This window comes from Catharus ustulatus, chromosome 3, assembly GCF_009819885.2.
Source record: "Catharus ustulatus isolate bCatUst1 chromosome 3, bCatUst1.pri.v2, whole genome shotgun sequence".
Classification (NCBI taxonomy): Eukaryota; Metazoa; Chordata; class Aves; order Passeriformes; family Turdidae; genus Catharus; species Catharus ustulatus.
This window is the reverse complement of record NC_046223.1, coordinates 97126112-97198200: the sequence shown is the minus strand read 5'-3', so window position 1 is coordinate 97198200 and position 72089 is coordinate 97126112.

Genomic DNA, 72089 nt, shown 5'->3' with positions numbered 1-72089 from the left:
TTGTAAATTTCCATGGAGAAGATTGATTAAACTCCTTATTTACATTGGGATATTATTTACTTATTACTAAGGGATGTTAGGGGTACTGTTAGGGATGTTAACAGCACGGCCACCGCCTCCAGCAATCATTACACAGTACTGCTTCCTGCCAACCTCTGAAGTCAGAGAACAGGGGAGAGAAAATATACTAAGGGGTTCATGACTTGAGATAAGGACAGACAGAGATCAATCACCAAATACTGTCATGGGCAAAACAGACTGATACATATTAATGTAATTTATTATGAAGAAAATCAGAGCAGAACAATAAGAAGAAAAATAAGACCTTAAATAAGACCTTCCCTCCTTCCAAGCTCCCCTCCTCCTCCTCCTCCCCCCAGCAATGAAAAGAGATGGCAATGGGAGTTATGGTCAGTTCATCACAGGTTGTTTCTCCTGCTGCTCAGGGAGACAATTTCCCCTGTTCCAGTGTGGGGTCCCTCCTACACGAGACAGTTGTCCATTTTTTCCAACAAGAGTCCATCCCGCAGGTAACAGCTCTACACCACAGACTGCAGTCCCTCAGGCACAGCCTGCTTCAGCCTGGGTCCCCCCCAGGGTCACAAGTCCCACCAGCAAACCTGCTCCAGTGTGGACTCCTCTCTCCACAGGTCTGCAGGTCCCTGCCAGGACCCTGCTCCAGCACGGGTCTCCCAAGGGTCACAGCCTCCTTCAGGCATCCACCTGCTCCAGTGTGGATCCTCCATGGGCTGCAGGTGGATCTGTGCATCCCTGTGGTTCTCCATGGGCTGCAGGTGGATCTGTGCATCCCTGTGGATCCCCATGGGCTGCAGGTGGATTTGTGCATCCCTGTGGTTCTCCATGGGCTGCAGGGGCACAGCTGCCTCACCATGGGCTGCACCAGGGGCTGCAGGGGAATCCCAGCTCTGGTGCCTGGAGCAGCTCCTGCCTCTCCTTCTGCACTGACCTTGCTGTCTGCAGAGCTGTTCCTCTCACATGTTCTCATCCAGCTCTTCTCGGGCTGCAATTACAATTGTGCAATCGTTTATTAGTTTTCCCCTTTTTCTTAACTGTGTTATCACAGAGGCATTACCACCGCTAACTGGCCCAGCCTTGGCCATCAGCACATCCTTCTTGAAGCCAGCTGGCACTGGCTCTGCAAGACATGGAGGAAGGTTTGGGCAGTTTCTCACAGAAAGTGCACCTGTAGCTTCCCCTCCACCTCACCAAAAAAAACCCCATGCAAACCCAGTACATTACCCCACTCCTCCTGTGCTGAGCTCCTCACATGCCACTCGTGTACCTCACTCCCAGAAGCTGTTTTTTGGGTCACCATTTCCCCACTGTGGCTGAAGGTTACAGACCCCCACCCATTCCAGTCACTGGCACTGGTATCCCACTTACTCCGTACCTGGCTTCAATAACTGGCACCCCAGCTAGTTCTCCCAGTAACTGCCACTCTGCTCTTGCAACAGCACACACATGGGAGGGAGCCTGAGATGATACAAAGATAGCAAGGAAGAATTCAATAAAATCAAAGGACAGACTGTGATGATCAAGCACAGGGCTCAGTTAGGCTAGCATACTGACCTCCATTTCAAACATAATAAATCCCTTTTATATCTTACTGTGGTCTCATCTTTGTTTCCTGCCCTGCAGTTTGGTTTTTTCCCTGCAGTGTCACCAACCCTATCTCCAACATGCTGCACTTAAATCACTTGTTGGCAATAAGTCTTGCATGATTTTACCATATAAAACTAGAAAAAAAATCAAATAGCTTACTAGCATATTACTACACAGTGTTGAAATTTGAAAAGCACTGCATTTCACAACATGCTCATTGCTTCAAACTTGATGTGGTTTCCTATTTCTGCAGTGTCTGTTCCTCCATGGCAAAAAGGAACAGACATTTAAACAACATTTTTGGGCGCATGGTTTAGATATAATTATCCTTTGCTTGGGTTTACTTATCATTCAGCCTTAGTTAAAAAGTTGATGTAAGCAACACAAAATGTGACCTGCAAAAAGGTGATGATTTCTGTAACTCATTGGAGGAATGTTTTTACCAGGAATTGCGTACCATAAGCATTTATGCATAAGGAAATCTCTTCAACGACAATGCACTCATTTTGCCACAGTGGGAATAGAAAACCCCCTGTAATTTCACGATTATAAGCCGCACCATTTTGACTGAAATTTGGTCCGAACCCGAAGTGCAGTTTATAATAAAGTGTGGCTTATATACAAACAAAGAATGAAAAGTTGCTGTTTTAGTTTGGAGGACAGGTGTCTGCTGAGAAAGGCAGGAGTTTCTCTTTGAAATGGAGAATGTAATCACCCTCCCTCCAAATTATTATAATTTTGAAATCAAGGGGATTTCAGGCAAAAATATGGGAATTAGGAATAGCAGTTCTTTACTAGGGAAATTAAAATAGAAATACAGTACTACAAAGAAACAAACTCCAAACCCTGACAAAGTCAGAGTACAACCTGACACCCCGTCAGGCAGGGTGTTGGTAGCAGTCCCATTAAATGGTGGCTGCATCCTCCTGCAGTGACAGATGTGGTTTAGTTGGAGCAGTGCTCCTGTACAAGGTGCATTTTCCCTCTGGAGGTCCAGTGGTGATGTGGAGAAATCCGGTTTTCCTCTGGAGTCCAGTAGAGAAAGGGCTCCCTTAGTGTCCCAAAACCTCTGTTTTATCTTGGTAAGAAATGTTGGGCTCTTCCCCCTGGCTGGAGCAACTTCCAATGGGATGCAGTAATTTTATCAGTCCCACAGTGGGACTCAATGGGCATTAGCAGAAAATGACTCGCTGGAGGAAGGATGGGTTGTGAAAAGGTAAAGAACAATGCCCTGCCTGGTTTCAATGGATGGCCCATTAGCAGAACATCTCTCACAGAGATAAGGATCACTGTCCTCACCCTCAATAGATGGTGATAGAACAGATACCTTTTATCACACTCCGCATTGTAACTTGTGGCTTATAATCAGGTGCGGCTTATGTATGGACAAAGAATGAAAAGTTGCTGAAACCCAGAAGTGCGGCTTATAATCGGTGCGGTTTATAATTGTGAAATTACTGTATATATTGACAAGAAAAAAAGTGTCATTTGGGGAAATGTGTAGATATAGAGCACAGTAATGTATACATAGATTTTTATGTCTGCAAATTTTAATGATTAAGGCAAAAATTGATACTCTTCTTATGGAAAGATGAATATACAACATTTCATAGACAATTGCATAAGAAGCTTTTAAAGAAAATAGCAAGTCCAAGAAACACTTTCTTCCCTTATTAACAGTAATGTGCTTGTCTTTCTATCTTTAACCCTTTATTAGTTTTAAAATAATACTTTGTAATTATTACATATGAAGGCTGATTAAAGCTCTTAATGATAAGAGACAATGACCTGTAATATATTTCAATTTCCTCAGCTGTAATCCCTGAGTTTCTATTAGCAATATTTGGATATCTTCTAAGTATGTGGACACTTGTAATTAGAGGGTTTGATAATGAAATAATGTTTTCAAAGGCAATATACAAAATGTCAGCCAAAGACACCAACATATTCTTTCTTTCCTTTTCAGGCACTTCTACTTTAATTTGCATTGGGCTAGCAGGTTTTTACTTCACAAAAAATCTCTAGGGAATTTGGCTTGCAAAATTCCTGAAACAGTTCATGGTTTGAGGATACTTTCTAGATACAAGAGAGTATCTTAGAAGAAGGAACTAAGGTAATTACTCAGTGGCGATTACATGTTTTGTAAGAGAAAAATGCCGCTGGAAAATAATACTAGTATTGAAATGGGAAAACCTTGTGGGAGATAACCAAAAAAGGCAAACAAATAAAACAAGTAAGCAAACAAAACCAAATAAGGAAATCCCCACATAATATTTTATTGCTAAATATTTTAAGAGAAAACTGTTTCAGCAAAGCCTGGATTTCAAAATTGTGAGGCAACTTAGTTGACACAAACCTATTTAGAACTAGCAAAAATCTGAAGGAGTATAAGAATTTCAGGGAAGCTGATCGAGCTGTTTTTTCTCTTACTAATGCTTGAACATGAGTGCAGAATACTATATTTGTGCAAACATCACTAATGTACATGAAGTGGGCATTCTGGAGAAACAAGTTCTTACCACATTAATGAGCTACATTTATCCCTGTCTTATAGTTATCAGTTCCATGAAAACACATTATTTAAATAATGAAAACCTTGATCTGACTTTGAGCCCAATTAGCTTCTTACATTGCTTCACTGAACTTGGTATAAACAATATGAGAGTCAGTGTCTTTGCCTCTAGAGGTGCACTCACAATTTGTGCTATTCTTTGCTTTTATCCTATGCTTGAAGTTTTCATTTGGCATTCTGTGAAATTTTAGATCTCACAGTTTGGGCACCCCACTGAGTTCCAACCTCCCCTCGTCTCTCCTTGGGTGAGTGATATGGGAGAGTGATATGACAGTAATGAAGCAACTTGTGTTGTCTTTTAGGCAGTTTCCGCTCTAATGAAACTCCCTTTTAATTAGTTTCTTTTATGTGCACTAACAGGTGTTATAGATGACTCGTTTGTCAATCTTATCCAGAAAACCATACTTTCTAAAAGATAAAGTCTGTAAATAATCAACAAGGAATATTATTTTATGTTGTAAAGTTAGAATAAAATATATAGACAAAAATGCATATTTAATTTGTAATAGTTAGCCCACACTTTTAAATTTGTAAATATTCTCATTAGTAATTACTATTAAGAGCATAATATTTGGAAAAAACCCTAATATTTTGTGTATTTTTGTACATTTGGGACAATTAGTTACTGAAAACTATTAAAATTATTATTTTTTTAAATGCATATTTAGAGGCTGGAGTGGTGTTGAAAGAGTGAGAAGACAATTCACTTTATACAGGGAGAGGCAATTATCCCTTGTGGATTAGACAGGAAATCACTGAGCTACAAGCAGCTGGTGATGCATAACCATCATTATAATTCCAGACTGTTGTATCATTTCTCCTAGTTTTATTTAGCAGTTTTAAAGGCAAGATAAGATATTTTTATGGCAATAAATGTAGTGAACATGTGGAAATAAAAAAAAAATAGAAGAAAGTGTACTATAATTTTAAACTGCATGACAGTTATGCATCACCAGCTGTTTATAGTTCAGTGATTGAGAATATAATTGACAAGGAATAATTACTACCTTCCTAAACAGGGTAAGGAGTGCTTTTCCTATGATAAGGTTGGAGAATGGCCATAAGAGGAGGGACCCAAATGTTTGGCAGAAATAATTTTGACTTTTTCGTCTGTTTAATAGCTTTAACATTTGAGAATAAATTCTGTTCTGGATCGTATCCATATATCTCTGCTGGTGTCAGTGGGTTTGTCTCTGTGTAATGGAATTTGAAAAAATGAAGGGACTTTGCATACATAATTCAAGTAGTCAAAATGTATTTGCATGATGGTCCACTATAGCAATCAAATGCCTTATGCTGTTGTTATGGATCAAGTGAGAGCTTTAGAGAAGCCCTTGCCTTAGGCTCAGATTTTGGCAGCAGCTCTGCTTAGGTGATGTGCACCTAAATCGCTCTGGCTCACGAGTGCTGAAGAATGACTGATCAGGTCGGTTATATAATTAGTTATTTATTGAATAGGCCTTAAACACAGTTGCTATGCAGTAGAAAACAAAAGAAATGCTAGTAGATTACATATAACAGTGTGCAACATAAAAGTACCTATTTATGGCTAGCATAGAAATAGTATAGATTAGGACTCAATGTAACTTGCCACTGAATTGATGATGGTGTACACAAACTCCTTTCTCTCAACCTCTGGAAGAGTAACCATGAAAATCACCATGAAAGAATTTACACTTTCCAGGAAATGCGCAAAAAATTCCTGCTTTGTAAAAGTATGGTGTAGCTTTTAAGGTTTGTAAAATGAAGGGCATGTCAGTCGGAAATTCCATCTTATCTTCCCACATCTGCTTCCACAGCAAGATGCTTACTGTCAGCTGAAAGCCTCAATCCCACGGTACTGAAAAATCCCACTAGAAGGCAAACTGTCCTTCACCAAGGCTTATGTGGGGCTTATGTTAAAGCAAGATGCCCAGAGTTATTGCACCAGCTAACAAACAATAGACAAGCTTTCCTGTAGCTGGGCAGAAGTTCTGCTACAGCTGTAACTATGTTCAAACCAGAGAGATTCTGCATAAGTCAATATAAAGACAGAAGGATATATGACATTACGTGACAAACTATTTTCTCTTTCTTTAACTGAGGAGTTTCTGGTTGATACTTGGCAAGAAATTTTTCAAAAAAGTCAGAAACTGTCATGGAAGGAAAATACCACTGAATCATCTGACAGCACAATTTGAATAGTCATTGAACTAAGGTCCTAAGAACATTTAAATATTTGGCTAGATATGTCATTTGGGCATGACATGAAAACCAAAGTGAAAACATTCCCTTGACAGTAAGGAAAAATACCTTAAAAGTAATTTGGGATACTTGTATAAAAATGGCCTATGGCATAAGGACCATGACCCAGTACTGTAAAAGCTACATAAGAACATTTCATACTTTTCTTGTGTTCATCTGTCTTCCCTTTGAAAAAATCATACAGTGAGTGAAAGGTAGAAAAATATTAAATCCTTACAAGTTTCATGCAGGTATATGGTCAGTTGAGGAGAAAAATCTCTAGAGAGATGCTTTTATAGTTTTCAGAGATTTCACTTGATAGGCATCACTGTATGATAGATAACCTGATTTCAATTTGATTTATTTTCAAATTATTCTCTCATTTGATCCTATTGTAGAGTAATAATCCCCCTGTTTCCTGGTGTGTGTAGGTGAGAATGTACATTATGTATTTTATGCTGCTGATCTTTCATTGATAATTTCACCAGTGTTTATTAAGTCAGCCCTTAGTCCTTTTTTTGTACACCTTTTCCTTCATTACTGGATCACTGAAGTTGCCCTTCTGTAGGCAAGTTTTCTTGTCCCACAGGCTTTTTCTCCCAATTCCTTTTGCAACATTCAGAACTGTACTGTGTACAGCAACATTTGGTCTTTAATATTCAGTGTGTAGCCTCTTACTCCTCCACATAGTACTGGAATCTCAGACCATTTTGCCATCAGTTAACTACATATCTTTTCAGCATTACTGCATTCCAGTTATTTATTTCCCATTTACAAAGTGTCCTAGATTGTTTCTTCTCTCTCCTTGCTTTATTACGCTTCTCAAACAACTAGATTTTTGTCAAATTCAAAACATGTTCTTCCATTTAAAACTAGAATACAGAATAGCTAAATAATCTGAAACTCTGAAAAACATCTAGAACGAGCAACTCATGTAACAGTGATTTGTCACAGTAAAGGTAAAAGTCTCCCTCTGCCTTTGCTAGGAAAGGTGCTTCCTTGGGGATTGAAAGAGAAATGAGAAAAATTATTTCTTCAGGACACCACAGGGATTTCAGCTCCAAGTGTAGCACTCATAGCTCTGAGCTTTCATTAATATTTAAAGTATCATATATGTATATGCACTATATGTAACAATCCTAAACTATATGTATAACAATATACATAAAAAATTAAATCCCTATTAGAATAAAACCTGGCACAAAGGCCTCTTTCTGAGGAAAATATGAAAGAGTAACACAAGCAAGATGATAATCATGCCGTTTTACTCACTAGTACAACCATTTATAAATGTATAAAAATTCTTCATGGTTGTCATAATGTTTCTTGCAATTATCATGACTAACTCACTTTTTTGAAGCTTCAGGCCACAAGAAAAATTCTAAATAAGAGAGATCAATGACCTAATGGTCATTTGCTTGAATTCTCTTATGAAGCAGCAATCACTTATTTCATCACAGTTTTATCACTAAAGGATTATTAAGAAAAGTACTGTGATAAAAAGTAATAAAGTCATTGACTCTTAATTATGTAAACAGTTATATCACCAGTGATAAGCATATTATGATAAAATAAAAAGATGTTATATTATATATCAAAACAAATATTTTCAGCTAGATCCCTAGCTGAATACAAGAGCTTCTTGATATAGCTGAGGAGACATGATGAATACAGCTCTGGGATAAAACTGAAAGTTCTATTCCACAGAATACTTGGCTTTTAAGCTGTAAAAAATAGTGCAGACTGAGCTGTTGTGGTCAACACAATAAGCAGAAGATCTGCATAAAGCATGATATTTAATCAAGAAAGAGAGAAAAATATGGTTCAAGTCCATCTTCAAGCTGTAACAATTGAAATACAATTCTCTTGCACTCCAGGAATGTGTTCTACTGACTTAATTGTCAGCTACAGGGAAAACAGTGGTCCTTCCAATATGGCTTAAAATATTAAGCTCTTCTCTGTAGGGAATTTCAGAATTTTCTATGCTGTTTGTCTCAGGCAATTGGAAGCATCAGACCCTTTGTTCTCATCCAGGAAACCTGAGCTCAGAGACAGCTGAGAACTTAAATTCATTTTCTGTGTGCTTAGTGTTTTCATTCACCTACTCCTGCTTACTAGATGAGACCTTGGACAGATACCACAGACTGAGATAGCAATTTGGTCATCTTTCAAAGATGTTTTTCAAAATCATGGCAAAAATCTATTATTGTTGAGTTCTAAAAATGCAGTTGTAATATTTTACAGTTAAGTTCTTAATTCATTATATATTTTTTGGCAAGCTGTGGTTGCAATTAGGATACTGTGCTGTTGCATACAAATAAAATGTCTAAAAATGCTATTTGTAAAAGAAGCAAATTGCATTGAAAAAAATTTACTTTTATCCTTGTAAGTGATTTCTATTATTAGAGAAAATGTGATTTGATCAATATTTGCATTTTTGGGTTACTCAGTAGCATTTGTGAATTTAAAATGTTGACTTTTTTTCCTTCCAGAATACATTTACAGAGAGCAAGTAACTCTTCTGGCTTCCTTTTACTTTCTAGCTGACAAGACTGCAAGGTCATACACTGATACATCATGTTAGCTGTCACATTCTTACTTTGTTACCTTAAAGAAGAAACTGGAGGTTCTGTCCTATTTGCAAGATGTTGATGCTTCTTTAAGACATTTTCTACATTATTCTTTTGGGAAATCATTCCTTTTATGTTTGGACAGTCTATGGTTCACTGCAAAATGTAGCATGAAATCAAAGAACCTATCAAAATGAAGACAACCTACTGAGATTTATTAATTACACTTTTTCCACAAGACATCTTTTTGAGGTTTTGTCATCCTTTCCCATTTGCATTATAAAAAACCATCAAGGACTCACCATTATAAGTAAAATCTTTAAAAAGTAATCAGATGGGTATTTCAAAAGTCACCATTTTAGTTTCTATTCAGAAAACATAATAAAAGTGCATTGAGAAGGAACATTGAAGCTGAAGCAAATAAAAATGGGAAGAAAACCCAGGAAATATTAGAATTTTGTTGTCTACTAAGAATAAGTGTCACAAAAAGATGTACTGTGATTTATGCTTCTTTGAACTCAAAACCAGAACCCTCTGAATCGTGCTGGGGTAAGACAGAAAAGTATCAAATTGGCTAACTTACTTTGCCAGTCATAAGGAAATATAAGACAGGAGAGGTGCAAAACAAGCTGACACTGCTGATTCTCTACATTTCCTACCTTTTCTCAGATTTTTGAGGTTTCCATTTACCCGTTTCCTCAACCTTTTGAGGTCACTCTGGTCTAGCTGGCAGCAAACCCATCTGGTGTATCAACTGTTCCCAGTTTAGTCTTGTCTGCAGACTTGCTGAGGATGCATTCCTGTACCCCATTGTAAATGTCATTAATGTAGATGTACAAAAAGAAGTGGGTTGCAGATGGACTCCTGGGGTACAGCCACTAATGACTGGCCTCCAGATGGATGTCATGGTTCTGCTGATCAGCACCCTCTGAATCAGGCAGCTCAGCCATTTCTCAATCCCCTTATTCTCTTACAGTTTTAGCACTGTGATGACCTGATACACTTTGACAGTGTCTCTTCTGTTACCAGTGTTAGCTTTTCTCTTTTCATGGTGCTGAGCTAAAGTCTAATCTTGCGACTGCCAACAACCCTCAAGAGGGAAATGCTGTGTTGCAGGCAATCAGCAAAGCTGATATATTCAACAGCATGCATCAGTGGTTCTGTGCATGCTGCAGAGACCAGGAAAGAAGCAATGAGGTCTAGAGAATAAATTTATGGTAAAAATTCATGGCGGGTATATCAGATACCATCTCCATTTTAACCTGAAATGAGGAATCAGGAAAAACAAAAGGGGTGACAGCTCAAGATTTGAGGCAAGAACATAACCAGATATCAGTAAAATTTCAGAAAATGATAAATTCCATAATATTCAGCTCACAGAACTGACTACAGTAGAATAAGAATCTGTGCATCAGAAACAGTTTGAAAGACAAGACCAGAAAGATCAGGAGTCAGACAGGCAAACAGAAGAAAAAAAAGTAAACTTGAGAGCCGGTCTAGTGAGAACTGACTGAATTTTTAGCTGTCTAGAATTCAGCTATTTTAATGTGAATGGATATCTCAATTTTATAACTATCTAAAAAATCTGCTGGTAATTTTTAAATGAAAACATGGCAAAAGCTTTTATCCAGTCATTTATCATTTGCTAGTGAGTGAGATTTGCTAGCCTTTTGTTAAGAAAGAGGATCGATTGAATTTCTGGGCATATGTCAGAGCTTGGGCAGTAAGGAGTTCATGCATTGCTACACTTCACAGACTGCTCACCATTCAAATAGGCAAGTTAGATCAGGATCTGTTGGGAAAGGAGGGCTGCACAAAGGTATAGCAACACTTTTCTGAAAACAATTTTCCACTTCAGTTCCATGGTGACCACAGGCAGCACAAGGGTAGAAGTGGGGTCAAGGAGTGGTCAAGGCCAATAGAAGGGGATTGAGACCCCCTCAAAGCATCCTAACCCATTTCCAGGAAGGTCCAGAAGACTGGATGACACATGTTCCCTTATTTACATGAAGAGTGAAAATCCTAATCCCAGAGCAAGGAAAATTTACCTAAAGGAAGGTTCCCCGCAGAAAGCCTGAGTGGCACCACCAGGACCTTGGACACTTGTTGGCTAAACCCAGAATGTGTGATCCCCTTTCCTCTCCCTTTCGTCTTCTCTTTCTTCCCTCTTTCTTTTTATTCTTTTTTATTCTTATTTATTATTATTGGGGCAAAAATATACTAATTTCCATGCCTAATGTGCAGTCTGCTAAAAATTTTTGAGGTCTTTTTTGGACTCTTTTGGCTTTTGTCGTTCTTTATCAACCAGGCACATCTACAAATCTTGAGTGTTCCCTTCCATGTAAAAGTAAATGCATCTTTAATACAATAATAGTAACAAAGAGGGACCAGTTACTTAAATGAAGGTGCTTACCCCTTTATCAGCAGTGTACTGTCCTATTATATATACTCTGTATGTACCTTTTAAATAATTGCTGCATTTTATAATGTCAGTACACTTCCACCTTATCATAAATAGCCTCTAAAGTTCCAAAGCAAATCAGTTACCATCTAAGTGTGTCTTATTTTGTTTGTTCAAAGTAACAAATTATTTGCAATGTATGCAGGAGAAGCTTCTAGACAAGCTAATGATACTGAATTCAAATGTCAAACTAAAGAAGTGAAAACTTGCATCTGCCACCAGTCAAACTTCCAGCACAAATCTCCCTTTGGATGATGCACAAACTGTTACAGTAGACTTTATGACATGTCAAAGCATGCTAAAAATCACTGTGACACTTCAAATACTCCTGCTCTCAATATTCTGAATCAAACAACTTTTGTCCTTGATCTCTTAGATTTTTCCTTGCACAATTGACTAATGATGCTTGCATCACTTTTCCACTACTGTCAGTTTTATCTACTTAAAACAATATTTTCACATACTTTGAGAATCTTTCATGTTTTGTTGATGGATATACAGTATCTAAAATGTACTCTAAAATGTCAGAAATTCATCTGATTACTCCAGTTTAGGATGGCAGAGATACGTGAAGTGAATGAAAACTGACAAACTATATTCTTTAGACCAGTACTGTAAATGACAGAAGTGTGTCTGACACTTAGAAATAAAAGAAAAAAAACCCCCAAAAACCAAAAAAACACCAAAAACAAACAGAAAAATGCAGAAAGAGAGACAATTTTTGTGACTACAGCCTGAGAACATGATAAAAAGATCAAGAAATAACAATATAAATGTTAGATTTGAAAATTAAAGTACCTGGTAGAGCATACTTGATCATCTCTTGCCCAGACTCAGAACTCGTATTTACAAAAATCAATCCATTTTGTACTCTGGCCTGTGTCCCATTATTAGCATGGATTACATATATTTAGAAATGTAAAATTTCATTTCCAAATAAATGGAAGAAGGAATACCTACTAGATATCAAAAAATACTCACAGAAAAAAAATTAAAAAGACCTTATAAGTTTACGTACTTTCCTGAAGGACTTCAAAGAAACAGGAAAAAAGCAAAAATCAAACAAACAAACAAACAAAAAAAAAGACTTTATTTTTCCAAGGAAAATTGCTACATAGTAAAATGGAATAATTAGCTGGAGTTGCCTGTTTGAGGTCTGAATGTAAATCAGTACTGCTGTGCACACACAATGTAATAACTAAAGTTTTATGACATCCACTAACTTTGTATTTTCTCATAAATTATATCCTGAATTCATTATGTCTCTTGAAAACTGTCATAAAAGGTGTGCGCCATTCATGTTTTGCAGCTTTCTTACAAAACCATTAAGGTTACAATTTAAAAAAAAAATGCTCATTATGTCCAAGATGCAATATGTTGGCAAATGCTTTACATTTAAATGTTAATTAAAGCTGGTTATTTTTTTATGGAAGACATTTTATTAAGTTTGAAACATAGAATAATGAAAAAAATGTAGAAAATAATTTTCAAACAAGGAAATTTTAAGCATTCAAGAGTTAATTTAAATTAAGAAGGTTTATTCTTCCTCTATATACCTACAGTTTTGAAACTGAAGTCAATGGGCATCAAGGAAGGCTATAAAACTTTTGTGAAACTTTGGTACAGAACTTGAATTAAAGTTATTTGATTTTATAATATTGCAAAAGTATATAAACATGAAAAAGGACTTAGCCATGCACTGTTAGTATAACAAAGTAACTCAGATAATATTTCCATTTTTTGATGTCTTCTGGATTTCATAGAAAAAGAAAAAAAATCCTAAGCTTTTTCTGTAGTTTTCTGCATTCAGAAGTGATATACAGTCACGTTTTCTCATAATTTAATCAGTTTTAATATAATATAGTTGGGCTCAGTATCATTATATATACTTTGCATTTTATTAAGCAATAAGATGAAAACATTCCCTATAGCTATTATGCAATCTTATTTTAAATATTTACATGTTCATGTGGAAAGACAGAAAGTTTTAAATTTTTTTTCCCTAGATTTTTATGCCTTAGATCTTCTTCCATTAATCCATAGTGATTTTATAAACACAGTTCAAGTCTTGGGTTTGTCTTTTTTTTAATACATTGTCATCTGTGTAACCAAGGTGTCCCATGCATTCTATGTACCAAGAATGACCTTTCTGAAAGTAAGAATGTATTAGATGTAGATACACTAGATCTACTTCTTTACTATAAAAACTTAAATTCAAACCTGTTCTGTGGCTTGAATTGTTAGAAAGGCAAAGCAAACAGCAATACATTTATCACAAAAAAAACAAAAAATCCAAATCAAAAAAACAACCAAAAAACTCAAACAAAAAATCACCCCAAAACAACAAACCGACCAACCAATCAACAAAACCACCAACCAGAAGGCAATTTCAGTTTCTTTACTTGAAATTGCATATTAGGAATTTGTCATAACATTTGGAAAATTAGGACTATTTTTGAATGATTCATGCAATTCCCATGATGGAGTCACAACCATAGAGTCACAAACAACCATGATTTTTTTCTTGTTAATCTAATTATGAAGTGATTAGACATGAAGACATGGAAGGATAACATATATTGCCAGTTTTTCATAACAATGGGGAATTTAAAAAGTAAGAATTAGATTAAGAATTCAACCTAGTGTTCAGAACATCTCACTTCGTTTTAGAAATCATAAATCTAAATAGAAATAAATTCTAAGTAGAAGTATACACCATTCCAAAATACATGCATGTATTAAAAAATATGCTTAGCGCCATCACTTGGAATTAAGAGATTGCCTTGGAAATCTACAAAGTGACAATCAGATCTATTAGGCTAGCTTTTAAATAATATTATCTATTACCTATTCTTATATATTATATATTACTCTTAACCTATTCCTCTTACTATGTGTGAACAAACACATCTGTAAGTAAAATGAAATTATAATAATTTGTATCTTATTGCATCATCCCGCATATGGATTTCTTACCTGACTATTCATTTCATTAACTGGATACTAAAGTCCAAGCAAAAGTAAGAGAGAAGCACACCTTTATTTTCTCCCCAGTTCTGTAAAACTTGAATCTATTTTTACTGTTTAAGGAAATATGTTTCAAATACTTTAACTTAGTAGTTTTTTGTTTGATTTCCTAAGTATTCTTTTAAATTTCATATCTTAACTAAACCCCCAAATGATACAGCCAATACCTCTCTGGTTTGGTCTGCTTTTCATGCAATTTAAATATATGGTTAAAATCAAATCACTCAATTTGTCCAGGAAAAACATTGAGAAAACCCGTGACCTTCACTGGAATATGAAATTGGAAAAGAGGGCATTCAAAACACCATGAACAAAAATAAAACTCTGAACTATTTCTACCCACAGCATTCTAAAATACTTCCTAATGTCAAAAATGAGTACTTGGATACATCCAATGCTTTGCTCGGTTACTGACTTAAAAACACTTATGTATGCTCAAGTTTTTGCAGACTTCACTATAACTGAGATCGACATGATAGAAAGAAAAACAAAGAAAAAGATCTATGACTTATCTTTATACAATGGGGTTTCTGGCCAGATATATAATTTTTTTCCAAATCCACATTTTTCTTTGTCTATGTCTTTTTATTTCTTCTGGCACTGTTAAAATAATCGATCTGCAGCAAAGATAGCAGGCTAAAAATTGCAGTGTCTGCCACTAGCCTGAAATCTTGCAGTATCCTCACAGTTCATGCAATTAGGATTTTATTTTTTTTTTTTCAGAGCATGTTCAGAGAGTCTGACCCATGATACACAATTGCAATTTACAATAAATGCCTGGAAAACTTGGAATGCTCTCGTGATTTGAACATAAAAAATTACTCTGCCACATCTGTTAGATTTCTGACCCTCTTTCTAGTGTGTCATATTTACATATACCAGAACAAAATTTAAGTCAGACTTATTTTCTCATGGGTCTCATTGTAAGGCCATGCAAAATATGTGCTTAGATGTTTTATGTCATTTATATTCTCTGTATATGATGGTTTATATATTTGTCACAGAATACCATCTTAATTTTCAATATTTGTTCAAGCAATAGAAAAACAGTCTTTGAAGTGAATTGAAATCCATCATAGTTTTTCCTGAGCTGCTAGTTTATATTCTTTAGAAAAATGCTTGCTCAAGCCATCTAGGGAATGCTACAGAAACAAGTTTTAAGACAAGTGGTTTCTTTACATAGTAAATACCATTATACCACTAAATACCTATAATTTCCAAACAGAAACAAAAATAAAATACATAATTAGTTTGTATTGGTAAAAATTAATTCTTAATTAAGTTTTTTCCTTCTGGCTTGTAATATTAAATAATCAGTTTTCTTAATGTGAAAAAAAAAAAGCTCACTTTTATCCCCCTTTGAACTTTGTTTGAAAGTGGCATATTTCCACAAAACACCTCCAATCATTCAACGTTTTTAGACAGGAAAATCATCTCTCAAAGGGTCTCTGGCAAACTGTAGAATACAGTGATTTATTGTCTATCTAGACCAGACAAGCTTTTTAAAGGAGGGATTAAAACTTTACTCAGATGTGATGAGCATTCAAGGAGCTAGCTCTTGAGGAAAGACGTGTTGTTTTTTGGCTTTTTTCTGCTTAGTCATCTAAATTCTCTGTGGCAATCTTAAAGTTTAAGGGTTTTTATTTCCCTCCATGATACCTTGACATATATTTCTTCCCTGATATATACAAGAATGTACTGCAAATGAGGTCAGGAAATTGCAGGAAAATAATGCTGAGAATAGGAATTGTTTAGTTCACTGAGGCACCCATTCCCCAAAGACAGTTATTTTAAAATGAGTTTTAATTATTCATTCTAAAGCAGCCATCCAGTTCCTGAGTGTAGCCATAAAATATTCAAAACTTAGTATGAGGAATGACAAATGAAAGTCTTGTACTGTACTTTAAAAGTGCATATCTAACTTCAGAGTTGTTGCTGAAAGTATTACTCACTATTCATTCTAAGGTATAAGAAATTACATACATCAGCCCTATCGGAATTATAAGAGAAGCATTAAGTCTTAACTATATAAATATGAAGCTACTTCTTTCTTCCTGAAAGAAGTAGAGGCACAGAAGGGAGTAAGTATGTGCCATTCTGAGCATATGCAATACTTTCATTACTAGATCAGATCTCTACAACTTCTAAGACTTCTGATCTTATTTTCCCCTATCTCTGGGACTTTCATAAGTTTATTACACTCTGCTAGTGCCATAGCTCTTGTCTGATGACATAGGGATTGCAATCATGCAGGGTTTTAGTCCAACAATAATTTTGCACTTCTCAGCATGAAAGGAGCTGAGTTCTAAAATCCAAGTAAGTACCTTATTTTAAACACAGGACTTGCCATATGGTTTCAGAGATATCTTGTTCCTGCTTTCTGTCCCATCGAAATTTTAATTTTAATTATTTCTGATTTACGCACAGTAACTAAACAAATCTTAAATTTTGTGAAAATATGTAATAGGAAAAAAAAATACATCCAGACAGTCTTTGCCACCATTATTGAGAAAAAATTGATTAAAAGCCACAGGATATTTTCTCCTAGAGCAAATATTTTACCTATGAGTTAACATGAAATTGGATATCTTCAATCTAGGTTGATGCTGATAAAAGCAGAAGAATAAACACTAGTGTTACAAGTTCAACCATTCTTCTTCTTTGCTTTCAAATGTGAAGACCACTAACCTAGAGTGATCACTGTAATTCATATGTGCCAAGAAAATTCCAAAAAACCACTAATATAAGCAGTATGTTATTTAAAATATTTCATATATTGTATATATATACATTAATAGAGTGCTGGTAACAAGGATTTACTAAGAATAAATCAACTGCCTCTGCACATCTGGATTAGTGTCTGGAATGAGAATCAAAGATATTTCTTAATTTCAGCATTTTGATTAAAAAATTAATAATAGCAGCCAGAATACCCATTGACAAGAGTCACTCTTGCTGCAGGTAGTAGAGAACAGAAAAGGATATTCTCATTAATATTTATCATTGAATAGAAAAGAAGCAACAAACATATAACTTTGCATTCCTGTAGTGACTTTCAAACATATTTTTATATAAATTAATATATGCAAAAAGGTATGACCAAAAACATAAAAGGGACTTTCGCTGTGTCTCAAATCTATTAATCAAGTAAACTAATTGAAAAAGTAGTCAGGGAAATCTGTGTAACACACTTCCATCTAATACTGATAATGTGAGAGGATCTCTTATGTAGAAATTTATCAGCATGTTGATTTCCAGAAATTATTGCATAGAGCAGAAGACTTAATATATTGTTGTCAAATATTTATAATATAATTAAATATTTTTTCACTTGGTGTGGAGAATAATTTTTTCAGAAAACAATCAAAAAGAACACAAGTACACATAGTCAGCTCTAATCTAAAAACATTTATTTGAAATGAAATAAACACAACTTTGAAATCTTCTGGAACCATTTTTTGGGCACAACTTCATAATTTTTAAATCACACTAATCCGTAATAGTTTTACAATTACTACATTTTCACTACTTGGAAGTAAGTTACCTTGCCCAGAGAGAGAAAATGTCCTCTTTGTGAGCAGTTCATCAGCCTTACACTGATATTGACAAGTGTTTCCCTATTAGTTTCAAAATAACTGCTTAGTTTTTTCATTTCTCCTTTGCTTTAAGGGCAAATATGCAATTCTGATGAATATTCCGTTTTTATATTTCTTCACCAATGTTTCTGATAAAATTTTTGGATACCGATGAACCAATCATTCTAGTTTGTCCTACAAAAATGATATTGGTAGTCAATAATTATTTCAGCGTGCTTATGCACTAAACTTTTAATTAAAAGTTTTGCTTTTTCCCACCTCTATTTCAATGTTTGACTCTTTTGTTACATAGGAATAAAAAATATTCAGTAAATTGGGCTACTGTTTTCTTAATTTTTAATTCTAATCCTGTTTCTGTGGCCCAGAATTCTTAAATGTAACAGTTTTGACCACACAAGTTTATTTTATTCACTTATAAAGTTCTTCCTTCAAACCCAAGCTAAATCTTGAGAGGGGATGTATTAAGAACTCTTTGTGAATCAAAAGACTCATCATTGCAGCATGAATATCCTTGATAGACTTTTGTTGATTCTTGTAAAAAAATTACGTATTTGCTGATTGCTTAGGGAGACAGTCTAATGAACTACAGCTTTGCAGTTGCACATGGTGTCATCTATGTCTTCAGACCAGTTATTTTGCTTGTGGGATTATCAATTTCATGTTTCAGATGGCTGTAAAATTTTTAGGTCTTCTGAAAGTAAATTATTCTATTTTTTTTAGCTGTGTTTCAGAGAAAAGTTGCTATATTTATTTATGAATTATAAAACCGTCATAAGCAGTTTGATTAATATGATATTCAGAAAATAATCTTTGTGTCATGGTTTAGGAATGGTATTCCTCAATTTAGTACTTCCACTGAGACTCTCCAAATCATGTGCTCCTCACTCCCTCCTCTGCCTTCCCTGTGGTGGGAGGGAGAGTACAATTGGAAGCATAAGAGGCAAACATCACAGGGTAGAGATGGGAACAATTTAGTGGAAAACGGGAAGAAAAGAAAATGAACAGTAATTCACATGCAAAATGCGCAACACAGAGCAGCCCTGTTACCCTGACTGGAAGAGACTCCTTTCCCTCTGACCCTGTCAATGATGAGAGGTATTACAGACTAACATCCAGGTCCTAGACGTCATGTTCTGGTTACTGCAAAAATTAGCCCTGTCCTGGCTGGAACCAGGACACCTGGATGTAAAAACTCCTTTTAGTTATAGCAATGAACCAGATTAACTTGATTATAAGTCTTCATAGCTCCACTTATATCCAGGACCTTCTCATCTTTCAAATCTTCAGCTCTGAAAAAAACAAACATTCTGTAACCTTTTTACTCAAGCAAGCCCTTTTCTTCTCATACAGTGTTTGTTGGGTATGAAGGGTAGATTTCCTCATGTACCTATATGAATATGCCTATGTTGTAATAATTATGCCAAGATGGACTGGACTGGCATCACTAGTCTTTTATTGAAAGCTTTCCATGCCTTCTTTCCACAGACTTCTCTCAGGCAGGTCTGACTCCTTCCCTCATAGGCAGCTCCACACAGCTCTGATTCCTTCGCTCCTCTCTGCAAGTTCCCTTCTTTCTTCTGCATGACTGACAAACTCCAAACTCCCTTACCTGGCTACTTAACCCTGTCTCTCCCTCATACAGCATCTTCTTAACTAACTGCATGTCCCTTACCTCCTCAAAGCCAGCAAACTCCCAGACTCATGCTCCAACTAGAACTTATGGCCACCTAGCCCACTCTTTTATAACACCCACTCTCACTGGGCAGGCACAGATGTTTCCACTCCTCAGTAACCAGTATAGCTGTAATTCATTGGGAAAGATTGCCTTCTACACTAACCTTACAAACTATTCTCCTACACTTACAAACTCTTCTACTGCACTGTGTCTGTTCTGGGCTGCTCAAAGTCGTGCAATGGCCAGTTAATCCACGTGTCAGCCATTCATTCTGTAAGAGATTACATCTCCTCTTGAGATGCCTCTCACTCTAAAAAAAGTGTGAAAAAAAATTTGCACAGAAAATTTGCATAATTGTCATAGACTAAGAATAGCTAGATGTGGTAAGATGGATCCAATATTTGAAGAAAGCTAGCTGTTACATTAAAACTCAATGGAAAGACTGTCATCAATGCAGCTTCAGCTACTCACAGCCATTCAGCCTCAGTCTAAATCTATTTCTTGTGTAATGTCTGTACTTTGGTTATCAGACCAAACCTATATCCATTTAAATCCTCTGGGTTTTAAGAGATTCTAGACTGTCTGTAACCCTGGACCCTTACAGAATATTGATACTTGAAAATTACAGTCTGAAATTCTTCATTCAGTGTCAACCTTCCTGAGGATTAAACTCTTCCCTCTGCAGAACTTTTGGGCCAATATCAATTCAGTAAGACATTTCTGTACTTTTTACAGAATTGTAGAAAAATCTAGGCTGGAAGGGACCACTGGAGGTCAGCTAGTCAAAACTCTACTCCAAACAAGACACTTAAATCAATCAGCTCATAAATAAGTATCCACAGCCTCCATTTTTTATTGCTCTGACTCACACTGTAATATTTCCAAGAGAACTCAAAGCTAAACAAAGCCTTTGGAATTTATGCAGTTTACATTTTTTACAAAGTAGTTAAGTTGCTATACATAATAATCAATGCCTTCTGCAAGCCTGAATTTCAGCAAGTTTCACTTCTTTTAAGACAAAGCCTTCTGACCTTCTGCCAGCTAAACTGTGTGTTTCTTGTGGTCTTCCTTGTTGAAAAGGACTGCCATGGAAGGCAGTGTGTCACGCTGCCCCACATATCTGCTATTCATTCTTGCACGAAATTATTAATTGTCTGGTATGTCCAGTCCTGGAGATGGTCAGCAGCTGCTCGTCGCAGAGGCATTAAGAGTCTGTGCTTTCTGTGACACTAACCACATTTTGTCAACAGAAAAGGAATATTCCGTTAAAAGACCCCTGGATGACTCTATTTACTTTACCAGACATTACCTATTCTTTGTACAAAGTGCAGATCCTGATCTGTACTGAAGGTTCTATCATAAAGGATACTTAACAAAATTAAAAATATACAGACCTCCAAATACCCTAGACCATCATGATTTTATTTTCCTTTTGGAAACCCAAACCAAATACTGGAAATTTTTAGAAAATTACATAAATCAGTACTTTTGAACACAACCTATGGACTAACAACAGTATTTCAAAACAGGGGGAAATGATTTTAAAATTTTGCTTTAAAGATTAATTTTGCTTAGTAATTTGCGACATAGCACCTTTTAGAACATAGAAGTGCACTACTCTGACACCTGATTTCTGCAGAAAGTTTCTGGATTAAATTATTTTTATAAATGCAACATTTTAATATTTTAGTGATAAGAAAATTTAAGGTAGATCTCTTCAGCAACAGCACACTATGAGAAAAAGTGCTAAGACCACAAAATAGAAAAATAGAAATCTGCATAGTTACCAATTGTTGTGGAAGTGCAATAGTTTCTAACAGATCAGAATCTCATGTCTTTTGTCTAAAAACAGGAGTCTAAGAAAGGAAGAGCAGATGCATTTCAGAAAGCAAGGATCAGAGAACAATTTTTAAATGTCTGGTATGTTGAGTTTAAAATATCGTGTTCTGCATTTATTATATGGAAAATATTTGAAGAATCGCAGAGGTATATAAAAATATGGAAAGTTATGTTTTCTACTTAATTACTGAGTCAGTCTTTGTGTAGATACCCACAGCACTATTTTAACAGTAGTAATTTGATATGGACTTCAAATTGCCCATCTTCATCTGGTCAAGACCAAGACTTTATAGGCAAATACACCTAGAAAAAAGCATGAATTAGGAAAGGGATATATTTTTAAAGTTATTCCTGATCAAGAATCTACTACAACAGAAGTGAGACAGAGGCCACTGCTTTGATTCAAACTACTTTATAAGAGCTATTAAATTTACTGCTGAAACTATAACAAACCTGATAAGGTTTAACTGAAAAATTTTTCCCAGTAGGGTGTTCATCTGTCCTTTAGTCACCCCTTATGTGAATATGTGTAAGTCACTCGTGGACCTGCAGTGACTAAGTTTTTGATCAAGTGAGTTATTGATTTCACCATCTCATTTTAACTCTACACAACTCAGAACTACTGATATTACTTCAGCTTTTCTTCTGTCATTCAGTTATCCCACTAGAATTCTGATCAGATTGTCAGGTATTTTATGTACGAAAAGGATTATAAAATATCAGTCATCTTGTATATTTTTCTTTTTATTTTTTATTTTAATCTATTTCCAGAGAAGCATGTTTTTTGAAGAAAAGGATTATGGTAGGGAAATTTAAAAGTGAAAAGAATATCTTAGTAAGTTTAAATTCTTCTGACATGTGGAATTATAATGTACATATTTCAATATACATAATGAGATGCACTTGAAAAAATGCTAACATGCTAATATATTTGTATATATTTTAAAGGACTTACTGTAAATCTTCCTTGAAATTTGTATTTTCCACTAAGTTTTATTTGTTGGGATGTCAAAATTTCTTTACTGTTCCCGTCTGGTCTCTTGTGATGGGGATTTTTTCCACTTACAATTCTATTTTACACCAGAACATTTTTCACAAAAGCAAAGTTCTGTGTCATCTTTTGAGACTTCACATTTGACTTCATTGGCAATACAGTGAATTGTCCAAACTGTCATACTGTGGCAATGACAAGAGGAATAAAATCTCTTCCTTTCTGACTCCCTGAGATGAAACTATTGCCTAAACTCTCTTTGTGCTATGCAGCACTCAAAACATTCATGTTTTATCATTCTTATCTGTTCCTTTTCATAGAGAAATCATTGTCCTTGTTAGACATTTTCTTCTTTTGGAACATCATTCTCGTGCAGGTATGATTAAAATAAAATAAAAAAGTCTATTTTGTTCCTGTCAGTTTGGGGGAGTGTCTAATAAACTTCATCCTAATTCTGACTATGCAAAGTTGCACAAAAGAGGTAGTGAAAACAAGTTTTACCTGTGTTAGAGATGCTCTGTTTTGCTAACTTACTTGCTCCACTCCTTCTTGCTATTGTTGATGCTGAAGCATAAGCATCAATAGTATCAGTAGTATTTTCTGTTGATTAAAAAATTATAAATTTAAAATGTACTTATAAACACATGACCCTATTTCTGTATCTAAATTAGATTCCCTTATTCCATCATTAAGGTGCAGATTTCATGCCATATTGAAGTACAGATTTATCGGCATCTGAACTAATTCCACTGCTTGTCCTCATAAACTGCCAGGTGTAGGTGTTTTTAATGAAGTGCAAATGTTCATCCTGGTTCCAAGATAAAAGATCCTTGGCAAAATCACAGAATTTTTGGTTATTTGCTTCAGGCAGTATCAGCGACCATCTTTAAGCTCAGTTAAAGCTTTGCAGAGTGGAAAGAGAATTTCTAGGCAATCTGATTTCCTTCTCTATGCCACAGGCAATAAGAAGTGTAAATGGGGCACTCACAAAATCATCTAGTGAGCATTTAAACTAATTAAAATGTGATGAAGACTGTTTAGAAGTTCTCAATTTATAATTTATATAGCAGTAAAACTGAAAAATATTAAAACTGTTTTTCTAAGAGTAGCTTCACAGATTTCACAGTGGTAAATTTCCTCTTTGTCTAAGTACAGTTTTTTAAAATGTTGTCTAGGCAGAAATGGAAATGCTGTGTTAGAGCTGTGTCATCACAGAATACAGACTGAAAGTCTGCTTGGAAAAGGTGGCTATTTGGAAACCTTGGAATATTTCCTCCAATAAGGATAAAAAAGGCAGAGCTGCCATTTTTGGAGCTGCTTACTTATGTTCCTGAAAACCCTCAAATTTGGATGAATTACTGTTTTGTAATATGAGGACTCTAGGGCACAGCATTGGATAGAACATATTCTACATGGAAACACATTCAAAGAATGAATGCTTTTAGACATTTGCTTGTCCTTATGCTGTCATTCTTCAATTTTTAACATTTATAAACCTTTATTTCTCTTTTTTAAGAGAAACCATAATGCTTTCTGGGAAAAAAAAAGAGAGAAAGAAGGAAGAAGAAGAAAGAAGGAGAAAGAAAAGAAGAAAGAAGAAAGAAGAAAGAAGAAAAAAGAAAGAAGAAAGAAAGAAGAAAGAAGAAAGAAGAAAAGAAAGTAAGAAGAAAGAAAAAATAAAGACGAGATTAATGATACATTCACTTTATTCAGTCTTGAAAGCATCCCCTGATCTGGAAACACTAGGGAAGGGAAGGGAAGGGAAGGGAAGGGAAGGGAAGGGAAGGGAAGGGAAGGGAAGGGAAGGGAAGGGAAGGGAAGGGAAGGGAAGGGAAGGGAAGGGAAGGGAAGGGAAGGGAAGGGAAGGGAAGGGAAGGGAAGGGAAGGGAAGGGAAGGGAAGGGAAGGGAAGGGAAGGGAAGGGAAGGGAAGGGAAGGGAAGGGAAGGGAAGGGAAGGGAAGGGAAGGGAAGGGAAGGGAAGGGAAGGGAAGGGAAGGGAAGGGAAGGGAAGGGAAGGGAAGGGAAGGGAAGGGAAGGGAAGGGAAGGGAAGGGAAGTCTGTACATCTTGAGTATCTTATGTTTGACTTAACTGTAAAAGAAGCTTATTCTTCAGTGTAAGCTCAGAAGCTTAAGCTTCAGTGAGCCAGTGTTGAGAATCAGAACGGAGATGCCCAGAAAAAGATGTAAAATATTTTTCACCATTTTTGGATAGATGCTTTGGTTACTTTTTTCCTGTTGTCATATGTTCACCTGTCCATATTTGATCAAAGAAATATGGATCATGTTTAAAAGAGAATTAGGGTTTTTCCCCATGAAGTCAACAATCCAAAACCAATAAGCCTGCTGATATCCTTTCATTTCTGTCACTTTTCTGACTTCTTATTCCCTTGTTTACCTTTAAACTGTCTTACTTTAATGAAATTACCTCCCTCCAAAGCAATTTGCTCTCATTCACACGTTAAATTATATAAATCCTTTCACATCCAGCTTGATATCATCCTATTCCAGAAGCCACCTTTCTCAGATTATCCAAGGCCTCTAATTCGCCTATTTTCTGAATGTTGTGACATCAGACTCAAATGGCAGTGAATGTGTTGTAAGTATGGTTGCTTCTTAGCTGTCATGGCATTTATTTCTGTAGAGAAGCAGACTAGACAAGCATGCAATTTTAAATAATTTTGAGAGTATTATAAAATGCATGATTTATTTAAAGAACTGAAGAAATTATGATTTTCTACTAGTTGCAAACACCTGTCTCCGATGAATTTAAATAACTTTAATAGCACTTTTTCTGTAAGTGAAAAATTATTTTTAAAAAATCTCTTTGTAATTTTTGGGCTAACATCAATTTTCTGTGCTACAGTAATTTTTACTATTACCTTAAAACCTAAAACATTACCTTTGTCCTTTGTTTCCTATAAATTTATTGTCCTTTCGTTTTTTTCCTGCAAAATAATTCTTCACAATTTATGAACCGAATCCTTGCAACAATTTTTTTTTTGCAAAATCTTAACAAAAACCCTCAAAAAACTAAAACCAAGTCAATGCATTGCTCAGAAGACTGTACTCAAGACTCCAAATTTTGGAAAGACACTTGGGCTTTTGTATCTGATGGATTCTATTACTTATTAAGAAGAACAGTGAACACATTGATTTTCATCACCCCCACTGTGCTAGTATTACCATAGACTCTAAACTGTGGCTTCTCAGAGAGTTTTTTTATCCTTCAGTGAAGGTATAACTTGGTTTTTTGAACACAATAAACCATTTTATGTGTGTAGGATGTGGCGGGCACAAGGACATTCTGTTGCTTCATCTCATTCTATAACTCCTCACTTCTCCTTCTGCATTTCTTTTTCAACTTTCTTTCTTTCTTTCTTTCTTTCTTTCTTTCTTTCTTTCTTTCTTTCTTTCTTTCTTTCTTTCTTTCTTTCTTTCTTTCTTTCTTTTTCTTTCTTTCTTTCTTTCTTCCTTCCTTCCTTCCTTCCTTCCTTCCTTTCCTTTCTTTCCTTTCTTTCTTTTCTTTTCTTTCCTTTCTTTCTTTCCCTGTCCTTCTATCACTGATAATATAAACATTCAGTTTTTCCTCGTAATAATTCCTTGTGCCTTGTAAAGCACAATTCAGTGCCTTAAGATAAAGTCATTTAGGTTGAGAGTATAACACTTGGAAGAAACAAGCAGTGGGCTAACAATCTAGTTTTCTCTCTTACCTGATGAAAGTGACAACTGAGCTTTGACCATCTAATTTACAGAGGAACATCTTAGGTCTGGCTAAAGAACAGAGGGTATTTGTTAGAAATTCCTGCTTATAGCAGTAGCTGTTAGTTATCTAAACACTTAAAGATCATAATCGTTATTGTACGATTATCAGATGTTATATTCAGTTCTAAGCTACTTCAGAATTGAAAAAAAAATATCTTCTGAAAAATTTGCAGTTCTCTGTCTGAATTATTGTCTCATAAGCCATAGAAATTCAGGTTGAAAAGGCACTCCAGGGATCCACTTGTCCTATCCCATACCCTGCTCAGAGCAAGGGACAACTTTGAAATTACACCAAATTTCAAAATTGGATAATATTGTTCAGGATCATATAAATCCAATTGTTAATATCTCCATGGATAAAGATTATATAAATTCACTGAGCAATTCATTAAAATATTTGATCATCCTTATGCTAGATTTTTTTTTTTAATATCTATTTGGAATTTGCCTTGTTCCAGCTCATTGTCATAGCCTCATGAACTTTCATTGTGAACTTCTGAGAAATAATCTGGATCCATCTTCTCTATATTACACTCTAAGTCAGTCACAGGGTACTTTGTCAGAATTCTAAATCCTCCTGTGGTATGCTCAGGGTTTTCCTTGGTGTCAAAAATTGTTAGTGTCACATAGAAAATAAACAGAATCAGTTTAAAAAAGAGATAAATATTGGTAATGTCTCTGCAAGAATTTGGCACCTGAATTGCTGGCACATAATAAACCTCCTAAGACAGATAATATGGTTGACAGATGGATGTCTCGGTCCAGCGTCTTCCATTTTTTTTTGTGCATGAAGACAGATGGATCAGGCTGAAGCATCTCTGATATTCCCTAAGGGAATTTGTTCCTTTTCAGCTGTTCCCAGCAGCCTAGACCCATTTTGTTAATGCACACCTGGAAGTGAAGAAGGACCCCTCCTCCTCATGCCAATTTTGGTGTCATTCAATCCAAATAAATATTTGAGTGCAGCCTCTAACTATTCTTTCCTGCATGAAATATGGTTTTCAGAGGTTTTTTTTCCCTCTCCAAGGCCCACTGCAAAGAATATTTTCATTTTCTGTTTTCTCTTTCTTATACTACAGTGTCTGCTTTCTTATCATCATTCTTCCATCACGCAGTAGCTCAAGGCCTGGACAGAGGCATATCCCTTGTGGAGCTACTTCTGGGACTCCATCTGGCGCTTGGGAGTGAGCACTGTGAAATGCTTTCCCATGGATATAAGGCAGATCAGAGTTCCCATGATGCCAGAGACCCTATTGACTCTTAGACAGAGCTCATGTCTCCTGTTAACCTTACTACCAAATCACCCTACCATCCTCATGGCTGCTGCTGCTGCTCAATGAGAAGTGTTGTGGCACCTCCCACCATAGGGAGCCCGTCTACGTCCAGTTCAAAACCAGTTGAAACGAGTCAAAGGTATACTCACTTCTTCATGAGAAAACAACACAGGCATGTCTTTCTTTTCTGTCTTCAACAAATACAAGTTACTATTTCTCAGCTTCTGTTATAGAAACATGCTAGTCAGCTCAATCTTTTGAATTTTCAATCCCTTAAAATTAATAATCTCATCTTTGCTCTGATGCCAGCAGACTTCATGACTCTGTAAAACAAAAGTGTATATGCCAACCAGACAATGTGCCTGAATTCTCATCTCAACTGTTTAAATTCCTCCAGAGTTAACTGCACATTAGGTATTCACAGTTCTCACTCAATTCTTTTATTTATCCATTAACAATAATAACAAAACAGATTCTTGGCCTATTTCTTGCAGTTGCACAATCCCCTCTGCATATATCTTTTATATTTCCCTTGCAGATCAGCAATCACTTTCTCCCTTATTCCCCTCAGAGCATCATGGGTGTAGTAGTAGTTTCCATAAGAATTGGATTTCCCACATATATCTCTACAGCATTATCTTTTTATCTATATTAATACTGTATTTTAAAATAACTTAATTATAGTGTCCTAATTGGGGTGAGAGTTTCTCCTGTGCTGGGATTCACAAAGCAGTAAGAAAGAAGTAGAATGCAATAGAGCAGTTCTTACCTCTTTGAACTTTTTCCCTGGTTCAACACACTCTTCCTTGGCATCTCTCATGTCTTGGACAGTCACACAGCAAGTAGCTGCTAGTGATTCCTTTGCTCCGGTTCACTCAGAGCACACAGCGACAAAGATGCTTCACCAGGTATTAAGTTCTCTGGACTATGTGAGCAGCAGATTCAAGAAACACATTTCATCCTTTCATTTGAAATCGTTAATTATAGCAGTCACCACTTCAGAATGTGGAAATATTAGCAGGAATCCTCACACATCTCTGCACTGGGGTGCTTAATTTAAGAATTCTAAAGGATATCCTAAATTTGAACTAAAATAAATAAGCAGAAATGGGTTCATTATCAAATACACACACATACATATACATGTCTTTACATGCATACATACACACACTGACATAAGGCCAGACACAAAGTATGCACTCAGGTATATATCATGTTGATAAATTTAAGCATGTTTTGCAAGTGCTTGTGAAACTTATATTTCAATTCACTCTGCCATAAAATCATTTATACACAGAAAGTCAGATTGCTGCATGTTGTCATGTTGTTTTATATCTCTTGTATGAAGACGTTTTAATTATATTTTACATATTTTTAATAAAATCATTATTATGTATACATCATTGTCAGAAGGTATATCAGAAATGCTACAGCATATGATATATGGGGTTTTCTTTGCATTTTAACAGTAGTTGTGGGGTTGTCTGAAACATTTTTTATTTATGTCAGAATACAAGACTGATATATGTGATTCAAGTTGACAAATGTTATTTGCATCTCAGAAATCAGTATTAAATGTGTTTCAATAGTTTTTTTGATGAACATGGAAGCAGTCCATTGTCCAAAACAGTAGCACATTGCCATGATTAAGCACCAAAACAAATCCTATCCTCAGCACAAAGTTACATTTTAAAAATCGACATCACTAATGGAGGAAACTCTTGTTACTAATGGAAAATATGAGTTTTCATGGACCATTCCTAAATTTTCCATTATTTCCAAAGCACCTGAAGATTGCTTGCAATGTAAAATAATAACAACAATCACAGTCACAATAGAAAGCAGAAAGGTGCAATTATAAGATGCTTTTTCAAGTTTCAGAGTTCTCTGTCTTACAATCAAGCATACAAATTAGTGCAAATCAGTTCTGCTCAAGACTTCACAGAGTATTTTGATCTGTTTTTTCCCGTATATTTTGTTTGTCCAATTCTGATAGACATGAGTGATGTTTGGTATTCTTTCCTAAATACAGCAGAGATCAGTTTCTATCATTTATTTTTACAGCCTACTGTATTAATATAATAAAGAATTTTATTATACTCAGTACCTGGAAAAGTGTTTCCTGTCTGAATTTTTTTTTCTACTCAAGGTTGATCAAGGGATAAAGAAAGGTCTCTTTCATCTGGAGTTAGGCCCAATAATTTAAACTCATGGATTTAACTGTCTACTTTGTATTCAGGGAGCAAAGATAAATATCTCTGAATACTTTGCTGTATAGGATTTTTTAATTGCACTGTGAATGTGTTATGTATTGTTCACTTCTTTTTTATTTTCATAGTAAGTTGCATTAATACCTTAGCCACAGTTCCTACAAGATGGTGGTTGTCCTTCCCAGCATGAGGCAGCATGATTCAGCACCCTGGCAGTCCTCAGAACACCAATTATCTTGAACTTCTAAGCAATTCACATGACACCAATTGTTATACAGTGAACATACCTTCATCTTCTTTTATAAAATGAGAAATTAAAATTGCAACTCTGTTCCTACTAGCTTTTTCTAGTTTCAGTCTTCCATTTGTTCATTTAATTCCTAAGTGACATTACTATATTGTGTCAAGCAAGTCACATCACAGTTTGTTACATCACATTACCAAAGTTAATGCATTTTGGCAGGTGTAACCCTTTGGGCCCATCAGTCACTGAATTATATTGTTTATAAACTTCTTTATCATTCTGTGCATGGTATGCCTATTCTTGTAACAAATACAAAATTATGTGTGGCCGAGAAGTAAGCACACTGAAGAGAGGACAAACAATAAGTGACTGAAAAACTTTTTGAATAATTGGAAAGGTTTTTCTGAAGGAGAATGCATTTCCACAGTAAAATTGTTAAAATTTTGATAGCTCATATGATTACTGTTTTATATTGTATTTCAAATACTCATTTGAACAGCCAAATTATATTTGGAACAATTTAGATTGAACATATTGGTATTGAATATTTCAAGTGGAATTTTTAAATGGGAGCATGGTTTCAGACATAGAGGGAATCAGTCAGAGCCATTGTACTCTTCCACTTATTGTTAAAGGTGATGCATAAAAATAAACAATCTTTCTTCACAAATGTACTGAGAACACACAGTTAAAAATGGTAACCATCAAGGCAGATTTGAACCGTCACCTGCCACCCAAAACAGATAATTAAATATTTCCTCAGAATTGTAATGCTCATATAAAAGATTTTTGCTATATTTCAGAATTTCTGAGGAACAATAAGAAAGTTAAAATTGTGTTAGCACTTTAAAGATGGGTGATAGCAACCAGAACCACATTAATAGAATAACTGGTAGCAGTGGGTTGGCCACATCCAGCACTCACCAACTACTTGCTCACTCTTTCCCAGCAGGATGGTGGAGAAGATCGTAAGAGCAAAAGGAAGAAATCCTTCTGTATCAAGATAAAATTTAACAAGTGAAGGGTAAAAAAAGCTGAAAAATTGCTACAAAGGTCACCCCTCATCACTTTCCTCTAGCAGACTGGTCTCCAGCTGATCCCCAAATGCAGCCTACTTTGGGAAAATTGCAACCCTGCCTAGTTCTATAGCTGAGAATGATATCATATTGCATGGAATATGTCATTTCAGATCAGCTTTCTTCCTGTCTGTAGACTCTCCAAACCTTTTGTCTGCTCCTAGCCTATTCATGTGCAGAAAAAGATGGAGAAACAGCAAAGGTCTTGATGCTGTGCAAGCACTGTTTAGCAATAGTGGTGTTAAAAGCATAGATCTAATAACCATCACCAAATTGGCTTCTATGAAGAAAATAGTCTCTGTTCCAACCAGTCCCAATGCATTGATACAACATTTAATCAGTATAAAAAAGAAGTAAGCAAATATTGTATATGATGTGGATTCCACAGTCCAGGAAGCAGATTCATTTGAAAAGATTTAAAGAAGACATATTTGATACTTATTTAAAGAACAGAAATATTAATCCTTTTTTACCTGGTTGTAGAGAAGGTATAGGAAAGTTCTAATTGTGGATCAGAACTGCCTGCAACATTCCATGTAAATGTGCGGGCATAAGAGCTGAGTAACTGAACTTGCACCAAAGGTCAAAATTGAAGTTTTGTGTTATCAGCATCTTGAAATCTTAAGTAAATCTCAGTTTTAAAATAATCTACATGGAAATGCAAATAGACATAATTCTTACCAATCCAGAACTGGTTTTGGATTAAAATGCTTACTAAAGAACCTTAAACCAGGATTTTCAAGACTGTAAACAAACATTCAAACATTTGTATTCATAATGACATACTAACACAAGGCAGAATAACATGGAGACTATGCCAAAATCCTGGTTGGATGCAGTGTTGAACCATGTACTACAGTACAATATCATATAAATTTTGCATGTGTTTGAGGAGTAAATATTTGGCTAGCCCTATGCGCTGAAGTAGAAAATGGGTATTAATTTTCATACCACATTGTTTTTGCAGATACTGCAACTAACCTTTCCTATTTTTGAAAGTTTTTCTTCCAGTAAATGATTCGGTGCTGTATGATTCCCTCAGATTGACAGAGTATTTTTGCTATCTGTCACCTGAAAATATACATTTAAAGTAATGCATTTTTGTAAAATATGACTTGGTGGGCACCTGGCAGCCAGACAAGTTTAACTCACAGTCTGTGTCTTCACCACTGATCTAGCATTAGTTTGCACCACAAATTTCACCAAGCTAAGCTTTGCAATACAGTGTAGCCTAGAGGTTTTAGAAGCAAAGGAAGCACAAGGTCAAACAGCTTCAGGAGAATTTTTTATTTGTGTGTTTGTTCTTTGAATGCAACCTTCTGGATCAGGTGAAAAATTATGAAAGGATTCTGCTAATTTATGTCAAGTTACTGTCTATAAGCAGTCCATAAGAAACTTGTCTATCTGTCCAACTAGGTTTTAAATGTTTGTAATGCAAAAAATTTAACATTTCCCTTGATATTTCACTTTCCTTTCTTCTTATATTTACAGTTAAGTATCATTATACAGATGACATTTCCTATAGTTCTTCCCAATCTCGTACTCAAGATTAAAAGCGGGGAAAGGCTAATTCATTATATTTTACTTGAATAAAACTTTGACCAAATTACTCGAAATATAAATCTTCCATATTGATTTAACTTATTTTGATTCATATCTTTGTGCAAATGAATTGACTGTACAAATATTCTAAGGCTAATGTACTAAGTTTCCTCTTTTCACTGTCGCTCTTCCACTGATTTTCTAAAAAATGCTCTTTAATTTTCAACTGTTCTTGACACTCTTTGAAGAGTACCTTCCTCTACTATGCTCATGAAGAAATAATATACTGCCACATTTGTTTCGTTGCCTTTGCAAAGTCAGAGACATCACTTCACTTGTTCGTATCTACATCTGTAGCCATTATCTAATATCAAAAAAAGAAAAAATGTTGTAGTTGAAGAAGTAGGAAAAACTTAATTCAAATACAATCCAGAAATGGACTAGGTAAATAGTAAAATAAAATGTAATAAATGAGGAACTCTAACTGTTACACAGCTGAAAATATGGAGATTTCAATAGCTGCTGAGAACCTTCTCTAACATAATATCAGAACTGAGATTAAAGCCCTTCTAGATGAATGTTCAAACAACAGCTATCACCAAAGCAGTTATATCGGATATAGTCTAATCTAGTTCTCAGAAATTTATGTAAGTTAAAAGAAACACTGAGATGCAATTTGAAATCAATGCAAAGATGTCTTTTCAACAGAGAATCTCAGAAAATAAATTCTTCCTCTAATAATACAATTTAGTACTAACAGCCTTCTAAAAATATTAAAACAGAAGCATCCACCCTTTTGCAGGTTTAATTTTAAATACTTATCCTAAAACTCAAAAAAATAAACCCAATTATTTGTTTCACTATTTTGAAAATATGACCTACTCTATTACAGTTTTAATTCAAATGTGATAAAAATTGTAGTCAAAACCTGGGGTTACCTGCACGTACCATAGACATATAATCTCCTTTAAAGTCATTGTGGGTATGGACTGCATTCACCTGAAACTGAATATTTTTAGGATGTCAGGTTAATGCTCATGGTATAACTTCTCATCTTCATTATAATTTTCCTGATGGTGAGCAACCACTATTTTTAATGGTGCCCATTTTTTGAGAGTGGACAGCATAAGGGAATATTTACCTGTTATGCTGCATGAGGAAAAAATGCTTATATTGTAGAGTCTGGAAAAAATCAAGGGAAGACATACCTGAGTGATAAGACTCAGAAGCAGAGCACAGTGAATAAGTGAACTTTCTAATTTTTGCCTTTTGTTCTCAGATTGCTTAATCTACTAGTACATACTGCTATTAAACATATCTACCGTAACCATAATCACATAATCATAATCAAATAGCATCCCAAGAAAAAAAATAACTACTTTTCTCAGTGACCTTCATCCCCCTGATCTATTCTACAGACAGACTGCACTTTTCTAATATTGTCTGGTTCTCAAATTGAGGACTTAGTCTAATTGACCTAGAGGGTTATCTGTACGTTCAGTGAAACCAATGATCTTTAAGTATAGGTTCCTTCCTAATTTTCTCATTTCCTTTTACTTTACATTTTTTTTATAATTCTGGATATTTTAATGGAACAAAGGTTTTCTATTGCTATAATTAACATAATATCTCTTTCAACAGATTCTGGACAGAACTATCCAGATATTACTGTAGTATAGACAAAAATAACAAAAAGCACTGAGATAAAAACCCAAAGAAAGATTAGCACTTTGCACTTCTATGTAGTTAGTCTTTTAATACTTGGTCATTACATACCTTAAATTAACTTAAAATTACATAAGTTCATTTAATATTAAGAACTTGATTTTGTAGGGTTTTATATGCAACTCAGCAGTATGTTATTGACAAATAAGACTCAAAGACTAAAATAACTTACTTTCAGAAATTCACAAGCTTTGTACAATGCATTAGATTCAGGAATTTACAGATCAAGTCCATCTTTAATTAAAACACTGATATCTGCCAGTGAAGGTATTTGATACATGACTTGCTCTGTACTTTTAAATTATTTAAGTAGCACTTGAGAGCTGTAATCCTAATTTTGTGGATGGTCTTTTTTAGAATGTCTCACCAATGTGAAAAAATGTCAATATGCCAATGGTTTACTCTTAGAGCCAGTTTCTAGGTGTCCTTACTGCCTAAAGAGCAGGAAAGAGCCACTCAACCTCCATATTTGATATAAGCAAGAACAAGGAGACTACAAAGGGAGAAAAACAATCACACCTTATCTGTAATGTTTATATCAAACTACATGAGGAACATATAAATGAGGATAATATTATGCACCTGGAAATAAAATTATACTCTAAACTAATACTTCACTTCATTAAGATTCCTTAAATGTAAGTATTTTCAGAATTTAAGCAAGAAAACCTCAAAATATTTAATATTTGCAGAACTTAGTTTGTTATCTTTTGGAGGAAATATTCAAAGTATTTCGTATCCATTGAAGGATCTGCCAAAGGTCAAATGTCAAACAAAGAGTACCTGTAAAATATGTTGTTTAGGAAACTCTTGAAAAACATATTCTGAAAATAACCTGACCAATGTTTCAGTGGTTGGAAAACTTTTAAAGGAATGTGTGAAAGAGTTGAAAATGGCTGAATTCATCTCCAGAGTGGCATCAATGAAAAGACTGTGCTACTTTAAAATTTATTGAAAAATACAATTTAGGTTAAGCATCTTTAGCATCAAATGTGTCAGTTACACAGAAAACACCAATCAGCAATAGTGTATATGAATTTTGTCCAAAATGAAATCTATTCCTCACTTTACATATTTCTATTCTCATGCTTCATTAAGGAGAATAATGACATTTTTTCCCAAAGAAATTCCTTCCACAATAATACTAAGTTACAGAATTTATTATCTCAAAACATAATGATATATACCAATATATTTTATCTTTTGTTCACATTCTGAATGCCAATAAGAAAATATTTTGTTACTATTAATTCAATTTTTCAGTTTATTTCAAGTGTGATTCCATTGCACTGTTAATGCTTAAATTTTTGAAAGATAAAAATGCCGAAAATGGAGCAACAGAAGAATTGAAAACTCTTTATCTAGACTTCATGTTTTCTTTACAGGTAAAGCACATTTTCTCTATTCAAAGTAATATTTCAGCAATAGTATCCCCAGGTAGCCACCTTCCTTTCCAATTTCTGCTGATTTTTTTATCCTGGCAAAAAACTGCTCATGACACTGGTATTTGTGGATCAATATAAAATGCTGTGAAGCTGATGACTTCAGTTATTTTTTTTACAGTGTGGCTCCCATTGAGTGAGTAATGAGAATGGCAGAGCAAGAAGGTGAAAATAACTGAGACTGGATTTTTCAGGGAAGTTTTGCTGTAGGCCAGAAATATAAAAGGGAGACTTCCAGAACAGTAACTTCCATATACTTTGGGAAAACAAAGGAGCAGAACAGCAGCTCTTCTCCTACATTTTAACTCTCTTCCAGATTTCCTTCTTTCTGGTTTTCCTCTGGAAACTGTATTATTATGTTTCAATTCTTTTGTCATGCATTTCTGTTTCTTCAGATTTAATAGTTTTCATTCTGTAAATCTGTTTCCTCAAAATGCATCTTTCTTTTCAGGTTCCTCTAGGGTCTTCTGTTTAGTCATGCTTTTTTTCTTCTATCCTCTCATTTTCACTGTTGCCCTGGTGCTTTTTTGTCTTTCTCCACCCACTTTCTTCTCTGGCATTACATGTTGTACTGTGATTCCCTTTTGATGTTGTATCACAGTTTCACCATTTGGTCTCTTTCCATCTATGATAAGAGTCAAAATACAGAGCAAGATCCTTGCTTAATATGCAGCAAACAGGGTAAGAAACTTCTTCTTGCTGGCAAAACTCAAAATAAGCATCTGAAAAGGTCTCTGCTGTCTCACATCTCCTCTTTTGAGCACACCAAACAAGAGCTTTATATCAATAATTTATCTAGAATTTAAAAAAATGTTTTGCAATATATTAGTTGTATTCTTTACATCAAACATTCTTGCAATGTTACAGATAGTTTCTCCAACATTTTCAAATCACATTGATAATGCAGTTTACTACAGTACTGTAGAGTGGAGTACTACAGTACTGTAGAGTGAATTACTGCAAGAGTGAATCAAACCAGAAGTTTGTTCCCACGCTGATTGGCTCCAGTGCTGGCCAGCAAAGAATGACAACCTCCTTGTTTTGCACTCTTCATGAGTATGGTGTGTAGACTCCAGGCAAGTGACAAATTACTCAACTTTTTCCCTTACCTCTGCATTCTTCCACCAAAGGAGAAAGAGAAACAGAAATCTCACCCAATTACTATCATTGCACATCCATTACCTCTCCATGACTTTCACTGCTGCAGATACCACTGTCAGTGCCAGTCACAAGGAAACAGAACTGTCACACATGGTTGAGGAGAAGGTATCATAGAGCCTCACCTGACAGCCAAAGTCAATGCAGTACATAAATATTAAATAATTTAAGAGTGTGTACTCATGATCATGTTACAAGAATTCCTACCTCCATTTTAATATTTAATGTGAGAGAAATATTGTCATGGTTTTAATAGTCTTCGTTTCGTAAGACATTTCACAATTTGTGGGTTGTATAAATCCATCTGTCAAATAACTACAGAATATGAAGAAAAACTTTAACACCACCAAGTTTATAAACAGAATCACTCCCAAAGGATGAATTTGTAGTTTTTGGTTTCATGTGAGAGAGTATAATTATGATAAAACAGAAGGTGAAGCGAACTAAGGGATTTAAACTTTTGTAATGAGACAGCTAATAAATCTGTTTTCCTCCCACCTTCTTGTGCAGCAAATCTGTTGAGTAAAGTACATTATTTTCTTTTAAGTACTCACTAAAGAACAAAGTAAATAGTCCAAAACACTTGGAAAGATTGTAGGAGAATAACTTGCTGAAAAATTTGGGTGTTTTGTTATGTAAGAGACAACCTCTGGTTTTAATACACTGATAAATCTAAAATTAAATACAGTATTAATAATAAAATATTAAGATAACAATTATTTGTTAAAGGAAAATTGCTTTGTTGCATGCTGTGATTTCTTATATAAAAAAGGGCAAATTGAATGCAAGAGTAGTACTTGTGAAATTAAATGTAAAATGTAAATCTGACCCTTTTGACAAGCTTCTTTTTTTTTTCTCTTTGAAGTTTCCATTTCAGAAGTTCAGATCAACCTAATTTTCGTCCTTTAGCAGAGCAATTATGATCCTTAGCCAGTGTATATTATTCTTCATTCTACATCAGTAGTTAATCCTACCAACATTCAGTGAGTGAATTTTATTACCAACATCTTACTAGTGAAGGCAACAATTACGTATACAGACAAAGCTATTTTCTGAGGAATCGTGTATTTTTTATTGCTTTATTTCGTAGCTTGTAGTACCATTCCTAGGAACAAGACAGGAATGCAACAAATGGCTACTCTGTTTATCATTCAAACGTACATTTTATACCATGCCACATCATGAAGAATGGCTCAAGAGAAGAATTTATTGTGCAATATTTGTACTATGCAGTGTTTGCATTATGCACATCGCAAATTTTCTTTAAAAGACTGCATATTTTAAAACTTTACTATACTTAGAAACATTGTTTCTTATTTCTCAGAAGTCTCAAATTTAGAAAATGCATGCTATACTACTGAGAGGTTGAAAAATGTCATTTGATTCCAGTGAAGGTAAAGATATGTCAATTTTAATATAGTTCTATAATGCTGTTGAGTTATATTGAAAAATTACCTGCTCTTTTGTAAAGGGATTTGCAGAATCCCTTTTAGGATGTTAATTACATCCTATTGGCAGTTGATGGTTGATAAAGTAATTATTGGATGTACATGCACATCTTCTATAAGAGTTGCAAAAGAAAACTCTCCTTTTTGAAAGCAAATATTTTTATTTTTTCTGCTTTTTCTAATTTGAATTTGACGTGCTTGCACTGAGAAACATTTGCAATTTGACTTGGTCTCACAATAAACTGAGTTTATTTGAAGTAGTTTTTGCTGGCAAATATGGAGTTGTTGAAAAGAGTAATGCATCAGTTATAAACAAATTATGTTGTGGTTGGTGCACTTTTAGAAACCATGGGGCATGATGTTTAAGTGTGTTAGCTTAGAAGAGAATAGCAAACTTCTAAGCTAAGAAGTGCTAGAGCAGAAATTTGAAGGTTGCATGACGTGTTCACTGGTGCTAAAAAAGCTGAAGCTAATAATTTTAAAATAAAATGTGGTTATAAGGTGATTATATTTGCAACCTTTGGTGGGGAAAAATACCCACATAAACAAACAAAACAACACTGAAAACGAACAGTAAATACCACACCAAAACACAACAAAAAACCTCAGATCTTTGTTGTATCAAACTGAATCCCTAAAACTCTTGGACATCCTTAACCATCCTTCTGTGTCATTGCATTCATTCATAAAACAACATTCATTAATCATCGCAATTTGCCTCATAATCATCTCACCTTGTTGTAAGAATTGAGTTAAATTTAGTTAAAATGACAAAAGCATTCTGACGATAATATGAGAATCATAAAAAAATTTAGAAGAAATATATAATGGTGAACATGTATACTTAAAACAACACCAGGAATTATTTTCCATTCAGATGTTTATTTTGAAAAGTTTACCAATTGTTTGGGTTATACTGAAATTCAGTCTCAGGCCAGAGCAGTATCACAAACATACATTGTGGTCATTACTGCAATGTATTTTATGAAGCTTATGAATTTTGTCTACTACTGGTTTTGTTCACACAAGGTCAGTCCATGTCTTTGATTCTCCTAACACTAACCTCAGCTTTTCCTTCAAGGAGTACACAGAGATTTTTGAGCTAATCTTTGAAAAAAAGGTAGATGGCCCTAAATCTTATGAAATTATTTCTAAAAACAAACAAACAAACAAACCAAAAACTCCAACAGCTAAAAAAGCCCACACAAATATATCTATAATCGAATAAGGTATTCTGCAGGGGGAAACAAAGAAGAGGAAAAAAAAAGCTAAAATCTCAATCTATCTTCAGAGATGGTCTCATTATCCTTCCAAGTTGTTTTCAAGTTTTTCTTCCCCATAGATGTTTTATTTACTCAGAATGGAAATAAATAGAATGAAGTGCCTAAAATTTTATTGATAGGAGTGTTGTTTGAATTGAACTGCCATACAGTAATTTAAAGGCATGAGCAGATAAATAAAAAACTTGCATCACTGAAAACAGTTCACAATTATAGAACCTGAAAAATCAATTGCATTACTGGTGGTTGAAATTATTTATAAGTCTCGCAAAGTTCATCTAAGTCTACTCAGATATTTGGATCTGACAAACATTACGACAATAACTGTCCCTGCATTTCTCTAAGGGACCTGAAGTTTGCAAATTTTTGTCACATTTTTCCTATCCTAAATGATTAAATGCTCTCTTTTATTCAGGAGACGGGCTGTAGACTCTCAAGATTTATATTTTTTTTACACAATATGGAAAATACATTTTGTTCCATTATACTCAAGATGGGGATTTGTTCCGACTACTCTGTTTTAATTCTTAATCAACTAACCTGAAAAACTTGGAGAAAATCCATTCTGGGTTAATTAGTTCTGGATGCATTTACTCAAAATGTATAACAGCACATACTGAAAATCAATTCTCTAACAGTCAATCCCCATTGTTATCATATTAAAGAGTGTATAACAGAGAGGATTTCACAAAAAAAAAAAAATCATTCCCATGTTTTAAGAAGGCATCCCATCCTGAAATCTAAGTAGTACTACAAGTATTTCTACCCCTCTTACTGTCTCGATGACTAGAATACACAATTAACTTCTCTGTTGATTAATATTTCTGTCTTTCTGGATCTAGTTCCTATTTCCACTCAATTTGATATGTCAGAAAATAATTCCGTACTGCCCTTGAACATTATCTCAATTAGGGAACTGAAATAACTTAAACTAAACTCATGAATGTAAATGTTTTAGACAGAACTATTCATGACAAGTATACATTAACACTGGAATACACAGATGTGTTACTAAGACACTTCTTTAATTAGAACCTATTGGAGACAGACCAGAGGAAGGCTAAAAAGATAATCAGACTCCTGTGAAAAAGACAGCCTGAGACAGCTGGGGTTGCTCAGCCTGGAGAAGAGAAGGGTCTAGGGAGACATTACAGCACCTTCCAGTACCTAAAAGGGGCTTACAGAGAGCTGGAAAAGGGATGTTTTGTAAAGGCATGGAGTGATAGGACAAAGGGGAATGTCTTAAAACTGAAATAGAGCAGATGTAGAGTAGATACTAGGAAGGAATTCTTTACTGTGAGGATGGTGAGGCACTGGAACAGGTTACCCAGAGAAGTTGTGGATATCCCATTACTGGAAATGTTCAAGGCCAGGCTGGATTGGGCTTTGGGCAACCTGGTCTAGTGGAAAGTGTCCCTGACCATGGCAAATATGTTGGAACGGTATGATTTTTAAGTACCTTTCATTTTTAATTACTTGATAGAGACTTTATTAAAATGTGTGTTTTCTCCACTCTCATAAGCAGAGTCAGTGTTCAATGGATACTCTTCTATGCCCACTTTCTTGCTTTTTTGGAAAATAAATTAAGTATAAAACATACCTGCTTAGAATAGTTAAACTCTTAGGGCAATTACATTTCCACAAGGAGAAATTGTGGTAAGACTGTCACAGAAAGAAAAAAAAAAAGAAAGAATTGTGATTGATTATTAATTTTTCCATAAGTATATTTTAATATTATAAGAAATTAGAATCTTCCAACCCAACCACTCCCAGCATCTTTTATCAAACATATTTAAGGTAGCAGAAAATAAAGTATTTCTATTAATTAGAGTTCAACAATTAGCCATATTTGGACTGAACCAAACTTGAATAATTTTTCTGTTATATGTTATTGTGCAGTTCTGTGAACATGCATTCTGATACACGTGTGGTTGGGAGTAAGAAGGCAGAACAAGAGGAAAGGATGCAGAGATGAGACAGCCTCTTTCAGTTTTTACCACATAGTGGTGCATTTATCTCTTGACCCAGTAGTGGCTGTCTAAGGTATGAGATGGGGCAGTTAGGATCTATGTTGTTATCCATTATAGGCAATTCAATGTGTTGTATAAAACTGTGTTTGAAAGGCAATCTGAAGACTTGGATAGAGTTGTGTTTTATTAAAGATGTATTCCATGAGCTTTTAATTTTAATGATCCTTCAATTTAATGAAGTATCTGGTACTCTTTGGTGCAGTAACAGTGTTTATATTCTATTTATCCACCATACCTAAAACAAGAATTCTTTCAATATACTTTTTAAAATAATTGAGATCTCTGAGTTTTACTGGTTCTGTGTTTACAAAGTGTCAGCTATTTTCAGAAAGAATTAACTAGCCTATATTATATATTCCGTGTGTTCTAAACATTAATTGAAGCAGGAATCAGTTAAATCTCTGCGATAATAATTCAGCCTTGAGGTCATCATGGAAAAACACTGATATTTTAAAAAGTAAATTTTGAGATATCGCAGTCATTTAGCACTTTCAAAATTCAGGTCTGCTTAGCTTTGTTGAAAGCAAACTGTCTGACTGTCTTCTGGCAAAGTGTATTCCAGCAAAACCTCTATAAATTTCAAAGAAATACAGTGGATTTGCTGGATTTTCTACTAATATAGTTTTGATTTTCTTTGAGTTGATTGGCTCCAGTTGAGTCAGTTCCTACTCACATTGCCATGTCCTAAGCTGGAATTCAGTCTGCTATGTTTTCGAAAGAAAAATTGAAAATGTATGTTCATAAGATATTTTCCTGCCAAGGTGATTGATAGACCATACCACCAAATATTTAAGTAGAGATTGCTTTGTTTGTTCTTTTGCCACAGCTTAGTTTTGACAGCAAATGGCTGTGTAAAAAAAGAGTAATACAAACTATTTCAAGAGAAACCAGGCCAACATCCTGAGACACCAGGAAACAACACACTTAACACCAAATGAAAGCAATTCAGGAAAATAGGGCTGTTAAACATAAAATGTTCCTTTAAAGAAAAAGTGAAAACACCAGTAGAGGAGTACGACTTTCTGAGTGTTTCTCAGAGGTACCAGATACCTTGTTTTGTTCTTGTTTTTGAGGGAAAGCCTTGTCTTTGCTTCTGAAGCTTTCCAACATGAAAAAAAATATAGCTTTGATGGTTTTTTTAAATTATTTGCAGAATCTGCCAACACTGCAAAGGATAACTCAGTTTAACAGCAAATATTTTCTCCACACTTTCAGAAAACAAGCATTATCACATAGGAAGAATGCTTGTGGAATACATGAAATAGTTTTTAACTGCAGCAATGAAAACCAGCACAACAGCTCAAGCTAGCCACCAGAAAATGGCTAAAAGGCATCTGTATTCAAAGTGATACTCTACCATGATAATTAGCACAAAGAAGAAAAAAACAGATCTGGCCTAGCAGAAATAATTTTCAGCTCCACTGTTGAATTCCTTTTGTCCATGATCTCTGTGCTTTAGGAAGTTTTGTCTTGGTTGTTGACAAACTTCTATAGTATGAGAAGCTCCTATGTGCATTAACTGAAAAAAAAAGGAAAAAACTATAAATAGTATCTCTGCTTATTCATGGGATGCACAGAATACACACCTGAAACTACATCTTAAATGTGAAATAGTGAGCTTTGGGACTGGAAATTATATGGCTATATTACATACTTTATTGACCCAGCTGATTAGACTCCATGTGATTCCACACTAACATATCAGAGATTAAAACTGCTATCACAAACAGAACTAGATCTCCATGAAGCTGGGCTGTGACAGCTGATTCAGCATGGTCTGGTGAACACCTGACTTTAGAAAAATATGGATGGTAAAATCATGTCAGTTCTGTAAGCGAGAACAGAAGATCTAACTGTATAGCTGTTCACTTCAGATTGTAGCTCTGGCTAATAGCCACCAGCCTAAATACAAATACCTTGTCTATTTTTAAGAGGCTTCTGACTTCATGGTTGATAGAAGCTTGAGATCTCAATCTGATGAAGGTCATTTCCTACACTCTTGGGCAAAGTAACTGTGTCTAGGAGAAAATGCAGTAGTCCTACAGCTGAAGACCAGCAGTCTTGACACACTGGAATGGAACTGCAGGTCTCATCCTTTCCTCCAAGCTAGCGTCTGAAGTCGACTGGTAACCATTATATTTATGCAGCTTGGTCCAGCTGAGTGTGTCAGGCATTCTCTAAGAAGCTTTTCCAGATAGATCCCACAAGGAACTTTGTCAGTCCTGGAAGGTCTCTAGATCTCTTCAGATGTGGGAAAACAGAGACCTAATTGACAAACCTATTAAGAGTGATTTAGAGCTGAGCATGACAGGCAGAACTGACCTCCAGAAGAATTGTGTGCTCTAGGACACAGAGCTATTTCCAAGAGCTAAAAATCCATGAAATAAACTTCCTGCCAAACAAAATCTTGTGCAGGGGCGGTAGAGGTGCAAAACAGGTTTCTATCTGGCTTCCTACTGAGCTAGAACCCATGGAGTGCCAACTAGGTGGAGACAAGAACTAGAAAGTTAATGAAGAAATTGGTGAAGAAATCTGGCCAGCCCAGTGTTGTGTTAAGCATTTGCTACAGACTATAGACAGCCTAACCAGAAAGTGTAATTGCACTGCAGACCTTTAAGAAGGGCAGGAGGGATGGTCCAGAAAACTGCAGGATGTTCAGTCTCCCCTCAGTCCTCTAGAAGATTATGGAGTAAAATGGACCAAATTCCAGACGAAGTCAGTTCCAATCACCTGAAGCACAAGTGTTTGGAGACAACCATTCTGGGAATGGAAAATCATGCCTGACCAACTTGGTAGACCTCTATGAAAGGAAAGAAGTGGATTGGTACCCACCTAAGATTAGGAAGGCTGATTAGGAACATAGTCTAATAAAGCATGCTATGGTCAAAGGTGATGTAAGAGACATTTCTTCCAGATATAACTAAAATCCCAAAACCATAATGAGAATATCAAGTATTAGACCAGGTTTCACTAAGATGTTCTGAACTGTCTCCACTTGGAGATTTTCAATTTTTTTTGCTTCAAACTCTAAGAAACCCGGTACAACTTAGACTACTTTAGACATCCAGAGGTCCTACTAAACTATTGGGCTTTTGCAAGTGATTCCAGGACTGAAGAGTAAAATTCAGAAAATCAAGATATTTATCTATCTAAAAGTTGGGGGCAGATGAAAGAAGATATGAAGTGAAATAATACATATTACAACTCCGTATTCAAACTAAAACATTTGGTGCCTGAGTGCTTGTTTCAGACTATTTAGATTTTTTTATGTTCCCAAAATTCACATACAGATCTAGATACTAAAGGTCTTGATCAGAACACTATCAAATTATGTATATTACAGAGTCACACAATGGGTCAGATTAGAAGAGACCACAGTGGGTTGTCTGGTCCAACCCCCCTGCTCAAGTAGGGTCATCCCAGAGCACATAGAACGTTCACATGGTTCTTGAATATCTCCAGTGAGGGAGACTCCAAAACTTCTCTGGGCAATCTGTTCCTGTACTCAGTCACCTGCACAGTAAAGTTCTTCCTCGTGTTCAAGCGGAACTTCCTGGGCATTAGTTGAATATGAGGAAGAGCATATCAGATGTATGCAAAAGTAAATTCACATAAATAGGTATGCCACACAAAAACTAAAATGTTGTTTTGACCTCATTCATTCTATAACAAGTATATGCTATATGCTGGCATATGGCAATTCAAATGTGCCATAAATTTTAAAGAATTAAAGAGAAGTGGACTTATATTTGTTTGTTCAAACTATTTACATAAAAAGTATAAGTACTTTGTTTACTCAAGATTCTTCAGAAGAGCCAGGAAAATTTTTTGGAAACCAGAGAGGACATTTTTCACCTTCATACAAAACTTTTCATTCCATAAGAAAGAGAAGGAAAAAGATGATTTCTGTTCTCTTTTACTGGTTGGAAGATTGCTACATTCTGAGAGATGTAGAGAGGAATGCACTGCTAAGCCTAGCTCAAATAAAGATTCTGAAGTATCCTGCCAAACAGGACACATGAATATCTGTAGTTACAGTAGTTGCACTGCACTCAGATGACTCCCTTCTGTTTTGGGTTCCAGTAAACTGGAATTTGACTCAAGTTCAGGTTCATAAAGAAACCATCAGTAGTAGGTCAATGTGAGTATGTGAGTATTGTAAGCCAGCACTGATCTTTTCTTTGGAAATAAAATGGTCAATTGCTAGCCATAATTTTTGGCAGAAACCTGGACTATGTTTATAGCAGAAACTTAAACATTTGGTATATGCATCATTCTTTGAGTTTTACATTCTAATTCTACCAGATGCTAAACCATGGGCAAATCTTGTATCAATTTCTTATAACAGGCTGTGAATTTTTTGAGGGCAAGGGAAGTCTTTTCCAATCTGCACTTTTACAAGTAGTAAGATCTTTCTTTAAGACTGGATGTACTAGAAACTAAGACAAACATATGACACTGTGTCACACTGATAGCCAATATAATTTAGTCTACTATGGTGCTGTAGGATAAAGATTATAGAAGTCTTGAGGAAAGTTTGCTTTTAAAATGCCTGTCTGGGTACAAGCCAGGGTAGCCTGCAAGAAACACAAAACACAGAAGTATGATCCAATGCGGACATTTCTCTTTAGGTTTTTTTTAAGATAGGTGTAGGAATCTTATTTAGCCTCCAACACTTCCAGGGTGTTACCTCCATATATGGATTATAACTAAAATGGATCATAGAAATTCTAAGATAACATTTATGAAACTTTAGCAATTTTTCCTAAAGGGTGCTAAGAAGAAAAATCTTTAAATACTACAGTAAGACAAGAGCACATAACTTCAGGTAGGAAATGGTAATTAAAACCATTACGTGTTATCACTACAAATGAAAATCTTGATGTTGCTTTGTTTCCTATTCTGTTTAGAAAGTTGCTTTACAGATCAGGTTCACTTCAGCTCTGGAAACAGCAACAACAATAAAAGATTCCCACTGAAATGGAAAAAAAAATGTTATATTATTGTGTGAATTGTGTACTTTTTTCTTTTTTTTTTTTTTTTTTTTTACTGGCAATGCCTTTGACAGACTGATGCTTTTCTGAAAAAGCATCTGAAGGTCATGTGCTTTGGCTGTGCTGCAGGCTCCTCTATTCAGCAAAACAGCTAAAACAGCTGTTTAAAACCTGAATAATACATGCAAATCAAGGCTAGACAGGATAGGAAATGAGAGTTTTAACCAAGGAAGATTTTTATTAATGAGATCATTATGCAGATCTTCTCCTCAGCAGAACTTTGCTCTTGATTCTTGAAATTCTCCATACACATGCATGCAGGTTTTTACACGTGACTTCTGAAGATGAGAAAATGGTTTTTATGCATGTTGGTTTAAAGTTTTAGCAGTTTTATGTCTGATTCTCCTTGATCATGTGTGTAAATCTATTTACATATCTTTATTTCTTCATACTTAAGCATAATGTGGCATTCTTTATTTCCAGTTTTTGGCCTTGATTTTTATCAAAATGAAATATTTTTTCTACTGTTTTGTTTTCAATTAGGCTCAGTGTAAGCTCTCTACAGTACATCCCGAAAACTTGACTACATAATAGGAACAACCTAGTAACTGATCTACTACCCAATAATTTTACCCAAAAATGTAATGTAGAAAGGGATTATTTTTCTTTTACATTAAAAATATTCCTTTTGCACCATTCTATCTGAGAGCTAGAAGTCTGAAAGGGACAAAACCACTTTCTGAAGATTTTCAGTAGACTCTTTATGACGAGTACATGACAAGATAATAATTTACTGCAGGAGTAAAGATTTAGTAAGTGAAACAGGCTAGATCCCAGCTCCCTGTGGCTGCCTGAAATGCCTCTTCAACCAGCAGGTGATCTTGCAACGGCAACTGTTTCTTACTTTGCTGGTCACACTGAACAGTTCCAATTAAGGTGGAGGATTATCCCCTGCATGGGAGTTGGCAAAGACTCTAATGTCAGAATCGTCAGGCTGGTCACACACACATAAAAATAAATTGTGAAGACAAAAAGCACTGACCTGATTTCACTTCAGCCAAGACGAAGTAAATGGCTACCTAGGGTGAGTAGCAAAACCAGTTCTTATGATGGCTACCATGGAAGACAGTTGGCATGTCTTTTAAAGGTATGCCTTTATGTGTATGTCCCTTGATATGAGAATTATGTGGTTTGTGCTTAGAAATATATAAGAACAGCTCATTGCACAAACTTGCAGCAGAAAACAGAGGACTCCTGGCTGTTGAGCCCAGTCTCTATTTACTTCTTCAACCACAGTTAAATATACAGTAGATACTTGTCCTGATTTTAGATCCTCCGTTAAAATATCAGCCCATTCTTAGTTGTTTTCCTAATCAATCAGAAGGAAAGAGGGGAGAGGGAGGAAGGCGGACAAGGTCTTCAAAGGGCAAGTCTACCTGCTTATAACTGGGGTAGCTTAATATTTTAATCACTGTTCAAAAACACCTGGTGATTCATAGCAGCTCTGATGACAATAGAAAAACTGTGAGTTTGTTTCTTTGATGACTAAAACTGGCAGGATGAGTCCAGGCCTAACTGGGTTCCTTTACGCTAACATAAACTTATTGATCAACTATACCAATAACTTGGCTGGTTAGAAATCATATCATACATCAAATGTATAAACTATACACAAAAAATATAAATAATTTTTCAAGTTTTACAGTGATAACCTAAACAGTTTCTTAAGCCTACAAAATACTGTTCTAATTTTTCTTTTTCTATTTAGCTATATTGAGAAACAACTGGAAGAACTCTGTGCCTCACCACCATATGCCAAGCTACAGCTAGTTTTATGCTTTGCCTCAGATCCTCAAGGAAACAGTATTACATACAATGAAGTCAGTAGGAGTTCATATGTTCAGAAAGCAAATTTTAATTTTATATAAATAGAAATCTGAAAAATTTGATGATATTATAGTGAGATACATTGATAGATGATAGATAGATATAGATATAGATATAGATATAGATATAGATATAGATATAGATAGATAGATATAGATATAGATAGATATAGATAAGATATAGATATAGATCTAGATATAGATATAGATGATATAGATAGACGTAGATGTAGATGTAGATATAGATATAGATATAGATATAGATATAGATAGCTAAGATATAGATATAGATCTAGATATAGATATAGATATAGATGATATAGATAGATGTAGATGTAGATATAGATATAGATATAGATATAGATATAGATAGATAGAGATAGATAGATAGATAGATAGATAGATAGATAGATAGATAGATAGATGTAGATAGATACAGTGCAAATCTGGATGGACCAAAGTCTTGATTAGACTAAAATAAGAATATTTGTTTTTTTCATTGTGTTCAATAAGCATTACTCATCTTACTGGTGAGGTATTTTGTTTCCACAATTACTGCCAGAAATCTTTTATTCATCTTCTACTGTTGAGTTCTTTACAAAGTGAAAATAAAGCTAAACCATTTTTCTTTTAGTAAATTGATGCCACAAAATATACATTAGTTTGGTACCCCTTTAGCAGGCGTCCTTTATTTCTGTCCTCTATTTCCTGTTGAAGTACAGTAATTTCACGAATACAAGCCGCAACATTTTGACTTAGATTTTGCTCTCAAACCGGAAATGCGGTCAATATTCAGGAGCGGCTAATATGTGAATAATTTTCTGACATTTACAACCCCAGAAGTGTCAACCAGGGTGCCGAACCAAGCGCCTGCCAGTAAAACCCAGGATTTCACGATTGTTACAAATTGGATACTGTGTTGCGCAGCAGGTGGGGCCAGCTCAGTGCCAGCAGCGTGGGGGGAGGGAGGGAGGCAGGGGAGTTCCCTCTTCAGGTGGGGGAGAGGCAGGGGGCTCTGTGCTGACATCCCCACAGCTCGGGGAGGAGGCAGGGGGCTCCACCCCCGCTCTCCGCCGCCGTGCCGGGAGTGGGGTGTGCAGGGTGTGCTCCATGCTTGCCCGCCGCCACCGCGCCAGGAGCGGGGCACGCTCCGTGCTCGCCCGCCACCACCGCGGCGGGAGCGGGGCCGGGGCGAGCGAACCCAGAGGTGGAGGCCAACCCCGAGAGGCCCCACCGAGCGGCCCCACCGAGCTGGGCCACCTGGCCCCGTCAGCAGCCCCTAGCGGGTTGAACCTGCACAGCCCGAGCCGAGCCAGTAAACCCCACCCTGCTGCGGTTCCGTTACTATTTGGCAACTTTGTTGCACGCGGATCCTCGCTGCGAACGACAGAGCGGTTTATATTCAGGTGCGGTTTATTTATGGACAAAAAATGAAATATTTGTCAACACTCAGAGATGCGGCTTATACTCAGTGCAGCTTGTATTCATGAAATCACTGTATTTGCTGTGCAACACAAATGCAAACAACTTTACAGAACATAAAAATGAACAGTTATGAAAAATTATATAGGTAGCAAAGTATTACTATACTACTATATGTCCCTACTGTGCTGTATCTATTACACTTTGACAGATTACTAGTGCAAGACCTGGAAGAAAACGGAGAACTAGAGGAGCTGTCAGCCATGGCTTGGACAGGTATCCTCTTTGCTGGGTTATAAACTGGCTGGGCCCAGAGAGCGGTGCTGAATGGTGCTAGATCCAGTTGGCAATCTGTAACTAGCAGGGTTCCGCAAGACTCAGAATTGGAGCCAATCTTGTTTAACCCCTTTACTGATGATCTGGACTAGACCATCAAGTATAACCTCAGTCAACACACAGATAACACTAACTTGGGTGGGAATACTGATCTGCTGGAAAGCTGTGAAAAGGGATCTGGACAGGCTGGATTGATGGGCGAGACCAGTTGCATGAGGTTCAACAGTGCTGAGTCTTGCACTTGTGTCACAATAACCCCACACAGGACTACAGGCTGGGGACAGATTGGCTAGAAAACTGCTCAGCAAGAAAGGGTCTGTGGGTGCTCTTTGACAGCCAGCTGAACATCAGCCAGCCCATGCCCAGCTGGCCAAGCAGGTCAAAAGAATCCTGCTTCTATCAAAAATGATGTGTTCAGAACTAGGGAAGAGATTGTCCCACTGTATTTAGCACTGGTGAGGCCACACTTCAAGTCCTGTATTCAATTCTAGGCCTCTCAATTCACAAAAGACATTGAAGTTCTGGAATGTGTCCAAAGAAGCATATGAAGCTGATTAGGGATTTGAAACACAAATACTATGAGGAGAAGCTTAGATAGTTGGGATTGTTTATTCTGGGGAAGACAAGGCACAGGATAAACTTACCACTCTACAACTACCTGAAAAGTGGCTGTAACAAGGTGGTGGCTGGCCTCCTCTCCCAGGCAACCAGTGACATGACAAGAGGAAATGGCCTCAAGCTGCACAAGGGAAGGATTCAGGAAGAATGTATTCACTCAGAGGTTGGTAAATATAGGAGCAGACTGTCCAGAGAGTAGAGCCACCATCCCTGGAAGTCTTTGAGAAATGACTGGATGTGTCACAAAGTGCGACATTTCAGTTGGCATGGTGGTGCTCAGTGAAATATGTGACTTAGTCTGGGGGATCTTCTACCTTGATGATTTTATTCTATGATTCTATGATTTTATACTTTTCATAGGCTCCACTAAAAATGTTTATTATTGCCATATTTCCAGACTCATCCAAACTAAGTCCTAGCACTCCTGAATTATCAACTGGAATTGCTAAAAAATATAAGTTCTCAATCTAATGGCATTCAACAGTTGATTCAGAGCTCTGTTAGTCCCCAGATACCTTTCCAACCATTCTTTTATTCTGTTTCAGGACATATTTCTACTGCTTAGCAATGAGAAATTTTATTTGAGATGCCCTAGAACATCTCAGAAATTCACATGAACTAGAAAACCAGGAGGTCATGGTGTCCTAGGTGTTCCCTACATACACATAAAAAAAAGGGAAAAAAAAAAACAAACAACAACCCAACCAATAAAGATCCCAAACCAGTGTATTCTGCATTACTCCATCAATCTGCACAGTCTGCTTTACTGTCACCTTAAGATTCGGCAACCCAGGAAACCAAATTTGTGTGTTACAACCCATGTTCACAGAAAGGAGGGGGTGCAGGGTCCCTTCATAGAAAAAAAATGGACACACAGAGCTCTCTTTTGTTTCTTTCTGGGCTCCTGAGAGGGTTACCTGGGGAAGATCTCTGAGGTGCAATCCAGAAGTGGAAGCAGGGTAAGGAAAAAGCTCTTTTTTTATCTCTGAGAATTGGAGAGCATGGCTTCTCCATCTTATGGTCTTTGTCTCCTAGTCTATGCTATAGTGGCTGCCATCTTGGGAGGATTAGCCTCTCTGCCATTTTTGGAGGTGGGGTTTTTCCACCATCTTGTTTCCTTTGTACCAGGGGAACATGTTAGTCGGCACCTTTTTATGTAATGCTTATTGCTCTTGGTTATCTATACTTATATCTATAACTTCCTCTTTTGGCTGAGAGCACTTTGCAAATATTTAGCAGTAAGACCTTGTTGTTCTGAAAAGAATTATAAAGACCTTTTTCCATGCAAAATGACATCTTATATTTCCAAAATCAAGGTAAGTGGCTAAAGGTACTAGTCAAATTTTTGTTGTCTCATTAGTTGCCAGATTTCCACATATCAGCAGCCTTGCTGCGTGAATTGAATTTTCAGTCAACAAAGGCTAGAGAGTTAGCAGATTCTTGAACTCATATTTCCAAGAAAGGCAAAAGAGAGGTGGCTTATAAAATGAGGATCTGATTCTATCTATTAAGATTTTGCAGTTCAATCTTCAAGTGCTGCCTCTAAATCAGACCTTCTGGGTATTCTTTTTCTTCATAAATGCACAGAAGATGCATACACACATACAGAAATGCCACAGTCTTGACAGAAAAAAAATAATCAAAAAGCTCTCTTGCTAACAGCATATGGATGCATTCATGTGTTTTTCACTGAATCACAGTTATCTATTTCTGACTGAAATTCTTGTCTCTTATTGTTGCTTATTCTCGCTTATTGTTACACAACAATACACAAAAGATTTTCTTAAGGCAAAAAATCAGCAAGAAATTGGGAACATCTCTCCCTTGGGAAATGCCAATAAAATTTACTCAATTGAAAGTTTAGTCTGGAGAGTTTTATTACACTTCTTGTTTTGAAAATCCCTCATTTCTTCAGTAACAGCCAGATTTAGCACTCATATGATGATCTGATAACCTAAACTTGTTGTCTGTTATGGATCTGAGCTTGAATTATAGGTTTTTTATATTTGTCCTGTTAACAGACAGAATCACTAAGAGTGTTTTCAGAGTAGCTTGGGTAGGAGAATAAAGCTTATTTTATTGCATGATGACTGTAAGACTCAAAGACCAGAATGGCATAGTAGGAAAGAACAATTATAGATAAGTAAAAGAGATCAATATGTAGTTTTTGTTTGCTTTCCACGAGATAGCAATGTCCACTAAGGGTGAATGCAACATGCAATTGCTTGTGTAGTCTACAGATTACTTTTTTGATGTGGAAGAAGGTTATATTGATACCAGGTTGAAAGATATAAAAGTTATTGTAGAACTGCTCAAATAAGGTCCCTCTAAAAGTTGGCAATGAAAAAACTCAATCAGATGAGTCACAAGAGTTGTGTCAAAGAAACTCATCTCCCACAGTTGAACAGAACTTGTAACAGATTATCAATGACAGAAGCCCTGAAGCTGATGCATTGAAAAGATGGCAAATGCCGCTGGGAGAAAGAAAATCCTAAGCAGAAAAAATTTTTAATTAATGCCAAAGTCATCCAGAGTATAGGGCATGGTATTGCAATGACTTTTTATGAAGACTGCCCAACTCAGCAGTATCTAAATGGAATGAACTATGAAATTCAAATCATAATTATTTAAAAACATTGAAAGCCATTGAGGCAAAGAAACAATTTTAAATTTTACACTGCAAATAAACTGCACAAGATTTTTTAACTTTAACCAGTGGTGTGCAGATAGGCTTTTAGGCCTAAAGGGATACTGAAACTAGTTTTATATTTCACAAAGAGTTTCCAGTTTTTACTGTTGTGGTTTCAAGTGCTTGATTGCATTAAAAGTGGATTTTGTTTTTTGAAGCAAAAAAGTATTCAAAACTATATATAAATACATAATGCTAATGCTTTTCTTTCGTATGAGCAAATTCATTTTTAAATGCATAAACAGAATTGCATATATCTTATAAGAAGTTACTAAAATGAAGCCTAGAATTTTGACACTAAACGTTGCCCTAGATACTCTTAGAATCATCTTTCAGTGATCTTTACTGGAAAGGAGAAAAAAATGTGACAAATACAAATTCACACATAACTTTCTTTTGAACCTCAAAGGAATAATATTCATATGTAATTATGTGTATGTATTTGCAGTTACAAAGTCTTGTCATTAGACAAGAGAGAAATATCATTGTTGTTAGCCTGGTACTGGAAAATATTTCACATCCCTAATTAAGCAAACCTCCCTAAGAGTTTTTAAAGGGTACAGTCCTGAAAGAAGCAGGGGGTAGGAGGTACGGAAGATGGGGAGGAATAGAATATATGGGAGACTTCAGTTCCCTTTTTGCAAACACAGTGATTGTGTGCAGAGAAGTGCCAGTCTGCTGGGATAGTTTGTAACTATGGCAACTCTTGGCGAAGACAGAGGAGAAAACAGGATAATAGGGGTCTCCTTTCTCCAGATAACTGCATGGGAAAATGAGCAGAAGGAGAAAGGACTCAAAGATTTTCCTGTCCCAAAGAGTTTACAATATGAATTTAAAGAGTTATTCTTTTCCATCTTCTTCTGATGAGTACTTAAATGTTGTTTTGTTATTTTGTTGGTTGATTTGGTTTTGATTTTAGTTTTCTACTTTTTTCAGAAACTATATTCTAAAATATTGTAATTAAAATATTTGGATGGGGGTCGTAAGATTGGAAGGTCAGAAAAACCTTCCTTAAAGCATTTAATTACAGGGAGAATTTATGCATAATGAATTTTTAATTACTTTTAAAAATTTATAGAGCTAATGAAATGTTAGCTTGCAGGTGTTTTTTTCAGCCTTGAGATGCTAAAGGTGTTAATATATGTGTAATGGGTTTTTTCCCTGTAAAAGTCTTCAGAATTAAACCAAGTAATGCACTTTGCTGTTTTCTATGTGGGTGCACAGAGTGTTACTTCAAAAAATTTGGAAAATATTTTTATAAAGAATTTATTTTAATAGGTTGATTTTGTGAGCATTTATTCCTCCAATCAATTTTGTGGAAGGCCTTGTATTGTTTTTCATTCAAGATCATGCAGCTCAAAACTTCCAATGAGAGAGTAAAAAAAGGTTTGTTTATCAAAATGTTTTGCAGTTTTTATCGAAACAGTGAATACTAAATCCCAATCAGATCTATCTAGCCAGAGCACCCACACAGCAGATGTCTGTAATCATAGAACACCAGGATGGCTGAGGTAACAAGCTGTCTCTTGGGATCATTTGGTCCAGAACTAAGTAGAACATTAAGATGGACTCGCTTCACATGTTGGCAATGGTGATGCTCCTTCTAATGCAGACCAGGATGCCACTGGCCTTCTTTGCCACCAGGATGCTCTGCTGGTTGATACAGCTTGCTGCCCACCAGGACTCCAAAGGTTCTTCTCTGAGGTATAGCTAGAAGCCAGTTGGTTCCCAGTGGGCAGAGATGTCTGGATTTACTCCTCCTCAGATGCAAGACTTTGCATTTCTCCTCGTTGAACTTCTTGAGATCCTTCTTGGCTTGATTCTCAAGTCCGTTGAGGTCTCTCAGAGTTGCAACACACCCATTTGATGTATCAGTCACTCCTCACAGTTTTGTATCATCTACCAACTTGCTGAAGGTGCACTCTGTGCTAGAGTATGGGTTCTTGATTAAAATGTTACACAGTACTGACCCCAAGAGCAAAACTAGTAACTTGCCACCAAGTTCTGTACCATTGATAACCTTCTGGGCCTGGTAGTTAATTCACTTTTTGATTCATCTCACTGTGTGCTCACCTTTGTCAGCTTGTCTACAAAGATTTTATGAGACATGTCCAAAGACTTATTAAAGTTGAGGTAAACACATCCACTACTCTTCCATCACCTGCTGTGGATGATACAATTCCTCCAAAGCCATCTTCCCCTGGCCCCTGGAACTTGCTATAACAGATAAGGTATCCTAGATACCAAGGTTGAGCCAAATTCCTTAAGAATTTGGTCACTCTCCTAACAATTCAGAAGATAATTGGTTAGAAAATTGTTTGTGTAATTTACCTTTAGAACTTCTCACTTAGATTGGATGCTGTTCTTTGTATAAACTTTTATTGGTTATAGTTTGAATCCTCCCTGAACCTATAAATATAGCTGTCTGCCCTTTGTTCTGAGAGAATACCTGCTTGACCACCCTTTCACATGAAATAAAGACTCTTGTGGAAATCGTCAAGTGGGGTCTCCAGTCTTTCTCGGCTGATGAAAATGTGAGTTTTCTAAGAGATAGCTACATGTTAGCACTCTCTGGTCCTGGCAAATCCACCAGGGGCCAAAAAAGAAAACCACAACCTGCCACTAGCCACCTCATTGTAGAAGGCTGTAATATTGGTTAAGTATGATTTCCCTTCCATACTAGTTACTCTTAATCACTTTCTTGTCCTTTGTGTGTCTAGAAATATTTTCAACAAATAATTGCTCCATCATCTACACAAGGATTGAGGTATGGCTGAGTAGCCAGCAGTTACCCAGATGCTTTTTTTTCTCCTTCTCGAACTTATAAGTGGTATTTTCTCTGTTCCACTTATTGGAAACTTCTCCCAATTCCAATGACCTTTTAAAGATAATGGACAGTGGCATTGGAGCGACATCAGAAATCTCCCTCATATTCCACATATAATTTAACTTTATATTATTAGTAGTAATGTTGTTCTGGTTGTTACATAGCTCTTTTCAGTCTCTTTGCCGTGCTCCCTGCTTTCTTCAGAAGTATAATTTGATTATGTTATCGGATTAGAGATGGGAAATAAAATTAGGCAGTGTATGTAAATACAGCCATAGAAATCTTCAATATCCCCTCTCACACACTTTCATACAAATGCAGGGCAAGTCTCAGAACTAGAACACAAAGAAAAAGTATTCAAAAAATCTTTACATTGATTTTAAATAAAGCAAAATTAAATAAAGTCCTGTATGTGTTTTCCACATGGAGAGAATAAGGTTGAATTTATCAAATAATCTGTTTAATTATTATGTTACAAATAATTTGTTCTTCTCTGGACAGTACTTTGAAATGTAAAGTATGCAAACCCTCAGTCCTAAAAAATTAATAAATGAGATGCAAGGTACATGTAGCAATGTCTCTTTTTTTCCCTGTGCTTTTAGAATTCATATGGACTCACAGCATTAAGCTGAAAACTGGGTATGACATAAAGGAAAAAATACACTAGATTTTGAATAAAAGAAAAATAAGCATTTCTTCAATTTTTTTTCAGCTTTGAGTCAAAGTAGTATATATCATGGCTAGTTCTTATGGAAAAAATCTTCAGTATTGCAAATTTTTGCAGCCAGGGTAATATACAAATCATGTATGAGATTAGGTGTACTTCTGGTACACCAGATTCTTTTCTTTCTGCTTTATCAGCTGCTACCCAGGAGTTTTTTCCCATTTTCAACTAGTCCCTTTTTGTTATAGATTTTTTCTAAACAAAATGCCCACGTTCAATATGTAGCATTCCCTTACTTTCTCTTTCCCCAGTCTCTCTCTTTCTTACCTGACAGCTCAAATAAGCTTAACTTTATAAAGGAAATATGGATTATTTTTATCTACTGAGCTGAATAGACATAAAATGCAGGTAATATCTTTTTTTCAGGTACTAGAGAAAATATTTTTAAGTCTGTTATTTGCATAACATTGATACTGAAAATACTAGAAATTTAATATATTGATTAAATCTTTCTATCAAAAAATCTGAAATTATCTGAGGAGGAATTTGGCTTCACTTCCACATTAACTTAAAAATCATAGCTATATACTAAAACCAATAAAAATTCATCAGCGTGGAAGCTTCATTGCTTTTAGACTTTTTCTCACAAATTTTGCTTTGAGTTTTGAGCTGGCTCCTATTTCAGACAGTAGTTTGAAGTTTGGATTATATCTATGTAGAAAAACAAATAAATTTTCTGCCATGTATTCTATTTGCTAGTCTGGTCTTTCACAGATATACTGCTATCAGGACCCAAACTAACTCTGGACTCTGCCATATAAATTTATCCCTAAAGACTAATAGGAACAGAGAAAAAAGATTTTTAGAAAATGGAAATGCCACTGCAGTGAATTTTTCAACTCTAAAGATGAGAGAAGAATGGTTATGATTGTGTCTAAAGATGAGAGAAGAATGGTTATGATTGTGTCTGCTAAGAAAAGTGACAGCAAGAGAGGCAACAGGGACTTTGTTTAATTTTCTGTATACGTTTCAGTGTGTTTTCTCTGCATTTAAACCTTTATTTTATGTGATATTTTTTAACCAATAGAAAATCATCACTATGAACTGTCATTTAATGTCTGAAAAATTATTACCCTTTTGTGGGATTAAAGTTTCCTCTATTTCATAAGCATATACACCTAGGTTACAGTATAGAGTACTGTGTGTTTGGAAAGGTCCAATTAACCAGGCATAATATAATACTCTCATTTACATCCCCAAAAGAAAGTTGAAAGACCATAAACATTTCTTCTAAATGTTCAACTCTTTTTCTTGATACAAATCTTCACATAGACAAGTTTTTATGAGATTCAGTGTTCCATAGTCCAGTGATCCTACCATTCCACCTTCCTCAAGATATTTGCATTTTCTCAGTAGCTGTTAGGTCTTGAACCTAAAGGACAAAAACAGAAATAAGGATGTGTCAGTAAGACACATTGGAACAACTAAAGTGTGAGGTCTCCTGTGGCAGCGCTATGCCCTAATTTACTCCACTGCGAAGGACTGCTCTTGAAATTTACTGCCTGACACATCAGAAATATACCTTTGTATATTTTGATTTGATCCAACATCCTGTATTGCTCAAAATGTGAGGATAACTCCTGGGAATAGATTGTATTTGGTTTGCATGGCAAGATTAAGGTAATGAGAGGGGTGGGTTGAGGGCCATCTTATCTCAGAAGCTGCTGTAATCTTCCCTCATGTCCAACAGAGCCAATGGTAGCTGGGTCCAAGATGGACCTGCCAGCAGCCAAGGCTGAGCACAGATAGTAGTAACATGTCTGTGATAACTGATTTTAGAAGGAAAAAAAATGTGCTGTTGCTGAGAAGTAATTGTGGACAGAGAACAGATGAATGAGAATATGTGAAAGGAACAGCTATTGCACCAAGGTTAGTGAAGAAAGAGGGAGGGCATACTCCAGACATAGGAGCAGAGGTTTGCCTGTAGCTCATGGTGGAATAGAATAATAGAATCATAGAATCAGAGAATAGTTTGGGCTGGAAGGGACCTGGAAGTCCACTTCCAACTCCCCTGCCATGGACAAGGACATCTTCCACTAGACCAGGTTGCTCAGAGCCCCATCCAATCTGGTCTTCAGCCAGGATGGGACATGGATGGGACATCCACAGCTTCCTCAGGCAATATGTTCCAGTGCCTCACTACCCTTACTTTTTCCTAATATCCAATCTAAACCTACACTCTTTCAGTTTTAGACTGTTCCCTCTTCTCTTGTCATTATATGCCCTGGTAAAAATCTTCTATCTCAATGCCCTGTCGTTCTATACCCTATCCCTTCTGATACTGGAAAGTTGCAATTAGGTCACCCCAAAGCCTTTTTGTTTCCATGCTGAACAATCCCAATTCTCTCAGCTGTTCCTCATAGGAGAGGTGGTCCATCCCTTTGATCTACTTGGTAGCTTCCTCGGGACTCCAACAGTTCTTTGTTCTGGGGACGCCCTCACTGTGAGTTCCCAATGTCCACTGTATTTGCAAACATATAAAGTTTGGTTTTCTCCTTTTGGTTTTTATATTTTTCCTCCTACACTATAAATGTAAATGTTTAATATACAGAGGAGGTCTTTGTTGGTTTTGAGGTGGTATTTGGGGTTTCTTAATAAATAATTTGGAGACACTGATTTAGGCATTCCTCTTTCATACTTTTCAGCTGGGAAGTTCAGCTGTCAAATGCCAGTAATTACCTGTTTATTTTCCCAGTAACATCTAAGATTCACTACTGTCAGCTCTCTTCAGAAGATCTGTGCTTCCATTACTTGAATCAATTCATTGCAGTGCAAATAATGTCATTCATTACCATCATGTAGCTTGCAGTCTGAGAGAGATGATGAGACAAAATGAGGGAATACTGCTTCCTGTCTAAAAAGAAAATTGCAAGTATCTCTTGCAGGTTGGGGAGTTGCTGAGTATATTTTCCATCTGAAAAATAAATATGTCATGGGGATAGATGGTACTGTTCTTGACTTGAGTGTACACACTAGGGACTTTTTATTTTATTAATTCTACTTTTACTAATAAGTCCCTAAAGTCTCTGGCTTGAGTGTGACTTGCTGAGATCAGCTATTTACAATAGTCAATGCTCTTTGAGAGAAAAAAAACCCAAAAAATCAAGAGCTGGAAGCAGGGATTTCATCCAGACAAAACATTTTGCTTTACAGGTACATTTTTACTTGCAAAATTTGATAAATGAGCAGCTGTAAATTTCCCTTGAGCTATTGTATTTAGACAAGCGGAACAGATGGTATGGCTCTGCTTCTCCCATAGAGAATCACAGAATAATTTAGATTGGAAAACACCTTTAAGATCATTGAGTCCAACTGTTAATCCAGAACTATAAAGTCTATCCCTAAACCATGTCCACATCCTAAGGCATGTGCACAGGTCTTGCCATGAGTCTGCTCCAGTGCCAGCTTCCCACAGGGTCATACCTTCTTTCAAGCTTCCACCTGCTCCAGCATGGGGCTCTCCACAGGTTGCAGGTGGATCTCTGCTTCACTGTGGACCTGCATGAGCTGAAGGGGGACACCACCTTTACCATGGTCATCACCATGGGTTGGGTCAACCCCCAGTATGAATCAAGGTTGGGGGATAAACAGATCAAGAGCAGCCCTGTTACGATCCATTTTAAGAGCAAAGAAAACTAAGTCTCTGTGAATAAAACTGATTGAACACAGAAAGGTTTGAAATATACCCCAAAACTTTATTAAAACAAAACAAGATTAGAGGTTGCTGCAAAAAAAAAAAAAAGATATATATTTTGTTTAATAGAGAGGCAAAGAGAAAGAAAGAGAAATAGAAAAAGAGGTGGTGGAGGTGAGGATGGGACAAGACAGAACAGAAGAGTGACCAGGATTAAGTAGAAGCATATCACCTTTCTGAGGGTACCAACAATGTCTCATTGCTCCCCTACATCTGGTCTTCATGGTGGTGAGGATCCCTCGTAGCCCTGGCCCACCAAAAATTATAGAATCCAATCAAATAGTGTATGTTTGGGCCAGGCGGGAATACCCAGGTGCCTTCCCTGGAATGGACAAGTCTGATTGTCCCTTGCAAGACTCTGTTTCTGACTCTGGTGCAGGGTCTGGGAACCCCTTGGGGAGGGTCTTTCTTGGGCCATGACACCCCCTCTGCTGTCCACCATAAGGATCCAGCTTTCCCTGGGATGAAGTGCCCCTCAGTTGAACTGGTATGAACAGCAGAGGATGGCATTAGCTACCTCAGCCCAGAGGCTTTTTCATCCCACAAACAAAACCTCTCCTCCTTCCTCTACCCTTTGGTGCGAGAAGGGTCTGTTCGACCCTGGCAGCTGAAAACCCCAGGGCTGTGGTCCCCACCCTGAAGGTGTTAGGCTTAATCCTGTGAAGGTATTCTTTTTCCCCAGCCCAGACCTGAGTCATTTTATCTTATCTCAAACATGGAGTGCAGGGCCTCAGTCAGGGCATGGCAGTCTTCCATGAAGATTTTCTTATACAATTCTGCTATAATGGGCAGAAGTCCTTCATGAAGATGTTTAAGCCATAAACTATAACCTTTCAGCCTCTGACAAGCCCTGACAAGAAGAACTTGAGCATGCTGATGGATGAGAGGCTGAACTCAGGAATATGTTCTTGCAGCCCAGAAAGCCAACTGTATCCTGGGCTGCATCAAAGCGACGTGGGTAGCAGGGCAAGGAAGGGGATTCTGCCCCTCTGCTCCACTCTGGTGAGATCCCACCTTGAGCACTGCATCCAGTTCTGTGGTCCCCAGAACATGAAGGACATGGACCTGTTGGACTGAGCCCAGAGGAGGCCACCAAGTTGATCAGAAGGATGAAGCACCTGTCCTATGAGGAAATGTTGAAAGAATCCTTTATTCAGCATGGAAAAGAGAAGAGTTTGGGGTGACCTAATTGCAGCCTTCCAGTACCTGAAGGGAGCCTATGAGAATGATGGAGAGAAACTTTTAACAAGGGCATGTAGTGACAGGAAAAGAGGAACTGGCATGGAGGTGACAGAGAAGAGTGTAGATGAGATGTAACTGTGGGGTTGGTAAAGCACTAGAACAGTTTGCCCAGGGAAGCTGTGGATATTCTGTCCCTGGAGAGTTGAAGACCAGACTGGATGCGGCTTTGAGCAACCTGGTCTAGAGAAAAGTGTCCCTGTTCAGTGGACAGCAGTGGAACTAGATGATCTTCAAGGTCCCTTTCAACCCAAACCATTCTAGAGTTCTATGATTTTGCGATTTAACAGTCTGAAAAATGCTGAAAGTAAAGAACACGGTTTTTTTTTCTGTCTGGGGTTCTTTCTGTCTATATAACTATTGGTAGCACTTGTCAAAGTTTAAAGTTTTCAAAGTACAGTAATTTCACGAATACAAGCTGCACCATTTCGACTAAACTTTTACTCCCACACCGGAAATGCAGCTTACACTCAGGGGCGGCTAATATGTGAATAATTTTCTGACATTTCCAACCCCAGGAGTGCAAACCGAGGTGCTGAGCCAAGCACCGACCAGTAAAACCCGGGTTTACGCGATTTTTACAAATTGGTTACTCTGTTGCACAGCGGGTGGAGCCGGGATGCCTGCTGGCAGCACAGGAGGGGAGGGAGACAGGGGAACTCCCTCCTTCTCTCCTCTCCCACAGCCTGGGGGAGGCAGGGGCTCCGTGCTGCGATCCCCGTGGCTCGGGAGGGAGGCAGGGGGTTCTCTCCTGCCATCCCCACGGCTCAGGGGGAGCCAGGGGACTCTCTCCTGCCAGCCCCGCAGCTCAGGGGGAGGCGGAGGGCTCCTGTCCCTGCCTGCCACCGCGGGAGTGGGGGGGCTCCCGTCCCCTCCTGCCACTGCGGGAGCGGGGGGGCTCCATCCCCGCCTCCCACCACCGCCGCAGGTGCCGGTGGGCTCCGTTCCCCACTGCCACTGCGGGGCCATACCGGGCCGGGGCGAATGAGCCCAGCGGTGGCAGCACCCGGCCCCGAGCGGCCCTGCCGAGCGGCAGCACTGAGCTGGGCCACCTGGCCCCATTGGCAGCCCCGAGTGGGCCGAGCCCTCACAGCCCGAGCTGAGCAGGTAAACCCCGCCATGTCGTGATTTTGTTACTATTTGGCATCTTTGTTGCACGTGGGTCGTCGCTATGAACGAAAGAGCGGCTTTTAATTGGGTGTGGCTTATTTATGGACAAAGAACGAAATGTTTGCCAACACCCGGCGATGCGGCTTATACTCAGTGTGGCTTGTATTCATGAAATTACTGTAATTATGTTTAAAGAAACAAGCTTTCTTTATCTTAGAACAGATTTTGGACTGGCAAAGCTGGCAGCCATGGCAGATAAAGGGGAACTTGTGCTGATGCTGAAATTTGAAAGCACGAGTCCAATGTATCTCTTCTGGAAAAAAGAGCTAAGGTGACAAAGGGATTTTTTTGGGGCAAAGCCATTACAGTTTTAAGGTCTAAGGACATTTACAGGCATCAGTTTTTTATAGCAGTTCCCAACTCAGTTATGTACATGCTCAGTCCTATGTATGCCAAATATTATTTCACAAGTCATGAGTTCTAAACTCCAATAGTCTTGCAGAGACCATACAGGAGAGGATAATGCCGTAACATCTCAGATTTTTTATTATACTGTATTTTTAAGTATAAATGACACTATATAGCTACAGTATCATCAAAAATAATGTTCTGGAAAAATATTCATATATATATATGTAGTTATATTTAAGACCTTTGAAAAGTTTCATAGTATTTTAAATGCTCTTTTCATATATTTTTTATGGTAATTTCTACTTTAAGTGGAAGTAATGGCCTACGACTCTGCAAATTACAGAATTTAGCATACCTGTGACACTTGCAAATGGCCTGGGAAATAGAAGTTATTGTTTTAGCTGCAGGTTTACCATGATTCTTGAGTTAAATTCTATAGATTTTGATCTTCTTACACTGCTTCGTGAAGTGTTGAAAATAGATTTAACTGAAAACCAGCTCACATATGAAACATACATTTGTCTTTTCAAAATACACAAGAAAAGACCTTAAATGAAAAAATGAGAAAATATAAGCATTTTAAAACTGCTGATTACAAGGGCCTGATTATTACAACCAAAAGTATCATGCAAAAAGCTCTGTAACCCGAACTAACCAACCTAGGAATTCAGGAGCTGCAGAAAGTGCATCATATATAAACAAAGCCTGTTCTTCTCTATTAGCAATTATGCTTACTCCAAGCATTTTGAGGATTACCCTAATATCAGATACCTTACAGTTTGTGGTATAATTGTCTTTCTAGACAATCAAAGGGCACAGAGCTACTAGCTTTCCCTAGTTTAGTATGAATATGTCAAGTTCTATAAGCAAAACAGAGAAGAATCACTTTCATCAGCTGTGAAAATTGGTGTAATTCACATGTTCACACCTTATTGAAAACACAATGGATTGCATATATTTTTAAAGAGAATATGGTTGGGTATCAGAACAGATTGTTATCTTGCTTATATATATATATCTGTGGCAGCTGAATTGAGAATCAGATGGGCTCTTCTGCCAGAGGGGGCAAGGCTCATGCCTGTTTGCTGAGATTATGTATTCAGTCAGGGTCCCATGGGCCTGGAGCAGAGGGAGCAGAAGGGTAACAGCAGGCTTCAGGGAGTCTGACCTGAGCAGGTTCAATCATTCTAGAGACTCTCTCTGAAACAGAGACCAGAATCATACTAGTTTTATTTGTAAGTATTTATTTGCAAGTCGAATGGAAACTATTTCAGTTTTTGCATTTGTAGATCATGTTCTGAAACTTTTTTTTTTACTGTGATAAAATCTGGTTTCAGTGATTGCAAGACTTCAGTGTTTCATTCAATTTTATTGTGTGTCAGCACCCCACTATCCATCACTGTCATCTGAGAAGGTTAGAGTAGAAAAACACATATAAATACACATACCTACCACTTATTTGCCAATCCCACATATAGGTCTTTAAAAGTGTAATTCATTCAACTCAATAATAGAGTAAAAGACAATAATTTACATGTAATGGCTAAATTGTAGAAGCAAAACACAGTGAATGACAAACAAAAAAGCAGGAAGGGTACTTTCTCTTGTCTAGGGAAGGTGACAGGGACCACTGCAAAGGTGATGATGGAACTGCTAGCTTTTAACTAAGAATTTTTAGCAGCCCAACATCCTTAACTGATAGAAACAATATGGAAGGGATTCTTCCTAATCTCATTCAAGCCGAATCTTTAGACATCTTTATGCTTTCCTGCTATCCTCTCTGTTTCCACCACATGCAGGGTGTTTTATGCATTTTGACCATCAACCATATATTTTGGTTCTTGCATCCCTTCCAAAATGTCTAGGTTAATTTTTATAAACAAGATTTCTTACAATTTGCTTTGTTTTTTTCCCTCTTATTCAATTTTTTGCTCAATTTTTTCCCCATTTTTTTCACATGAACTTAGTACTTACTAGAAATGCCATTTAAGAAATAAATTATATGCTTTTCCAAATAACTTTTTCCCCACAAAAACAGTAGAAAAAAAATTCAATAGTTCAAAAATACGTTTAGTTGTCAGATAGTTGTGAATATTCCTGCCTTGGATACTGGAAAGCTCACGATTATAAAGAAAAATATTGAGAATACTTTTCTGAATCAAGGTTACGCTAGCTTGTTTTTTACAGATTGTAAATCACTCTACAAACAGAAATGAAGGTGTTATGTTTATTTTAAACTTGTGGAAGTCTTTCTCTCTTTCTTCCCTGTTGGTACAAAGTCTCAGAACTTGCAACAGGGAAACTAGGAAATAACCTATTACAAAAATCAGATAAATTCTTCCATTGTCTTATTAGATTATCTGTCTCTCACTGTTGTATCTAGGGATCTTTTTTAGCCTTACATGATAAATTAGCACTTCCTCAAAAAAATAAAAAAGCTGTTGCTGTTTGATCATTTTTAATACAATGACCTAATTCAGTATTTCAACTGTAAATGCACAATACTTGCAGTTTTATATAAGTAAAATCAAACCAATGTAACTTAAATTTGACAAATTTTCCTCTCCAACACACCTAGATCTCTTAATGTGCATATTCCTGGTCTTTGAAACTTTTGGGCTTGCATTTTAGAGCACACATTTCAGCATTACAATGCTTGAAAAAGGAATTTTCTTAAAATCCCATTTCACAAAGTAAATAATAAAGGTGATCTGGCCTTGCATGACATAATAACCATGGTCACATGTTTATTGTTCTCTCTGGAAGTATTAATGTGTTCGGTTTAAAATCAATCTTTCTACACACAGATTTTTGCTTAGAGAGAGGTACTTATGAAATCCAGTTTGCCCTGTACTGCATAAACTAAAGATTTTAATCTGCTGTGACTTGCATCAACTCTGCAGTTCTCTGCAAATGTTATTTTATATGTGAAACAATGATTTGCTGGGTAATTAGGGAAATTACATTGCCTTTTATTCTTTTGTTCTTTGAAATCTAAAAGCAGTTTTATCTCTTGATTCATTAATTTAGCTTATTTATCAAATTACAGTAATTTCACGATTATAAGCCACACCATTCTGACTAAAATTTTGGTCCGAACCCAAAGTGTGGCTTATAATCAGGTGTGGCTTATAATCAGGTGTGGCTTATAATCAGGTGTGGCTTATATATGGACAAAGAACAAAAAGTTGCTGTTTTAGTTTGGAGGACAGGTGTCTGCTGAGAAAGGCAGGAACTTCTCTCCAAATTATTATAATTTTGAAATCAACGGGCTTTCAGGCAAAGATATGGGAATTAGGAATAACAGTTCTTTTCTAGGGAAATTAAAATAGAAATACAGTACTACAAAGCACAAACTCCGAACCCTGACAAAGTCAGAGTACAACCTGACACCCCATCAGGCAGGGTGTTGGTAGCAGTCCCATTAAATGGTGGCTGCATCCTCCTGCAGTGACAGATGTGATTCAGTTGGAGCAGTGCTCCTGTAGAAGGTGCAGTTTCCCTCTAAGGGTCCACTGGTGATGTGGAGAAATCCAGTTTTCCTCTGGAGTCCAGTGGAGAAAGGGGCTCCCTTAGTGTCCCAAAAACTCTGTTTTTATTTTGGTAAGAAATGTTGGGCTCTTCCCCCTGGCTGGAGCAACTTCCAATGGGATGGAGTAATTTTATCAGTCCCACTATGGGACTCAATGGGCCATCAGCAGAAAATGACTAGCTGGAGGAAGGATGGGTTGTGAAAAGATAAAGAACAATGCCCTGCCTGGTTTCAATGGATGGCCCATTAGCAGAATATCTGCCGTTGAGATAAGGATCACTGCCCCCACCCTCAACAGATGGTGATAGAATAGATACCTTTTATCACACTCTGTATTGTAACGTGCAGCTTATAATCAGGTGTGGCTTATGTATGGACAAAGAATGAAAAGTTGCTGACACCCAGAAGTGCGGCTTATAATCGGTGCGGCTTATAATCGTGAAATTACAAACATTCAGAATCTTTCACTTCCCTGGTCCCTTTATTTAAATCAACATTTTTTTAATTTTTTTTTTTTCATTGAAAATGCTTTATCCAAACAAGAAAAGGTATTTCAATTTCTGTGCCAAGAGGCATAGATTACATAAAAGTCAAAATGCAGATAAGGAGCCCTCCAAAAAGTGTAAATAATTTGCAAAAGATATTTTCAATATATTTTTAATTTTTAATTCAGTCAGGACTATGAAATTGTTAGGCTATATTAACTCCTTTAAATAAGAAACAGCCTAAATCGTACTACTAAATTGTAACGGAAATCAGTCCAACATATACAATCTTGAAACATTTTATTTGCATTGTAGAATGCACTATTTAAACCAGAAGTTCTTCCTACAGGACACTTTGGGAAAAAAAATCTCCAGGATAAAATAGAGAATAATTACTGGATCCATGTTCATCGCACTGTAAATTTGCATTCCCTTTTCTCAATGTGCATGATGATGAAAATGATATTTACTCCTATCCTCTATGAGATTTAATAAAAAGTACAGTTAATTTGCTTTTTGTTTGCTCTGTGCTTCAATACAGCTGAAGAATGTCCCCATCAGCTTCGTGTTAATTCTTTCTACTCCAGAAGCGTAATGTCTGAGTTGGCACCTTATGTCACCATAAAATTCTGAATGACAAATTGGAATTAACTTATTTTTGGGAAAACCATGTCATTTTAATTCTCTCTTTCTTTTATTTTTCCCTTTTTTCTCTTTATTCCTTCTCATTATTCATCTTCATTCATTCATTATTAATCTTCTCTCTTCAGTTCTGCCTTCTGCAAACAATGTGCGCTTCACAATCAGATTGCTCCTACATCTCAAGCAATTATGTCTTGGGTGAGAGGACTAGCTCATATTTGGGCAAGACTAACAGCTGGCAGGATTTTTGTTGTAGCTTGTGATTTTTTTCCTTTGTGAGGCAAGACATGTTTGATAATGGTTAGGAAGATCTTGATGGTACTATATCATGGCATACTGTGACATAAGAGACAGTGACAATAGGAACATGTATTACATTTCATGGGCTACATGTTTTCTGCTCATGATTTGCTTTGAGCCTGCTTGTAGCTCAGCATATCTCCAATAGGCTTAAGAACCTACCCTGGGATAAATACTTTGTGGGCTGGGCTGTTACATTTTTGGCCTTATACGTCCCTTAGCTCTTTCAGCTTCTTAGACTGATAGAAGAACCCTGTGTATACCTGAACTATGCCAATAAAGGTGAAGTTTTAAAAAGGCATCTGGTCTGAATGAATACTTAAAAAGTATTAATTTTAATAATATCTTTATTCCATAACAAATTCAGATTCCATTCTCAGCTAACAGGAATATATATGCTGAGTCTGCTCAAGTATTGTGGTTAAACTTTTGGGTACTGACATACTAATTCTCCACAGACTCCCTACTATATGAGTAATCAGGTTAGTAAATGAATTAAGTTTCATATTCCCCACTCTGGTACACCAGGCACTTTGTGCTCCAGCTGGTATGTGACAGCCAACACTGAAGAAGTAGGAACTGGTTTCTGAAAACGGCTTAAAGGACTTTTTGTAGCACAGTTCTTGGAGGTGTTTCCTTTGTGTCTGCTCTGCATGTAGAGAACATGACAAAACATTTTGCCTACCTGGTAGAGCTGAGCACTGAATCCAACACTACAGGAAAGCACCTTAGCCTCATCCTTTTAAACTCTTAAGACTCTAGGCCATAGACTCACTTACATATCAAGGCAAATGGCATTTCACAGAGAGAGCCCTTGCTCACCTAAAAATCTGGGATAAAGACAATAGTTTAAAAAGTATGATGCTGTTTGATCTCATGTAAAGGACAACTATATTAACATAGCAGAGGTTACTTGATAAACTCTGCATGATGTTACAGAACGGCTTATCCCTGTTCTCTGATGGTTTTATGTTATGAATATCTTTTCACTGTAATTAACATAGACGAATATTCTCTTTCTTTTGTTGCCACAACATCCTTGTTATTTCCAAAAACGTGCTGCAACTAACACATTTTTATGTTATCAATAGATATGGTTTCAAGAGTAAGATTTATTTTATTCATTTAATAATAATCTGATAGCATACTAAGTATAAGATGCTATTTTTTTAATGAATCCATTATCTGAATCTATTTTCTGTTGGTCAGCATTACATAATAAATTATAAAATATCAAATGGTAATTTTGCATTTCATCATTCAAAATAATGCTGTACATTGCACTTTTATCCCTGATAATATGGTAATACTTTATCCTTTCTATTTTACTGCATACATGTCCAATATTATTAGCATGATAGTAATTTAGATAGAACTAGTCTGAAGTGATATTATAACTTGACTCTACTTTTGCATGTGCATTAAAGCCTTCCAGCTGGACTGTTGTCTCTTCATGTGTAACATCATGTGGCAAGGATGCTAATATTGGATTGCCTGTTACCATCTGCAATGCTCCTATATCTTGGAAAATAACTCATGCAGCAGGAAACTACTCAACGCTATCTCAACAGATTTTCTATCTTCTTTTAGGAATGAATTATTAGTTCTTATTTTAGTTTGTATTATTAGTTCATTTTTTTAGTTTATATTATTGTTATCAATTATAGCAGCCCACTAGGATCAGCAGTCATGCTACCAGGTAGCATGGAAGCTTGAAGTATTTATGTAGATCATATAAACATAAATGTCAACAGTATACTTAGGAGAGCCTTTTTTGCATGCCTTATAGTGTTACAGTAGTGCTGTGGCTTAAGTGTTTTCTAAAGGTTGTCTGATATTTCAGCTAATAAATGAAGACTATAAAAGGCAAAAGGACAGGCACTGTCTTTGCATGTTTGTTACAGGATCAGTTTCATCACAACTTGTGAAAAGGGAAATCACCTCAATAGTCTTACTTGCTACGTATCCCTTTCCCTGATCCAGCAACTGTGCTAGATGACTTTTAATTACAAAAGTTACTTAAACTGTGTGATCACTGCTAATGTTTTGCCATGGATCATCACTCATTTTTTCTTGGAAATATAGTTTTTTTGGTTGTATTTTCAAAGATATTTTGTTCTATACATAGGAGTTTGGGAAAGATGTCTGTGTAATACATATGCATTCTGTTTAATTCTCTCTGCCTCTTTCTTTATTTAGAATGTGTTACTTCTCTGTCAATTTGAACAGTTAATTGTATACCCACCATGCATTTTTGAGCCACTAGGCAGTCAGAAAGTTTTCCTGATCTTTATGATGTAGGATGTCTTTTGGCTGTTCTCCTTTGCCATTATTTAACTTTCCAATACCATTTACTTTATCTGAAAACATCGTCAGATAGTAGTCTGATGTCTAGATAATTGATACAACCACTGAACATTATCAGATACAATGTCAGTATTAGTAAGGTCTTATCAGAACTGGAAGGGTATTCTGTGAGGTGCCCAATAACAGATTTTCAAGCTCTTTGAATATATTATTCATTGATATTTACATTAATTCTTAATCAAAATTAAATGTAGATATAATACTGAGTGTATTCCAAAAGTTTTAGTGTATTATATCTTTTCAGTTACCAATTTTTAGCCTTCTTATTATAATAAAATCAGTTGTGTTTTACAAGAGCCATAAAAAATGCCATTCAAATCTTACTCTTCTTTCAATTTTTTAATAATCGAATCCTCTAAGAACTTTCTTGTATCTCTCTCAGTATTTAAGCCAAAACTAGCCAACTTCTACCTAGTCATCCTTCTTTACCTTTTCTGAGTACTGACACAATTTTCTGTCTTCTGCAAACACCAGTGGGTCAGAGTTTTCTTAGGGATTTTATCATTAACTTTTTTCAGACAACTAATTTAAAAAATGTAATTAGTGAATCTTTTTAGCTTTTTCACAAACTTAGTGAATGATTTGAAACTTGTAGGAGGATTTTTGTTGTTTTTTTAGAGCAAAATCAGGGTATTGACTTATACCTCTGCTCATATACCGATGATAAATTCTTGCATTGGACTATGTGATGGAGAAGTGCAGAAAACCCACCTGATGTGCATCACATTGTGGGGCTCTGGGTAGGTAGAATCTCATATTTGTATGTTGAGAAAGGAAGACATGCAATTATGTTACCATTTTAAATGAATAAAAAGGACAAAAAATATTTCTAGGCTTGTCCTAAGCAGGCTAAGACATCACTTCCACCACTTCTGAATTTTCCATAGCTCTGACATCACAGCAGCACATGCACTGGTTTTTATATGTTTAGATTCTTCCTCTATGTTTTAAGAGGCCATGGAAAAGGATAGAAATAACATGCTGATTTACCTGTAGTAAAATATTGTATACCTATTGTAGTTAAAAAGATAATGGGATTCTTAA